General features: G+C 42.1%; 1 long non-coding RNA gene across 1 annotated transcript; it reads right to left on the reverse strand.

Annotated features, from left to right (window-relative positions):
• Positions 1 to 15,677: 15,677 nt before the first annotated feature.
• LOC142830290 (uncharacterized) lies at positions 15,678 to 30,942 on the reverse strand. The gene is made up of 4 exons (XR_012905443.2): positions 30,814 to 30,942; positions 18,809 to 18,879; positions 17,984 to 18,093; positions 15,678 to 16,511 (listed from the first exon to the last, which is right to left on the reverse strand). It is a non-coding gene; the product is annotated as an uncharacterized LOC142830290 (long non-coding RNA).
• Positions 30,943 to 72,089: the final 41,147 nt, after the last annotated feature.

Consider the following 72,089-nt stretch of genomic DNA (forward strand, 5'->3'; position numbering starts at 1 on the left):
GAGTTACTGTGTCTCAAAACAACCCTGCTTCCATCTTTCCTTGTACACAAAATTATGAGAAAAAGGCTGAAAACAGAGGTAAGCATGGTAAACCTTATATCTGCATCCCATCTAGTTAAAAAATAGTGTTATGCACTTCTACTGCATGTGACTAACATGTTCATATGTTCTACTTTCATGACTACATCCAATCTTCCAATTCATCCTCCACAAAGGAAGCACCCTCCCTCTCCCTCCACCACCTTTTCACACAGAACGTGAATACCTACTCAACTCTTTAAGATACAGTATCTTCATGACAGACATTAGAAATGGAACAAGCCATCCTGTGGTACCTGAGAGCATGTGTACACTAGGAAATTATTTTGAAATAATAACTCCCGAAATAACTATTTTGAACTAGCCTTTCCACACTACAGGAAAGCCTTGAAATTAATCCAAAGCAGGCTCCCTTGATGTGGATGTGCCACCATGATTGGGAGCCCCAGGAAGCACTGGAGAATAATTGAATGACTCTGGGGAGTAGATATTTCAAAAGAGCAGCAATGAAGCATTCAAACTACCACTATTTTGAACTATTTTGAAATAAACGCTATTCCTCGTGGAAAGCAGGAGTGATTATTACAAAATAACCAGGCCCTTATTTTGAAATAATGGGCTTGGTAGTGTGAACGTTCTGCTTGTTATTTCAAAATAAGTGGAGTTATTTTGAAATAACTCCCTAGTGTAGACCAGGGCTTAGAGCAGGGCTACTCAACTTTGGGAGCCCTGGGGACCACAATGATACTCACAGCACATGCTGAGGGCTGCAACTTAAGTGTGGTTGCATATACAGTATATGCAAATAGCGTCTTTCACCCAGAAAGGCATGAATATAAACATTAAGCCTTAAGCCACAGCACAGGACCCAAACGTGGCCAGTGTGAGCCAGTCAGCACCTCTCAGGCTCTGCCCACAAGGCTAAGCAGCCAGCACTTTCCACAATGCCCCAGCACTACCATCACCTCCTCCCTGTGGACTAGAAATGCCAACATCTTGTATCCGTCTGTTCCAGCCAGCCTGTCCGCTTGCATCTTTCAGTGTTCACCTGGGAGACACCTCGCTGTTGTGGAGCGTGTTCCTAGTAGAGGCTATGTTCAAAGGATCCCACCCATGAGCCACGTGTTGAGCCCCAGGTAAAGCCAACCCACACCCGTGGGTCACGTGCTGAGTAGCCCTGGCTTAGACACTAACAAAAATATAGTATAGTATAGTATAGTATAGTATAGTATAGTATAGTATAGTATAGTATAGTATAGTATAGTATAGCTTTCATGAGATGAGTTGGCGTGGAAATTACAGAGTATATATAATAGCAAAAGCAATGACCTGTCAATTGTAGGACCAGTGTTAATGGCGCTAATTGAGTCAGGCTGGATGTGTCATTTTTAAAGTAACAGACTAACACAGCTATTCCTCTGAGACTTATTAGACATGGAATATCCTTTGTAATCAGTTGGACAACCTATTAAGGAAAATATGTTAAACCCCATGCCCTTTCAGTTGGGATTATTTATTTCATCCTATATAGACAATAGTATGGCTGCAAACTTCTTAAATTCCACAGTTGTCCACATCAAAACCAAAAGGATGAGGCTATGTTGCCTGCCACTAGGTACAACACACACTGGTAGACCACAAGGAGAAGGGGAGCAAATGTGATTTTATGCCACTTTTGTCACCTTGGAATTCTTGGCTTGTTGCACAGCTGATAAGCATCCATCATAATTTAAGCAGATGAAGGTGCCTGACTGGTAGCTCCACTATCTGCCCAGAATCTCCGTCACACCCAGTCCTTCCTGTCTCAAGTCTGCTTCTAAATCTGTGCATAAGAGGGGGCCTGCAGAGGACAACCTACTGCTGTATCCAGTTGTGGAGGTTTTCAAAATACAAAGGCTCATGGTCCTGGATCTCTAGCAAGAGGTAGCCTTGCCCATGGTGGCTGGATGTTATTGAGATAACGTTACCAATTTGTTAGCCACATAAGTGTTACCACAATTTTTCGACCAAAGGCATTCCAATGCCAGCCTGAAAAAAGGTGGTGACCCAACCTTTACCAGGGAGGTTGTCTCCAGGCCACTGAGAACTCCCCAGAGTAGGTTACTCCTACTAACCTTAGCAAGCTACAGATACAGCCCTCTGTTCAAAGAATTGTCAGACAAGAAGCAGTTCATCACAAACAAAGTCTTACTTTGAGAGAGAATTAGGGTATGTCTACACAGCAAAGTTATTTAGAAATAACAGCCATTATTTCGAAATAACTTCACTAGTGTCTACACAGTCAAACCGCTATTTCGAAATTAATTCAAAATAGCGGAGTGCTTATTTCAAAATTGGTAAACCTCATTCTACTAGGAATAATGCCAATTTTGAAATTGCTCATTCGAAATAAGTGCTGTGTAGATACTTATTTCGATATAGGGGGCCTCCAGCCCTTCCCAGGGTGCCCTGGTGGCCACTCTGGCCACAACCAGGAAAACTCCTCTCCTCCCCACCCTCCCCAGAGCCCTTAAAGGGGTAGAGTCTGAAAGCAAGAGTATCGACCTCCTAATAAGGCATCAAATGTCAAAACATCCTTCCAAAATAAACTCTCAGGAGACAGATGCTCCAAAGTACAAGCAGGTTCTGGCACTGTACTGAAATTGCAAAAACCTGAACCCCACAGAATGGACGGAAACAAATCAGTTTGCCATATCAGGAGTCACTTTCTTACATCCTATTTTGCACATTTATCATTGTTATGGGTTAAGCCTTGTTACTGGTTACATGTAACTCCACCTTACATTCAGGATAAATGTAAGGAAGCCTGTGTAATCAGCTGGTTGAAACAGTTAAGTAGTGTACCCCAAACACAGGTTCATGTCTCTGACCAAAACAAAAACACAATGTGAGAAGGGGTCTGGTTGGGCATCGTTTGTGCAGGGGTATGTTCATGAAACAAGTAGCACAAGCTGAAGCACTGTAGAAGCAGACAGAAAAGAAAGCACCATACACAGTTGGGAAACACCGTGCATGGCTCTGTGAGAAGCCAAAAGAGAAGTTCAAGATCGGGGTACTCACTGAAAAAGGCTTGGACCTGCAAGCAAGAGCACTAACCTCCACTGTTTGGTTTTTTTTCTGAGAAACATGAATCTGCACGTTCTTTGTAAATAAACAAAACTGCATCCAATACCTGACTCTCACTTGAACAATACCCCAAAGTTGGCTAGGTTTTCAGATCAAAAGTGTATAGCATTATTTTCCTCCATATCAAATGTAACCACGACAAAATATTTATTCTACTGCCTGTTGTATACGGAATCTAACAGAGGAGTTATCTAGAGTTGCCCCAATTCTGCTCTGGTGTGCAAGTCTTGATTTTACTGGCACGGCACTTTGTAAGTGAGAACAGAGTTTGGCCCAATTAATAAATATTCCTTTGACACATCAATTATTCCATGCTTAGCTTAGCCTTTTATGATTAGCACTGTTACGCTCAGTGCAATGTTACCACTAATAAGTTTGGAAACAATTTAGTTTTGGCAAAGTATCAAAATAAGTCAGACTTTGCAAAATAATTTACAAGCAAAGCTCAATGGAATTTAATCACTATTTAAAATCAGGCATGTTTTCATTTTCAGTTTTCTCCAAAAGAAAGATGTAATTGTAACATTTTGGCCTATTCAAAATACAGGCAAAGAAATATTATTAACTTAATCTGATGGCCTTAATAATATAGGATTTTTAAATGAGAGCTACCAATTATAAACTAGGAATATGTTTCATTTTACAACTCTCTAATGGACATTGGTTTACATGGAAAAGGAACCTCCCAACTTCAAAATACATATTAGTTTATATCACAGAATGAGAACAGTGAGTATTCCTACTATAATATTTGGTTATACTACTTGATTTCATGCTAAAATATATTTTCACTGAAAGATCCCCACTGCTACTATGAATTTAATTGCATGAAACCCCACTGAGGTAGTCTTCTCAAATGTGTATCAAAAGCATATATTTAGAGAATAACATAATATGTAGGAAGTCAGTGTTTGGCTTTTTTGGAAAAACCATAGAACTGGAAGGAACCTCAAGAGGTCATCAAGTCCAGTCACTGGCACTCATGGCAGGACCAACCACCATCTAGAAAAATGTTGAAATTATGTTCTTCAATTGCAAAAAAACCCCAAACAGAGGCAAATATATAAAATACATTGCTGGGGCATATGGACTAAGTAAAGAGTAGTCTTCTTGGGGAAAGAGAAAATTAATTAATAGGATCAGTTATATAAGTTCTTTTTTTTAAGCAACCTAACACCTGGACTGATGCATAACAAGAAGTAAAATATAACATCATTTAAAACACAATGTGTAAAATGCAATAAGCACATGATGAAGTGCTCACCAGACTCTCCCTGCAGGGAATGCCAAAAGAAGATGGAGAAGAATGACAAAAGAAGGTGAGGCTCTTACACTCCCACAGGCAAATCTGCTCCATCTTTGCATAAGGAGGAGTCCCAGAGACACTGTGCCTGCTTTAGGCACAGGGATTAGCATGTTGGCCCCATAGAAGTCACAAAATAGTTTTGCCACTGACTTTAAGTAAAATCCTAGTCCCTTTTGTCCAGTGCTTCCACTGAGGGGGTGCCCCTTACACAGGACTGTGACACAATCCACTGTCCAGTCCATTCAATTCAGCAAGGCAAATTAGTGACAGGTGACAGCAGCAGCTTTTAGATTAGTCATCACTTCAACAGCAGTAGTAGTATGGAGCATACATGGTAGGACAAGGAATCTAATGTAGTTCCAAACAAATATCATGTATAGACCCACAGCCAGGGGAGTGAGGGAGGAGGCTCCAAGGCCTTTAGAATCACCACTGACTGTGGTGCAATCCAGGTAGTTCTAAGAGTGGGGGGGCCAGTATGGCACATTCTGGGCTGCACTGAGGATGCCCTAGAATAGATGCTCCCGGCCTCACCTCTTTTGTCCTAGGCTCTGCCCCTTCCAGTAGTGTGGGACCACCTTTCCGCACCTTGCCTATGAACCCAGCATGGCTGTTGGGTTCCCTGATTGTGCATGTGTAACACTGCACAGTAAACCTTTTGCAAAGCAAGAACTAATGGACTGAAACCTCAGTACATTATGGAACTAGTGACGGGGAAATATGAGTACATTGAGACACTGGATTGAATGCAATTTGAAATTTATGGTATCACTTTATAACTGCTGGTGGACGGGCAAATGAAAGTAAGACACTGCGTTTAAAGACAATCTTGTTACTCTTGACAGATTGGCTGCCTTATATCATTTTGGAACTGTAAGAGTGAGCGGGATTACATTTATATAACTTTGAGACTGTCAATAGAAGAGAAAGGGAAATTAGGTTAGTCCCATTTTGGAGTAAAAGTACATAGTGCTATGATGTGAAGGGAGAGATGATGTGATAGATCTAAGATTATAAATGAATTTTTGTGATTGCTGAAGATTTTATATATAAATTATTTTTCCTCCCTATTTGGCAATATTATGGGAAACTGATGTATCTTATACCTAAGGGGCAGAAAATGGTTGAACCACTGAAAGCAAAATCTCAGACACAGACAAGCAATTATATTTTTATAGTTTACAGAAACTTTCCTTTGAAGTAGACTTGTTAAATTAGGAATGTGGAACAAGGGGGAATGAAGAAAAGTCACTAAATCATTCTATTTTGATACTTCCCAATTTGAGTGTAGTGCATGAATCATGAACAAAGCTGTATATTTGTCACAGCCATGACTTCAGTATCAAAAATCATGGTTTTTAAGGGAGTTTCCAGAAAACTTTGTCTCCTTGCCCCAACCTGCTACTGTCCAAGATTCTTCTATGATTTTGTACAAATGCTCTAGAGCAGGCTTGTCATGCCAGGGTCTTTAAAGATTGCCAGAGGGCTGAGGCCTCCAGGACCACCAGACTCTTCAATCAGCTGGTTCTCCAGGCTGCCTGACTCCCAGTGGGAAGCCCAAGGAGGCAGCTAACCTGGCAGTCTGAAATCCCCAGCACCACTAAACCATGGGTCCTGGAACTCTGTCCTACAGTATCCAGGGGTTTGATTCCATGTCAGAACCCTGAAACTCTGGTCCAAGAAAAATTTTTCAGAACTTCCAGACTCCTGGACATGAAGCCAGGAGCCAAGTCCAAGCTAATGCTAGAGTTCCCAGGGCTTCCAGCTCTGTGGTAAGAAACTGAGAGCCCCCCAGGGTTTCAAAGCTCCTGTCTCTTTGACAGGTGCCCAGGTGCCCTAGCATGACAGGACTGCTCTGGAGTTCTGGTGCTTAGAAGCTCTAGTTCCTAGCAATTTGCCAGGTGAGCTTAGAAGTCTGATTGCGATTGTTCAAAAGTTCATGAAATCTGAGAAATTTCCACAAAATAGTTCAGGTTCAATCAATGAGCATTATCTGACAGAATTCTCACTGGAAAATTTTTGACCAGCTGTACTCTTGCATTCTTTGCTGTGACAATACAATGACCTTCCTAAATTTTGCAATGACAAACAATTCAGCCATGTGCCTCCAGCCCTTACTCACTGGGGAGTTGGGTGGGGTAAAGGTTTTAAACATGTCAGCAGGTTGGACTTCTCTCCCTTTTGGAGGCATTGTGTGTAGTTGAGTTCAGGTGGAACTCAGCACTCTCAGTTGTCCTTCATACATTGATTGGGGACACACGGGATGACTTATTGGCCAAGGTCCTCCAAACCCACCCTAAAGGGATGTACCCTAGAGCACAGAATGCTTTTCAGCACCTGCCTTTTCCCCCCACCCTGACTAGACTTCGGTATGCTGCCACACCTTTTCACACTTGCTGCTGGTTTTTGTGTTCTACTCTGAGACTGGGCTACTCAAAAGAAGGAAGGACTCTTCCCACATCCCAAAATTGGCATTTTCCTTAAGCATTGTGAATAGTTCCTTTGACTTCATAGGACTGACCACAATGCATAAAGTTAGCATGTGTGCAAGGCTTTGTGAGATCCAGATCTTACACTTTTGCCATCTCTGAAATTCATAAAACACTCATGTCAAATGCAGTTTTTGGCCTTTGTAAAGCAATTTATGCTGAATTTAGAAGTTGTCCTTTCAGAATGGTATCATTGGGTACAAAAATTGAGGTTTTCAGTTTGTTTGGTTTTTTTCCAATACAAATAATATTGTTTTCTTGCAAAACAATGATAGGTAAGTGGGGGTATGTCTACACTACCCCGCTAGTTCGAACTAGCGGGGTAATGTATGCATACCGCACTTGCTAATGAAGCCCGGGATTTGAATTTCCCGGGCTTCATTAGCATAAGCGGGGAGCCGCCATTTTTAAATCCCCGCTGCTTCGAACCCCGTGTAGCGCGGCTACACGGGGCTCGAACTAGGTAGTTCGGACTAGGGTGCCTATTCCGAACTACCGTTACTCCTCGTGAAACGAGGAGTACCGGTAGTTCGGAATAGGCACCCTAGTCCGAACTACCTAGTTCGAGCCCCGTGTAGCCGCGCTACACGGGGTTCGAAGCAGCGGGGATTTAAAAATGGCGGCTCCCCGCTTATGCTAATGAAGCCCGGGAAATTCAAATCCCGGGCTTCATTAGCAAGTGCGGTATGCATACATTACCCTCCTAGTTCGAACTAGGAGGGTAGTGTAGACATACCCTGGGAATTCAAATTCCATCTTTGCAATACCATACAAAGGAAAAAAATCATTTAAATCTGATGGTACAGCTGTGATCAGCAGCTAGTTTGTAAACATATCCCCATTAACTTCAGCTACCATATTTTATTACAAAAGAAAATCTAATGATTTGTAATGAACAATCTTTTTTTTTTTTTTAAATGACAATATAGAGTAGATCAGTCCAGTTCTGGCTAAGAGACTGATCTCACAAATACTGACTACCAGGTGCAGCGCTTGACTTCTGTGGGATTGCTAACAGCTAGGGCCGCTGATGGGAGGAGGGGGCAATGACTAAAGGGGCAGTTACTCTGTGCAATTTAAAAGGGCCTTGGGCTCTGGGCCACTACCACCACTAGAGCCCCAGGCCCTTTGAATCACCACTGGAGCCCGCACAGCACAGTCCATGCGGATCAGAGGGCTGGGGAGGGGAAGGGGCTAGCTCCCAACTTGGACCCTTCTGCCTGAGGCCACACTCCTTTCCCGGGGGTCCAAATCCGAGCTTCTCCCCATGTTCCCCAGGACTCCATGAAGTATGTCTCCAGCTCTGCAAATAGCACATTGATTAAAAGTGAGAATCAAGCTCTTTGTGAAAACATTTTGGGACTCAAAGGAATGATCCAAAGGCCTACTTCTGTAAGATGGTGTTTGTGACGGATTTACGGGTGCGAGCACCTCGCGCCCCCTCTTTTTGACTCGGCGTAGAGCCGGGGGCGGGGCTCCGCGGACCCACCGCCTTCTTTATTCTCCTTGTCCCCAGCCCCTGGGCTTGTTGGCGGGGTCGACCGGGGAGGGGGTGCGATCACCTCTCGACCAGGGGTGGCCGAGAGGGTTCGGCGAACCCCAAGTTCAGGCCCCCTCCTCCGGCCGGAGGTGGGGGGGGGGTGTTCATGGTGTCTCTGGGGGTGGGGGCTGTGGTCCTGACCCGTGTCAGATTCTGTGGCGGGCGCCGTCCGCCTTGCTTCCGGCTCTTGAGGGTTGTAGGAAGGGTGGGGGAGTGGGGGACCCGGGCCCTCCCTCACCACCGGGTCCCAGCCCGAGGCCCTAAGTGGAGTTGGCGTCTACACGTCGCCCTCCACGGCGGATGGGGCGGCAGCCCCCAATTCCTCCGCCCACGGGCACCAAAAGGGCCCTGCCTCGGGCTCCTTCCACTCCCTGCTTGTCCGCCCCGGCGATGGGGCTGATTGGGGTGCACTCACCGCGCCGAAGTCTCCGGGTGCGTCCCAGCGCGAGTCGCCAGCTGCTGACTCCGTCCTTCCTGGTCGCCCCGGGGGCCGAGCCCTTGGCGCCCCTGGAAGCCAGGGTCGCTGCCTCCTCGCTCCTGCCCCCCTGTCCGTCTGCCCGGCTGCCATCTTTATGGGCGCCGGGGAGTGACGTCCGGGCGTTCCGCCCCGTCCGTGCGCCGCCGCCGCCCCCGCCCTTTCCCCAGCGTGGGCCCGTGCCCCGTTTAACGCCGCCAGCCGGGGCGGGCGGGCTGGCTGCTTCCGCGCGGCCCGCGCCCTCCCCCGCTCCCGGCGGGGTGCCCTGGGTTGGGCTTGCCGCTGCCCCAACTCCGGGGCTGCGATGCCAGTCGGCGCGCCGCTTGCGGCGCGCGGTTTCTCTCGAGGGGGGGGGGGAGTCCCGCTCCCTCCTCTAGTGCGGACCCCGCCGGGTCCGTCACAGTGTTCCTTAAAAGTTTAGGAAATTAGGGATTAGAACATAAATTTCAGCGTTGGAACAAAATCCTACTTATTTTATTCATGAAGAAATATTTTCTTCAGCAAGATGAACACATTTGATTATAAACTTCATGGAGGTTTTTTTCGCCGAGATACCAAGTTTCTCAATGCCAACTAAAACCATGTGATCAGGCCCACTGACTACAAAGAAACTGCATCTGTCTCCACCAGCACTGAATTCTGGATCAAAGATTTGAGTGTAAACATTTGCCTGAGCTGAAATTTGGCTTACAAGGGTTAGCCACAAATAGAAGTAGTAATGTAAATGATTTACATTTTCAATTTAAAAAAGTGTTTTCAAAATTTATGAAATCTAGTGATTAACTATTATTTTGGAACCCTATCCTATCATTAGTTTAAAAATTATTTGCTCATACAGTTAAAATGGTTTTAATTTAGTTCTCTACAGAATCTATTACTTTAAGTATAAGTAAACAAAACCCTAATAAAGCCCTAACATCAGTGAAACTACTCATGAATAAGAATTTGAGGAATCATGACCTAATCTCTGGAAATCTCTATTTATTTACCTGATAGATTAGATTGGCCCCACAGCATGCATATTATAATCTTGTCAGAATAGAACTATTTTTAAAATATATATTACCTGATAATGGAATGTTTTCCTCCAGTAAATACCACTTAATCTCCTTGAATATACTTATTTCTAAACACACACATAAACCACATTTAATAATTACAAATAGCAAAATTGTTACATATTAAAATTAAAGTGATTTGGTATTTGCCTTGTTTGTGAGTTTAAGGATTTCTACTTCTTTTTCCTTCCCATGTCCCTTCCCAACCTCATAGCCGTTCCTGCAGCAGGAAATGTTTGCCTCTTCTTAAGAGACAAAGATAGTTCAGTGGATGGTAGAGAGTTTCTGTCTTTCTTGCTTTCCTGTATGCATGCCATAGGTCTTACAGTGCCTCCAGGACACTGACATTCTCTGTGAGGGAAAGTTTAATCACAGTTGGAATCTTAATTAGGAACACTAGAATACTCAAGCTTTTATCCTGGAGGGTTAGTTGCTGATAGTTTGTGCACTGAAAAGGATGCATTTTGTAATTATTAATGTCTAACATTCAACAGAGTACTTTTCATACCTCTGATTGGCAATTGATCAGTTTGCTGCTTTAGGCTTGTTTTAGCGGATTGTTTTTTTCACGTGGAAATCCTACTTAACAATATAGAAAGTAATTGACCATCCTGCTGTATCTTCGGTATGATCCATAGCAATGGATGGAGACAAATAGATTCACAGACAATCAGCCTTGTAGTGCAGGCATTCTTTGTGCTCTGATCCTAGTAAAGGGTAGGGTACATGCATACTTCATTTTTCATATAATAGTTTTTGACGTTGGTTCCGAGAGCTAGACAATGTAACAAGCATATGTAGTTCTCCAAAATTAGGCATGCAGCCTTGGGTTAGTTCAACCATGTGTTTAGACCTAACATGCATCTTCTCATCTGTCCCAGATGGAAGACATTAACAGGAACACAATCCATAGGGAATCATATATATTATATGCATTGATAAGATCATTTCCCCACATTATTGAAGTGGGAAGATGGTGAGTAACACAATGCTTAAAAGAATACATGAATGTTAACTAAAGAGCAGCATAGTCTGATCTGCCTACACCAGCTTCAATATAAATGGCTATTTTGTGTCCCTATTTAGGTATTAGTACCATAAAAAAGAGTTGGTTGGAGAAATTGACAAAATTATAGAATATGCATTCGCAACAAAATCAAAATGCTTCATAAAATTGCATCAATGTCATCAGAATTTTGGGCAGAAAAAAATGGAAAAAATTCCAACCATGTTAAAACATCCTGTTGGGATGCTGGCAGACCAAGTGACAACTCATGCCCTAGGCCTCAATGAAACTGACAAATGCATAGCTGGAAACCAGTCTGGCTCACCTGTCTGTTAATACAGTTAAAAACGGGTATTGGATTTATAAAAATGTGTTTAGATTTTTCGAAAAGCTTATGAATTGCTGCATGCATTGATCTTACTGATTATTTGTATCCCATGTAATAACATACTTATGTGTTTGGTCTATAACTGTAAAAGTGTTTGTTTTGAAATGGCAAATACAGTCAGGAGAGTTGCACTACCAAATGTGAAATACTAGTTTATAAGAGGAGGTGTCATTTCCTCCTCATCAAAACAAAGCCCGTGGACACCAGACAGTGTAGAACATCAGTGGGAAAATAACTTCCACACTCATGAAGACTAGAGGAAGTGTGCACATTTATTTGTTCCACCAGCTTGAACTCTGGGAGATGAGAACAAAAATCCATATCAAAATGAAAGTATTATTTCATGAGTCATGAACTCTGCGGGGTGAGAATTTCTAAGCATAAACAAAGATCCCACAGGTTTTTGGCCGGGGTCAGGCCTACCGTAATTACAGAGCTTGCACTTACACCAGCTTCTAGTGTGTGTGTGTGTGTGTGTGTGTGTGTGTGTGTGTGTGTATGACGGCTTTAACCTTGTAAATAACTCATCTCTTTTCTTAATAAATCTTTAGATGATTCAATAGAGCCGTCCTTGGAATGCCAATCTCAGGAAGTTCTAATTCCTTCAGAGAATCTGAGCAGGGCAAGCAAGCACCAAAGAAAGATTAGAATGAAGATTTTATGAGACCTCTTGAGCCATGCTGACATGAAACACAAAGAAATTGCAGGAGTGGAGAGACAGCAACAGAAGGGAGCTTAAGGAGAGCAAACAGTGGCTCTTAAACATTATGGAGCAGCAAGCAGACATGCTGCTACTACTGCAGATGGAGCAGCTGCATGACCAGTCACCCTTCCTCACCGTGGTTGGTGTCCCAAAGCTGTTTTCAATACACCCCTCTCTCAATTACCACCAAAGCAATTTGGGCAAAATTCTATCCCCAGGCACCACCCGCCACACTCCTTACCTGCCCATTCAACCTCCACCTATGTAGATTCCCACAGGCTCCCAATGCTCTCAACACCCATCAGCAAGCAACTTAGTCCTGATGAACTCCAGCCTCCTGCTTCCTCCCCCATCCCCACTTCTCAACTGTGTTCACAGTACATCAGACGGCAGGGCTGCATGTGAACCTTGGACATATACAAACCTGTGAAATTCTCAGAGCATGCCTCACGTTCTGCCTCTCCCATCCTCTCCCTCCCTGTCTCCAATACAGTGCAGATGTTTGTTTCATGCTTCACGTGTGTGCTATGTTAACTGTGTTTAATAAATGAAATTCATGTATTTCAAAAAATTCTTTATTCCAGTACATGAAAGCAAGCAAGCAAGTGTACCCCAGCAAAGCTATGGTCACTGTAGCACTAAGTACAGTGCACAGACCAATGAGAGTAACCCCCAGCAATACAGCCACTGCACTCATATACATAGCAACAAGTTTTACTGACTTTCAGCATCAAATTGCTTCCTCAAGGCATCCCTGATCCTTACAGCCCTGCACTGTGCTGCTCCTGTAGCCCTGATCTCAAGCTGTTCAAACTCAGCCTCCAGGGACTGTGCCTCGGAGGTCCAGCCCTGAGTGAAGCTTTCACCCTTCACTTCACAAATATTATGGAGGACACAGCACATGGTGATAAACCATCGGGATGTTATCATTGGCCAAGTCCAACTTCCCATACAAACATCAGCAGTGGGCCTTCAAACAGCCAAAAGCACACTCCATAGTCATTCTGCACTTGCTCAGCCTGTTATTGAACCACTCCTTGCTGCTGTCAAGGCTCCCTGTGTATGGTTTCATGAGCCACAACATTAAGGGGTAGGCAGGATCTCAAGGATCACAATGAGCATTGCCACTTCCCCCACAGTGATCTTCTGGTCTGAGAAGAAAGTTCCTTCTTGCAGCTTCCTGAACAGGCCGATGTTCCGAAAGCTGCATGTGTCATGCACCTTTCCAGACCAGCCTACATTAATGTCCATGAAAGGCCAAGGTGATCCCCAAGCACCTGCAGCACCATGAAGGAATATCTCTTACGCTCAACACATGCGTAGGATAGGTGGTTTGGTGCCAGAATTGGAATGGGCATGCCATCTATTGCCCCAACACAATTTGGGAAGCCCACCCATTGAAAGCCATCCACTATTTCACACACTTTGCCCAGAACAACAGTCTTTCAGGGCAGAATGCAATCGATTGCCCAGCGCACATCCATCAGCACAAGTCCAACAGATGATGTTTCCACTCCAAACTTACTGGCGACTGAGCAAAAGTGGTCTGGAGTAGCCAGCTTCTACAGTATGCTTCCCCCGCGCTTCAGCACATGCAGGGCAGCTCTCATTCACATGTCCTTTTGCCACAGGGTAAAGGGCAAGCTCAGCACACAGTCCCATGAAAGTTGCCTTCCTCATCCAAAAGTTCTGCAGTCACTGCTCATCATCTCAGGCTTGAATGATGATGTGATCCCCCCACTCAGTGCTTGTTTCCTGAGCCCAAAAGCGATGTTCCACTGGGGTCAGCACTACTGTGAATGCCACAAGAAATCTCCTGTCACTTTCCAGCTTCAGGAATAACTCAGCTGCCATTTGTGATGTTTTAGTGAGACCTTATCAGCATTTTCATCAACAGCTGCAGATCCATTCCTTCACACCAAGCAACAGAGCATGCAGCACAGAAGCCATTGAAATATGGTGCCTAATGAAGATGGAAGTACCATGCGGCATTGGGACAGGACATGCTGCCCCCAGCCTCCCCAGAAACCTCTGCAGCAGAAGAGGAAGAGGTGCTCTGTGGGATAGCTGACCAGAATGCATTGCTCTGAAAGACGCTGCAAGTGCTGCAAGTGTGGTCACACTAATGCACTAGCAGCTGACAGTGTGGACGTCCAATAGCATTTTTGCTGCTACGCTCTGTGAGCAGCACTGTAATTGCCAGCACTTTGCATCCGCCAGTGTTGTCAGAGCCTAAGACTTTAAATTATAACAACTGTCAGATTGTTTTTCAACCGATAAGGCTCACATTTTCAAGCTTTTCTCTAAAACCCTGAGGGAAAGAAACTTTCTTTGGTTTTGAAGGAAAGTTGAAATTCTTGCACAACATGACTGGGAGCTGGTATTTTAAGAAAAATACTAAATGCTTTATGAAGTTCACAATAAAATCATGTATTGGCAAAAATGAGGTATCAAGCATTGGTGGACAATCTGCACAATACATGCAGACAAGCCTTCCCAAGCAGATTTCCTCCCCACATGGGTTCCTTTGCATTTGGATAGCTCACTTTTGAGATGCCAGCCAGCCTTCTTTCAAAGATTTTTCCAAAGCACGAACAGCAGATCTGTAATCAGCTATCAGGAGAAGAGATTCTTATCAGTCATACCTGCCTACTCAAGACCTGTCTAGAACTAACTTCCCTCCCACACCTTTTCATTGACAGACATGTACAGACGAATCATCCAGCAAGTCTCTTTGCATAGTTGTATAATCACTCTAGGTAGCTTTGCTCCTAGCCCCTTCTTTTGCCTGCTCCTTGCCCCAACATCAGTAACACCAGCACTTACTTACACCTATTCTTAGGGACACTTTATAAAAAATATTTCAGTATTTAAGGTACCTAATAGGCATTAGCAGGAGTATGGTGCCTAGTTACAACTTTAGGAATCTAAATATCTTGAAAAATCTTTTAACCTTACTATTTGTTATTTCTTCTAACACTTATTAAGGACAGACAAAGTAACTAGCAACATTAGTTACAGCAGAAAAAAAGTGAGAAGCAAATTTGATTATATTACAAAGGGAAGGGAAGGTGCATCAACAAACTGACTAGCAGGGTCATCCCTAAGGAGGTGCAGGACTAGAACAACTCTTCTCCATCTGCCTCAGGCCTTCCCCACCCCTGCTGTGGCCCTTGCTCAACCCCCTTCCCCTAGTGATGCAGCCTGAAAATTAGCAGGGGGCCTGACACTAGCAGCAGAGGTCTGGCCCAACTCTGAGTCCCGTTTCTCATCGATGGCAAGGGGAAGCGGAGTAGCCCAGCTGAAGGCCATTTCACTCCTCCATCTCCCAGCCACATCACTCCACTTCCTGCCACAGCCTGTGAATGTGTGGGGAATTGCACCCATCCCCAAGTGATGCAGCTGGGAGCCGGGGGAGTAGAGCAGGTTGGGGCTGGGTCACTTCACTTCTTGTTGCCATTGGTGAGTGCAGAGGTGGGTCTGATCACTGCTGTTGGTATCAGGCTCCCCTCTAGTTCCCCCAGACTACCCTGAGCTTCACGGGGGGGGGGGGCAAAGTATGGAATCCAGGGTGATTACACCGAACTGTCCAGAGGACAAAAACACAGACAAAAATTACATCATAATTATAGTTTGGGGATTCTGAATCTTATCCAGCTAAAAAGTGATTTCTAAATATAACCATATACATTAGCCACATACATTAACTATAATGGAATCAAATATAATGTAATATATATTTTCTATACAAACCTTTAGGAGGCACTGTATCCAAGAGACAAGGTTTTCTGATTTTCAAGAACTGATAAAGAGATCTTGTTTTATCTATCTTAATGTGGCATAAAGATCATGAAGAACTATTAAGCAGCTTTCACAATATCCAGTCCCAAAATCTAACAGCCACATTAGTTGCAGCTGGAGAAGGTAGAACATTTTAGTTTCCCATGTTAATTAATTAAACAGTGTGTATATGAAAAGTATTTACATGGTATGTAATATGCCATTTCAAGTGTGCTATTTTTAATTATAAATGGGCACATGATAATATGGCCAATATTAGTACCCAGAAGACATGACGTTAAGAAAAGGAATGTATGGGAGGCAATGATGATGATGAAACTCACAAAATTTATTAAAGGTTTCTTGAAGACTGTGAACCTCTTTTTCCATCATCTCAGCATATCCTCCACTTGCACATGCATAACGTTGTACATTCATATAACAGAATGGCAGGATACTCCTGTGAGCCCAGCTCTATTAACAGGTGTTGGACTGCTGCAGGTTAATTACAGATGACTCATTATGGCAGGTGTGGCTCATTAGTCTGCATCCTGAACAGGATGTTCAGTCTCCCTCTGAACCTGAACAATTGGGTGCTCTTCTGTATAATAGAGAGGAGAGAAAATACAAGAGGAGGATCATGTGTTTTGCAAATCTGTTGGTCAGGGGGGCAGAAGAATTTGCATTGTCACCTCCTTCCCACTATACCTGAATTAAATCCTCTGAATACAAACACTTAATTGAGATGTTCAGGCATGTGTCCACATGAGGAGCAAGCCTTACAACTTGGGTAGACAGACTGGCTAGCAAGCCTCGAGCTAGCACACTAAAATAGCAGAGGGGTTGGAGCTGGGGTGGGCTTGAAAGCTTGAGCTGCCACCCAAATTGCCACATTCACAGCTCTGTTTTTTAGCTCCAGCCCCACTAGTGCAAAGCTGCCTACCAGAGCCAAAGGCTTGCTCTCAGAAGCCCAGAATTCTGTGGGATTTGTGCTGTGCTTATTAACAAACCAAATATAAAGATGTTAGCTCTGTCCCTGCCCCACACTCTCATTTTATACTTTCTTGCCCTTTTTCCTATGAGGCGATAAAAACAGTGAGGTGTATTCTAACTGAAATTTTTCAGAAAATTTTGTTAGGAAATGTTAATTTTTCGACAGTTTTTTAATCTTCTTAAATGTGTTTTGGGTGGTTGTTGTGTTTGGGGAGAGGTTGTTTGTTTGTTTGCAAGCTGCATTCTTTTGGCTAGCTTTAACCAGTGCATCCTATTATCATAGTGGAAACTCATTGTCGTTGCAACTTTTTTGGTGTGTCTCATCCTCCTGTCTCCACGACTATTATTTTTGTTCTTGTTTCTTATAGAGCACATAATGTGATAGACATGTTCTAAAACCGCAAAGGAAGTCACAGTCCAATCCTCAAAGAGCTTAAACTCTTTAAATACTATAATATGTAGCACCTTTATAGTGCTTTTATCACTAACTTTCAAAGTACTTTTCAAAAGGAAGTATTCTCTCTCTTATGCATAAGGAGAAACTGAGGCACAGAAGGAAAGTTACTTTTCTAAGGGCCCCCAGTTAGGGCATATCTACATAGCAGAGCTAAAGCCAAAATAAGCTATGCTGCTTGAGCTACATCAACTGCATTGCTTAAGTTGAAATAGCTTTATTTCAGCTTTTGGAGGTGTTACACAACAGGAAATCCAAGGAAGAGCACTTTTCCTCCACTTCCCTTACTCCTCATAAAATGAGGGTTACAGGTGTTGGTGTAAGAAGTCCTCCAGCTTGACATTATTTCAACATTATGTCAAAATAACTGCTTGTAGTGTAGACATGGACTATGTTATTTCAAAATAATGTCAGTTATTCTGAAATAATACGGCTGTGTAGATGTACCCTAACAGAGCTAGGAACAGAATACATGTCTCTTGTGTCCCAGTCCAGTTCTCTGTCCACTGGATCATAAATGTGTGTGTATGCCTGCACACGTGTGCATGCACACTCTCTCGTTCTCTCTCCAGAGGGAAAGAGTAGGTCATATAAATAAAGTAGTCAGGTAATCATCTATCACCCACTTTCATGTCCTACATTTCAGCAACCTCTCTGCACTCTGGTAGGCTCCACTGGCACTCCATGTTTCAGCATGACAAAAGCAGCAAGGATATTAACTAAGGTGTTCTTGTCTCTGAAAAAAAAAACAGGAGACACGTTTTTGTATTATTTGGATTACCATAGTGTCCATGCTATATATGTATTGTGCAAATACAAAGGCAAACATAAAACAAAAAGGCAGTTCCTCCCTGCCCATTACATTTAAATACAAACTCTTCTGTTGTGAATATAAGTGTTCTGTTAAACAGGATATAATCTATTTGAATCTCAAACTTACCATCCTGTTGTCCAGGTGTAGGCCCTTCCACTCTCTCTGCTTTGTCTTTCTTAGCAACAATACTGGATACGCAGGTTGCAGACTTAGTAGGAACAGGGCTGGGGATGGGAGCCTGAACTGGTGTAGTCAGAGAGTTCTCTAGGCTTTGACTTCACTGACTCAAGGTTTTTTACAACACAAGTAACATGCAATACTTACGTCTCTGTAAAATGCTATGTGGAGGCACAGCATTTGTAGTGTTTACACTGAGTTAGGAAGATTCTGTCAGCACTATAATCCTTGATCCTGATTGACCTCATAATTTACCCATCAGTAAATGCTTCATTGTCTTTATATTTTTACAGGCTATCCAAAGTTCATTAGTTATCTGGTTGTAAAACAACTTTTTATTTTGTCAGTGAAGACATAGCCCCTGAGGCATTGGTCTCACCATACCCACGCTTAGAGAACAGTTATCAGATGATCCAGCAAGAGGAGAGAACTCACGAGAACAAAGAATACTGCAACTTACCTTAAAAACAGGGCTGCAGTTCCATTGGCATCAATAGCTCTTTGACATGAAAGATCATTTCAGGAGTGAACCTGCATCATATAATACAAATTAATCACTTTTGTCGATCACATAAACCATAACAAAGTGACTTACTTAATCCAGCACTGCTATCCTGTAATGATTATGCTCACCATAATAAATGCCAGAATTCATATGTGCAATATCACAATTAACTTGTCAGATATTTAGTAAAATATCATAAAGGTACATGTGAAGAGCATGTAGGTTAAGTTGCTGTAAAAACCAATTGGCATGCCTGACATTTCTTGGTGGTCTGAATTCAATTTTATATTTCAAAGGCTATGTATAGAGATCACTTTACAATTGCTCTTGTGTCTTCTTGCCTGAAAGAACTCTAATAATTCTGAAATGGGTAAACTTTAATGTTTTTGATGAACTCTCTTCCTCATCTTAAAAGTAACTAATGATTTAATTAACTACAATATTTCAAATGGGAATAATACAACTTTTTCTAGTGTGAAAATATATATCATTCACAGTTCTCTATATTAAACCAGTCAATTTTTGTTCTCTGCTAGATTCAAATCTGTGTTTAACTTTTTAATATTTCTTAATAGGATTTATGTTCAATTAAAAGTATGCATGACGTACTTACTAAATTATGTGTCAGTTTGCAGTAGAGGTTTGTTTTGTTTTTTTACTTAGCAATGTATGCACAGAAAAGTTTTGAAATAAGTGTGCATTTCCCTCTGGCACAAACCAATTACCAAAATTCAGACATATCTGACAACAGCTGTAGTGATAGATTCTAAAACAAAACAGTTTCAAAATGCTACTTTTGAAAACATAAATCTATCCTTGTTATAACTAAATGTTAAAATGTGACCATGGAAAATAACATCAATTTCTGATTTCAACATGACAGTCTTCTACCCAAGAACTGTTCAGACTCTTCATCTGTGTGAGAGAGATGTCAAATTAACTTGAATAAATTGATTTATATTTGGAAAGTAAGTTGCTGGTACTTGATTTCTGGGAGTCCGTTATTCAATGCTTGACAACACTGTTGTTTCCTAGGGACCCAATACAGCAAAAGCAAAAACAAATCACCACAGTTGACTCAGCAAAATGGAAGCAGACTTTTCCACTATAGAAACCACCTAACTTTTCTAAACTCAGCCCATCAGGACATTGACTGATAGGTGCCAAAACAACCTCATGTTCTAGGAAACATCATGTTCTTGGAAAGGTTGTGCAGTGTGTGTCTCTGTGCATAGGTGCTAGAAGTAGGGGTGCTACCACACCTCTTGACATTTAGTAATAACAACCCAAATACATGATTTCTGCCTTCAGCACCACCATTATAAAATTGTTCTGATGTCATACACACAATATTATGTGAGCACGTACAATTGTGTGGCAAACATGGTCTGAATGACTACATTACTCTTATGTGGTGAAGCCATGAATGCGTTATGTAGGTCATCCCAAATGAGCTCCCATAAAAGCCTTTTTATTATACTACAGTATCATGTGTGTGCTACATATATCAGAGAATAACTATTTTAGGAATGTTATAGAAAGTTTTAACAATTTTTAATATGTCTGTTTTTATTCCTCCACAGGTAGAGTGGCATGCCCTGGATACTGATGTTCAGAAGTGCTGAGCAACCAGAATGCCAGATGAAGTCAACAGCAGCTGTGGGGCATCAACTTCTCTAAAATAACAGGCCCCTAGGTAGCATGAGTCCAACAGCACAGAAATCAGAAGGCAGAAAAAAATAACATAAATCCATTTAAAACATAAATGTGACTCAAAATAGCTTTCTGGACATAAAAATGCCACAGCTTTGATGTCCAATCTGTTGAGACATTCCAGACCTAGAAGCAAGTGCTTTGTCTCCCATTTATAAGCTGTGAATTTCCACTATTCCAGTGGTGCAAAGCTTCAGTATCTAGTCCTGCAATTACACCTGGGACATGGCACTAGCAAAGGATTGACTATTGCTCATCTTGCATTTCAGAGCAGTTACATTTCAGAGGAGCAAGTCCATATTTCAGAAGGGGAGGAGCAAATATTTTTCTATCAGGTTTTGATGTAAACAGCATCTGTTATAAGCTTTTACGAAAAGCTGGAATGATAGAAGTAGTGCCAAAGGAGATGCACTGGCAGAGAGAGGGAGAATGAGGTGGTCAAAGGGGCATGATAATTGTTTTTAAAACATGGCTCCACAATTCATCACATGGACAGCTCGTCCCCTTTACACAAAGTATAACTCCATGAAAGGTAGGTGCCATTAGAGCAGGAGTGGGGAACCAAAGTCCTGGGGCTTAAAGCAGATGGGTCAACTGGAGGAAGGTGGCACTGCCTGAGAAAAATCTACTTATTTTCTTCTTCCTTGAGGCAGAGAGAGCAGTGCACTCAGTTCCTCAGCACCAGCTCTGCTGTCTTGGATTGTGTCTGACTCTGGCAACCCATTCCAGAGAACAAGCAACCGAGAAACTGTCCTGTATTGTGATGGCCCAAACTGAGCCTGCTTTTCATTATCAACTTTGGAGGCCGTATTGTAAGAAAACAGTATGCCTACTTAATCTTACAGGTCCTGAACTGGCTGAAATTAGAACATACTGTCTTTAAACAGGTTTTGTATTTGTCCGTAGTACTTAAGACTGCCCTGGATTGGCCAGTTTCATGTGGTGCTTAGCAATGCAAAGGAAAAGACACAGTCTGCGACTACTGGGGATAAGAACAGGGGAGGCTTGGCCAGCCTCCACTGATCTCCATTCCCACCCTCTCCATCATTCTAGGAAGTAGGAGGGGGCAAATGACTTAGTAAAGCATCTGCAGCCATGGACAGAATGGGATGGGGAACAGAGCTAGGCAGCTACTAATGCATGCTCAAGCTAGTAGTCAGCAATCGCAGGCAACTTTGCCTGATAGGATAAGCAGGAGGCTCATTCAAAAACTAGAAAAAACCAGAAGGAGCTGGAAAGAGAGGCATTGGCAGGAAGAGGAGGTGAGTGATGAGTGCCCTTATCTTAGAACCCTAAAAGGGCAAGAGCATGTGTCTTTATGGTTTGAATAGTTAAGAAGGCTCACAGAAACTCATTGTTTTGCCAACTGAGTCTATTCCAGCTCTTGGTCTGCTTTTAAAGTATTGAAACAGAAGTAAACACAAACATCACACTGATAAAAAGCACTGTGTTAGGTTAAATGAGCAATTCTTGGGAGTGTATTCAATTAAATGTTTTACATTCCCTTGTTTCTCCTTTTCTCGTTTTAATAAACCTTGATATTGAAAAACTATAGGACATGCATAAAGCTGGTCATGATTAGAGTCTAGAAAAATTGATCTTGATCATGATGCCCTGTGTCCTAATTATCATGCCCAACTGAAAAGAAGAATAATGGTTCTGCTGCTATGAAGGCTAAATTGTTATAAACATAAAATGGCACCACTTACATTTCTGGTGGTCTGAGTTCAGCGTGTTTTATTTCGAAGAGTATGAATGGAGACAGTTTTATAGTTGCTTTTGTGTCTTCCTACTTGAAAGAACTTTAATACTTCTGAAAATGGTAGACTTTAATAATAGAAACAATATTTCTATGACAAAGTGATCTGAGCAGTTACTGGTACATAAATGCCATTACTAAAGTTGTTCAACAGCACCTTTTAAGCCATAAGTATAAATGTACTGTAGCACAATGCTTGAAATTCAGCTCTTTAGAGATAATTGGTGGAAATAGAAACATCAGTCATCTAAACTCACATAATATCATACTTCAAAGAAAAAGCAACAATGTTTACCCTATTGCTTAGGCGTGGGTTTGTTTATTTGCAGTCAAATCATAATTTACATTGGCTTCTCACATATTGATATGTTGAGGAAATAAACAGCAAATATAAATTGCAATCCATCTGTTAAGCTTGTTAGAAATACAATAGTCAGAAGTTTTTCTGACAGGTTTAGAATGTTATATTTTGCAGAAGTGCATTTCCCTGTTCACAACTAACAAATAGAGAGCCAGAGTTTCTATTATGTTCATCTTTCCTGTATGAGAGGGCATCAGTCTGTATATCTCCTCCATCCTCTGCCATACCATTCAGTCTGTCAGAGGTTAGAGCATCCAGGAGGGTGTGTAATTGGTACCTGCTGGCTATTGTGTCTAAAGGACAGTACACTATCTGAGCAATGTTCTCTCCATATTTAAACCAGCATACAAATCAAGTAACAAAATGGTGAATCAGGCTCACTGTGTCTAAACTAGTCACATTAACCCAGTATTCAGTCATCTCACAGCAATAACGCAGTTCACTTTTAAAAAAGAAAGCAACTGAAGTAAGCATAGAGGGACAGGAGCTTGTTCGCCTGTAATTTCTTACCAATAGATGGCATGTTCACATAGTACAGAATGTAATCATTTCCGTTAATGTCACAAAGTGGCATATTAATCAAGCTTGAAGTTCACACCATGTTTCTATTGGCCCAAAACGGCATTTTTCACCAGCAAGAAGTTTTGGTCAAAAAATCTTCACCCAGCTCTGCCTCCTGAGAATACCTCCTCATTCTGATATTCAGCTCTGACTCAGTTCTCTCACTCAGTGGCTATGTCTAGATTGAAGAGTTATATCAGAAAAGATACGCAAATTGCAATTTGTGTATCTTTTTCCGCTTTTTTTCCGGAAGAGGCTTTTCTGAAATTTGGCCCATCTACACGGGGCCAAATTTTGAAAAAACCTCCTCTTTTGGAACATCCCTTATTCCTCATACAATGAGGAAAACAGTGACACCGAAAGAACGCATCTGCTTTTTTGGAAACTGTTACAAAAAAGTAGATGCGTTCCTTGGACATGGTATAGGTTTTCTGAAATACCGGAGTTATCCTGGAAAAGCTCTGCAGTGTAGATATAGCCAGTATGATGGCCGTTCAGTTGGCCTCGTCTATGGGTCTAAATACTGCTCTGTCTATGGGTATGTCTACACTGCAATTAGACAACTGTGAGTTGGGCTTGTGGGGCTAAGGAGCTATATAATTGTAGGGTAGACATTCAGCCTGAGCTCTGAGACCCTTCCACCTCATAGGGTCCTTCAGCCCGGGCTCCAGCCTGAGCCCAAAAGTTTACACTGCAATTAAGCAACCATCTAGTCCAGGGGTCTCCAAACTACGGCCCGCGGGCCGGATGCGGCCCGCGAGGCCCTCTCATCCGGCCCGTGGAGACCTTTTTGTCTGGCCCCGCCTTCCGCGTGCCGGTGTGACGAGGCGACCCCCTCCCGTCCCTGGGGCGCCGCCGAACGGGCCCTTCTTGCCGCGGGGGGGGGGGGGCCTGTCAGGAGTGTGCGGCGTGTACTCATGCCGCGCCGGGGCAGGAGAAGCGGGCCGCTCCGCTGACAAGCGGCCGCGCGGCGGCAAACGGCGCAGGGGGCGGGGGTTAGCACGGGCGGCGTTCCCCCGCCCAGACTGACAGGGCAGCCAGCCAATCAGGGGGCAGGATGGGCGGTGGTGGTAACGCCCGCCCGGCGACGTGCGGGGGAACGTGAACCCCGGCGGGAACTTTAAAAAGGTGACCCCTTCCGCCCGGGGGGGGGAAGGAGTGAGCGGTGGCAAGCAGGAGGGGAGGACAGTGTGCAGAGGAAGGGGAGAGCAGGGGGAAAAGCCCCCCCCCTTTCTCAGGAGTCCAGACCCGACGGCCACCCAGACGGCAGGACCAGCCCCGGCGGGAGGGGTGGGCGTCTGGATATACGACCGTCAGCCTGACGGACGAATCAAAGGTGACCGCCCCACGGTGGGGGGAGGTAGAGGGTCACACGAGGAGGGAAAGGAAGCAGCCCAGGGCAGAACTTGTTAGAGTTGGCGGGCTGACAAGTTACGGCAGGAGACCCGTCAGCCGGACCGGAGCCAGCTGGTTCCGTGTCCTTAGGGCCCTGGGCTGGGGCCCGTGAGTGAGGGTGGGCCCGGGCCCCCCTTTCCCTCCCCTTCAGCACTGGAGGGAGTGCATGGTCAGAGTACCGGCCGCGCTGCGACAGAGGGCGCAATAGGCAACTGAAATTCCCCGTCGTGAAAGCGGCCCCCGAACTGCTGTTTGATAGTTAATGCGGCCCTCGGGCTGAAAAGTTTGGAGACCCCTGATCTAGTCCAAGCTTCATAGGTCAGATTCAGCTAGCACAGGCTAGCCATGGGGTTTTTAACTGCAATTTAGACATAACTTCTGTGCCCACTGTGAAGAGCTGATGTAACAGCCACTTCCTTACCTACCTTATGTGGAAAAAGCCTGCCAGACCTATTAGCAGAACACTGAATCTGTGAAAGAACCATTCAAGTGGTAATAAAGCCATTTAACTGGAACTTGACAACCCCAGGTACATACTGTCAAGATCTGAGTTTACTATGTTGGTCTACAGGACCTTAATTTAAAATTTGATTTAAAAATATTTCATTAGTGTGTTGCTGAAGATTATAAAAATCACGTCTCTAGAAATTTATTATCCCCACCTTGGGCTGTGTGACGGGGTGGAGTAACCCCGTCACTCGCTAACGCCGACTGGGGTAGCCGAGAGGGAGATAACAAGCGTGGCTGGCCCGCGTGAGGGAGGGACGCGTCATCACGTGGCGCCTGGGCGCACCGGTGATGACGTCACGGGCGCGACGCCAGGGAACCCGGAAGAGAGGGGGAGCATAAAGGGGGTGGCAGCGACCGGGGAAGGGCGGTCGGAGCCAGGGGAATCAGGAGGTCAGGAGGGAGAGGAGGTGACCGAGAGGCCCGAGCAAGGGGGAAGCGGAGGAGGCAGGCAGCCCACGGGAGTCAGCGGGTGACCAGCGCGGCCAAGGGCCGGCGGAGTGGAGAAGGACCCAGGGCGGGCAGTGGAACCCGGGAGCAGGTGTGTTTGGGGTACTAGCCCCCTGCTACCACCGAGAGGCACACTCTCGGTGTTAGGGCCCTGGGTCGGGGTCCGGAATGAGGGTGGGCCCGGATCCCCCACTCCGCCCGGGAGATTCGGAACTGAGCAGTGTATTGAGTGGAATCGAGTTACAAGCAGGTGAGGTGGCGGATCTCGCCGCCACCTCGTCACAGGCTGCCATTGGGCATAGGGGCACCGATTTAATAGAACTGTGTAGGACCCTGTAAACCCTAGGGCATCCCTGGTGAAGCTGAACACCTCTGGAGAAAGACTCATGGGCAGCAGGGTGGTTTAATGCAGGGGCTTTAAGAACTGCAGCCCAGGGCTCTGGGCTAAGGTGTCCCTGCAAAAATAAATCCATATCAGTGGTCATCGATCACGATCAGCAGGTCAATAATGGAGCCTCTGCCAGTTGATCGCAATCTCTGAGACACTAAAAGTTCAGCAACGCAGCAGGGCTCAGGCAGGCCCCTATAGACCATGGTCCCATGCTGCTCCTGGAAGCTGCCAGCTGCTAGCTCATCATTACATCCCCTGGCAGGGAGGTGGCCGCACATGCCGCTCTCGCCCCCAGCACCATCCCCACAGCTTCCGTTGGTGGTGCTTCTGGATGCTGCTGGGGGCAATGCTTGTGGGCATGGGCAGCAAACAGAGACACACTATCCCTTCCTCCCAGTACGCACAGAGATGTGCCAACAGTCAGCTGCTTCTAGGAGGAGCATGGGACCACGTCATGCAGTCAGCCTGCCTGAGCCCTGCTGCCCCACCAGCTGGGAGTTGCCTGTGATAAATGCTTCCTGGCTGGAGCCTGCACTTCACACACTGCTCCTATACCCCAGCCCTCTGCCCCAGGTCAGAATCACTGCCTGCACCAACCTTCTTCCAAAAGCCCACACCCCCTACCCTCTCCTGCACCCCAACACTGTGTCCCTGCCTGGAGCCCTGTCTTACACCCAAGCTACCTCCCAGAAAGAAACTAATGTAACAGTTGTTTTAAGGTAAGAGGAGGCTATTGTGAATTAACTATAGTCTACATATTTTAAGACTAATATATAACCACAGAAGGGCTTTATGATAATTAAAAGGCAAGTTTAGCATAACAGTAATAGCCTTGATATAGTTCTGATAATTTTCTTTTACATTTGGAAAAAGACATATGTACTGGGGCCGCACAAAATCTAATAGCCTCAGGCCTACAAGAGAGTCAATTCGGCCCTGCATGGACACAGACTTAACTACTACTATAAATGTGTTCCACCCCACTTATGTTATCTTTCTGGTCAAGCAGCTCTTCTCCCACAGCCTCCGGAACAACTCTGACATTATAATCAAAGAGGCTGATGAAGGAGGTGCTGTTGTCATCATGAACAGGTCTGACTACCAAAAGGAGGCTGCCAGACAACTCTCCAATACCAAATTCTACAGGCCACTTTCCTCAGATCCTACTAAGGAATACACTAAGAAACTGCACCATCTGCTCAGGACACTCCCCACACAAGCACAGGAACAAATCAACACACTCTTAGAGCCCCGACCAGGGTTGTTCTATTACCCAAGATCCACAAACCTGGAAATCCCAGACGCCCCATCATCTCGGGCATTGGCACACACACTGAAGGACTGTCTAGATATGTGGACTCTCTACTCAGACTCTATGCCACCAGCACTCCCAGTTACCTCCGTGACACTACTGATTTCCTGAAATAATCCAGAAAGCCACAACCCTCTCCTTCAAAGTCCTTTTCAAAACCCTGCCAGAAGGCAGTCAATCAACAAAGGCTAGGTTGGGCGGCAGCTGAGCATAGCTGATCATTTTTATTTTCAAAAAAGATCATATAACTTGGACCAGTGAAGATGTGCATAGTAAGTTATATAACTGTGTGATCTCTTTACCTCCACCTCCTTTTTTGGTTTGTCATTTTCAAGTTGTCTTGTGTCAAGTTATACTGTGAATTCTTTGGGCCAGGAACCAAGAATTTCTGTGGGTTTACATGGTGCCTAGAATAATAGGAGGTGGAGAGAGAAAATATTTCCTGGGGCCTTTTGGAACTGCCCAAATAGGAATAATAATAGCAACAGAAACAAATATAATTAGTACCTGGCTCATCTAGATAAATCCACTCCATCGCTGGAATGTAACCTTTCTGAAGTAGATAAAAATATGCATTTTACCAGCAGCTCTACAAAATATTTTGGGAAAGAAAGTAATGTATCCAGTTGAATCCATGAGAGTTTAGACTGGCATGACATAATTGCTTGTAGTGGAATTTAGACAGGAGGATACTAGGACTAACACATTATAATATTGCTTTGGAATCTTTAATAAATATAAGCAGTCAAAAGGATCTCAAATTAACATCACACCTGAAAGGGTAGGTCACCAGTACTGGAAATTCAACCATCTGACTTGCAAAACATTGTTGACTTGCTGAAGACAATTTAAAAAAAAACTCATTATATTGGTCACTTTTACTTCCCTTTCTGTCACTATCAAATACCAGCATTGTTAAAATTCAGAAATATGCCACTTTTTGCCACTCCAAAAAAAGCAGAGGGAAGGGGTGACCTTACCAGCAAGATCAGTAATTGAAATAGTTGTCAATAGCAGGAAGTCTCCCAGACTCAGGCTCTAAGCAATGGCATAGTAAATATCACCCAGATTTCTGATACCTTGAAATGTCTGAATTAACCCTCATCTTTGAGGAGAAAGTTTAAGACCATTTCTTGACCTCTGAAGAGAACTTTCCTAGCAGTGCCACTAAAATGAATCTTTTCAATATATTTATAAAATATTTTAATATTGGTTTTCTAATTCTAATCTAACTACCACAAAGTTCCCATTTCCTTTCTCAGAGACTCTTGGACAGTTACTGATTTTTTTAAGGCTTACTGTATATGCCTTTGGTTATTTTTGTTCAATTTCTTCTTCTCAAATCATGAATTAAAGTACATAAACAGGCTACAGCTGTTTAACTTTCTATATTCTGATACCACCCGCATATGGGGCCACAAGCTCCTTTCTCTTTGTCTCAGACTCTTCTGTAGACTGAAATCCAATACTTTTGTCTGTATCTGCTGCTAAAAGCCTTTTTTCTGCAGTTATGCCACAACTCCCTTGTGGCTCATTAAGCACATTTACATTTAGCTCTTAAAATCCTAAACATCCCATTTCACGCCTAGCGATAGTGTACTGATGAAAGAAGCATCCTACTTATGGCTTCCATGATGACAGCAAGAACTTCTTTGACTCTTAGCCCCGGTCTACACATTATAGAGTTAGGCTGACATAAGGCAACTTAAACTGACCTAGCGCTGCAAGTGTCTACATGATAACATTGCTCCCTCGATATCAGTCATCCACTACTACACCTACTTCATAACTCCACCTCCATGAGAGGCATAGCAAGTAAGCTGATATAGTTAGATTGATGCTGCACTCTCATAGTCAATATGTTGCTTATATCATTTCTAGTAGCCTGAGGCAGCCTTATATCAGGAGCCCTGACAGTTAGGGCTGACAGATGGACCCCTGCTGGGCTAACAGTTGAGTCCTGCCAGGCAGATAGCTGGAGCCCTGCCACACAGGACTGACAGCTAGAGTTCAGCTACCATGGCTGACTTCTGGAATTTTGTTGCTGCCTTTCAAAAGGCATCCCACAATGCTCAGCTCTGACAGTTAAATTGGTGCAAGCACTGCTGGTGAGGATGCATACCATGACACAAGGAGTGTAGGGCAGACATGCAAACACAGTTCAATTACTGTGGTCACCCAAGTCAATGTAACATAAATCAACCTACTATTGAGTGTAGAGTAACTGTCCCACAAAGATCTTTTATATATTTGTGGATGCTTAAACAAAATCATATGAGCAATATTTTTGGCAAAAGGGAAGTTTGCTGCAATAGTACTGAAGTTCTGAAAATGATCACTCTTATTCTGCAGTAGAGATAATTTTTCATAGCAGAATTAAAGGTACAGTGAAATTTAAATTAAAAAAAGATAACAATCTGCTTTTATGATGCCTATGTGAACTACTCCTACACCATATCTGCAGGACTAGGCCCTTGGGCATTGTATATTTGTGTTCACAGCTTTGATGCAGAGGTATAGATGAGTCACCTGCTACTACCAACATTCTTAACGTATTCATTAAGCTTAAATTAGAGGGGTCACATCATCCAAATCTAATATAATATCATTAACAAACTGACAGCATCGCTGATCCCATCCTCTTCCTAAACTCCCATTCAAAAGGAGGAGCCTTGCCAGGTGTCTGGAAACTTCACAGTTCCAGGTTCCAGCAGACAAGAGCCAGGAGAGAGACGGTTTCACACATGAAGATGGTAGCACTCTTGCTACTATATTCCACTCTGTTTGCACTTCTGTGGGTTCCAATTGAAGTAGCATGGAATAAAAAGAGGCAATCACTCAGGTAACCTAGAGCAATACCGCTGAGTGCTTTAAAGGTCATACACACCATCTGGAGTATCACCCACCATCCTACAGGCTGTTTGTTAGTGCAGATTCTGGAGCACCGGTGTAATAAGTTAACAAAAAATATCTCTAATAAGAAATCTGTGAATCCTGAACCAACTTTATACTCCAAATGATTTCTAGAGTGTACCACATTAGTCCAATCTCAAGGTAAGAAGGGCATGGACAAGTCTAGTGAGATATGCCTTGCAAATAAAAAGTTGCATTTACCCTTGTAGGAGCAGCCAGAAAAGTATGCTCTTCACTGCAACTGCCATAGTCCCTAAATTACAAACATGACTTCTAAATAACAGAGTCCATTATCAATATGGTGACTGATATAACTCTAAGTAGTTCTTCTGTTTCTTCTTAATGTTTACTAACAATATCAATCTTACCTTGACCAAACCTCAGCCAGACTCACCTAGTCTCTATCAAACGTGATTATTAGCTCTATGTGCCAATGGGATCAGCCATAATGGAGATATACAACAAGGTACCAACTTCATATTGGAGATATACAACAAGGTACCAACTTCATATTGCATGTGCTATATCCCATATCCCTTGTAGAACCCTGATATAAGAATGCATAGAGATGCATGAATACTTGTCTAAAAAAACCCACCTTTGGGTCCTTTTGTACCAAAAGGACGAAAATCACTTCACAACAGGTCCATTCACTGCTACAAGGTACTGCAGACATACCAATAATACCTCATAGTCAGCTTCATCAAAGGAGGATGGCAGATTTAAACAGTATCAGAATGTACATATTGTCTTTGTCCATAGCCCGGAGAATATCAATGATTAACAGCATTAGTGCAGTTTCACTGCCAAAGCCAGATAAAAACCCAGAGCAACTAAGAGCTAGGAAATATAAAGACAGCAAATATTACAAATATTGGCCAAAACTTTCTGAATGATTTTCCCAAATTATGAAATATGAAACGATGTAAGTCCAGTGTACATCTCTGTTCAGAATCACCAACTAAAATTCAAGCAGAGATAAAGCTGAGTATCTCCCCTCAAAATATTCTCCATTATCCATAGATTTAGCTCCAGCTAAATCTGCATGATTTTATCTGCAGTGTAAACAACAAAATTCTACCACTGTTTTTTCCAGATGGCATGGAGCAGGGCCACTGTCAGCCAACTTTCTGTGCAGACTATCTTTTTGCCTTCTGGGCAGGGGGAGGGCTTGCTAGGCTGTTTTCCTGCCACTGTAGCTTGGGCTTTTCAGGTTCTTCCCATTCTCACCCACTCTTTTCCCAGCCAGTGGGAAAAGAGCCACATTTCATCTCTCTTTCCCTCTCCTATCTCTGTCTTTCTCCATCCTTCTCTCTTGTTGTGTACAAAATAAATGATGAGCTGAGCTCAAGTTTAAAATCTATCACTACAGTTTCCTCTATTCCTTTTTAATTCCATGCTGCTGTTCCTTCATTCTATTTGCCACCTCATTCCCTCTCCTTTATTTGTTTCACACCCCATGTTCATCACCACATTTCTCTCTCTCTCTCTTTCTCTCCCTACTCCCTCCCAATCCCAACCTGTCCCTTACTTTTACTCTGTGTGCCCATGTGCATGAAAGCAGAAACAAGAAAGCTCTACACAAACAAGCTCTCATCAAAGGCTACTGTTCACTCCCTCTTCCATACAGGCTGGAGAAATCCTTCACTGTATGTGATTGTTTCTAATTCTAGACCCATCTGGAAAAAGGAACTCCAGAAGCCCAAACAATAATTAAGAATAATAGAAGAAACTAAGTTAGCCAAAGTTCAAAGAGTTTTGGTTCAAGTTCTTTTCAAGATTTGGGTGAAGGTTTGGGTCAGTTATTTTATTCAAACTTACACTCCCATTTCTGATGTAAATTGTTTGTGTTTTGCAAGAGGAAGCTTCTGATAGTGGTGTGTGAATAACTCTGAACATATCTTGAATGGAGATGTATTATTGGGAAAATACTGAGTGCAAAAGAAAATGGCAAACTGAGGAGAGAGGATAAGAAAATTCCAACAATAAGGAGTTAACTGCATACCTAAAATTTGGCAGCTGTCTTGATATTAATGATCATGATCTAGTTACATTTACTTTGTACAAACAGAATATGGAACCAGCCAGTAATACATATATTTGAAACTTTGACAGGGTCAATTTTCCACAGCTTCAAGCAACTGTTGTCATAACCAACTGGGAATATACATTTAAAGGGGGGAAATTTGAACCAGAACTGTTCTGGTCAGGATGGCAAAAAGCCATGATTCCACAGACATGAAAATAGCTACACTAGTCAAGAAATCACCCTAGTTAAACGAGATGTAAAAGCAGTGCTATAACATCAAGAAATTAATAAAAACAGAAGAAAAAAGGGGGGTGGTAAATGGCAATGAATAATTTACAAGTTGAAAAATGTAGGTAATGGATAAGGGAAGCTAACAAAATAAATAAAATATAAGTGCCCAATAGTTAAAGACAATAAGAAGGCATTTATGAAACATATTTGGGACAAAAAAGCCCTATGTCAAATATAGGTCTACTACTGGATGAAGATGATAAAATCTACTATATATTTGAGAGCGTTAGTCTCTATGAGTATGTCTGTCTGTGCAAGAACTCTTCCTAAACAGTAAGAGCTAGGGCCACCAAATTTGGTATACAGCTTCCTTTTATCATAACTTACAGCAACTTAAGGGTTTGGTTGTGCCAGGGAAACAGGATGTGCCTGTAATGGGATTGCTTCTCATAAAACCAAACAGAAAGGAGACAGAATCACCAAATCAAGTACAGTCTTCACTATTGACATAACTGAGTGAATGTTGAAAGAGACTGAATCAAGATGAGCCAGAAAAATAAGGTGGGCTCAGAATAGGATAGCTTCCCAATAAACCTTGGAGAAAAGAGATAAAACAGATTAATTTGGAGTAGTACTTTGTTTTGGCACAGCTCAATCTATGCTTAAGTTTTGAAAACTAGAAAACAATGTTATTAGAAACCAAATTAACTATAGTTCTTTTTTTGTTGAAATATAGTAAATGATAAGAGTTTATAGGGATGAAGAAAAAATACACTTGACGGAATACCTATTTTTAAAAACTAAAATAAATTAAACAGAAAAATGTCGACAATTCCTTTTTTAAGAAATCTGAAATAAAAATTAATTTTAGAAAAATAACACTGTATTTTTGAAAAATACAATCATTTAAATAAAGCATTTACATTTTCTTTTTATTTTAAAAAAACCTAATTGAGATAAGGACCTGAGCTACACTAGGTAAATCTGCTAGTTGTAATTAATGAAATAGAAAAGGCAGAAATATTCAACACATATTTCTGTTCAATACTTGAAATTAAGCAGGGAAATGTATCCATCTGATATGGTGGTGTGGAGCAAAAGAAATTTGACCATGTGTGACAATGTAAGAGATGAGGCAGCATCTTTTAAAAATTAAATTTTTCAAATCGATAGGCCTAGATAACTTATATCAAAGAGTGCAAAAGGAACTAGCTGAGGAGCTCCATGAACAACTGATGTTAATTTTAAACAAATCTTGAATACAAGAGAAATCCCAAGGACTAGTACATTACAAATGTAGTTCCAATATTTAAAAGAGATGAAAGGAATGCCTGAGGGAACTACAGCCTAGTTAGCTTTATAGGATTACAGGGTTATAACTGCCATCCTTACTGCTTTAAACAAACCGTCAGTATATGAAAGGGGGTCTGCGATTGGCTAGATAATATTTTCAAGTTTCTAAACCTATATCAGATGGTTGGAATATTAAGAAGGGGAATTTTATTACTAGTCACACTTTCAAAATCAGCCCAAGCCCTGATAATCAGGCCACAATATGTAGAGTTCTCTGTGAAAAAGAGAAGTTACTTGCTGGACTATAACCTTCCTTGTGCTGCACTGACCATGGAGTCAGGAAATGGGCCTCTCCACGCCCCCTAGACAAGAGGCAGGCAATCTGTGTAGAAATGGACTGAGAGAGGAGTCCAGCTCCCATGCTGGATCATGCATCAAACCTAGAAGGAGACATGGCCTGCCAGCTATTGTCTCAGCTTCAGCCAGCTAGGTCACATTCTGATCCATTTTAGAGCAACAGCAAAGAGTATCTCACTGTCTGAGGCCATGGCTTGCCTTAAAGCAGCCTGCCTGTAACTAGACATCTTGCTGGCACCACTCCAGGATTTCTGCACTGTAACTCAGCCCCTGGGAACCTCTGGCACGTCTCTCTTTCTTCATCCTGTCTGCTGTAACACAAGACTCATGAACCTCTGGCACCAATTCATAACTCTGTCCCATTCACTACATTTCATGTCTCAAGAACCTTTGGTACCATGGCACAACTGTAACTTCCATCACAAGCACCTCTGCCCAAAACAGCTTCTTCAGTTAAAGGAATGAAAATACTGAAACATACTGCCTGCTGACAGGTTATGTGTAGGCAGTAATGAGAAAAGTTGTTCCTTTTCGGCCTGGCGTGAGGAGATCTCCAAATATGGTAGGTTATTACCGAGTCTCTGTGCTAAACCTTCTGAGCAGAGTCTGCAAGCTGTGCCTAACTGAAGTGAATGTTCTCTATTGTGAATTTTCTCTCCTTTTTCTCTTTGCAGATGGCTTTACTTCTGAATTGCCAAATTGTAAGAAACAAAACGAAATGCTCTTAAGATGTCACAACGAATGGATATTGAGCACAAAGAGACCCTTGGGAGTCAATCTAAACCTTCTTCAAATCCCTCCTCAAGACTGCCAGCTGCTGTGATGCCCACAAGAAATTAGGCAGTGAATGACAAGTCAGATGCAAAAGCAGCAACAGCCCTTTAAAATAGAGCCTCACACTGTGCATGTTACCTAGCATACATAACTTCAATCCGCTCAGCATTACCTTCTTCCTTTAGTTCACTTCCCTCTAATTGTTGGTCATACTCATTGGCTACATCTACAATGGCACCCTTTTCCGGAAATGCTTAAAACGGAACAGTTTTCTGTTATAAGTATTTCCGGAAAAAGCGCGTCTACATTGGCAGGATGCTTTTCCGGAAAAGCACTTTTTCCGGAAAAGCGTCTGTGCCAATGTAGACGCGCTTTTCCGCAAAAGAGCCCCGATCGTCATTTTCACAATCGGGGCTTTTTTGCGGAAAACACTACTGTGCTGTCTACACTGGCCCTATTCCGGAACAGTTTTTTGGAAAAGGACTTTTGCCCGAACAGGAGCAGCATAGTTTTTCCAGAAAAGCACTGATGATTTTACAGTAGATCGTCAGTGCTTTTCCGGAAATTCAAGGGGCCAGTGTAGACAGCTGGCAAGTTATTCCGGAAAAACGGCTGATTTTCCGGAATAAGTGGCCAGTGTAGACACATCTATTCAATGCAGTTTGTTGTAGTTATAGTGTACTCTCTTAGGCTGTGTCTAGACTACATGCCTCTGTCGTCAGAGGCATGTAGATTAGACACATAGGCAAAGTCAAATGAAGCCGCGATTTAAATGATCACGGCTTTATTTAAATTTACATGGCTGCCGCGCTGAGCCGACAAACAGCTGATCAGCTGTTTGTCCGTTCAGCGTGCTAGTCTGGACGCTCCCCTGCTGACATCAAAGCCCTTTGTCGGCAGCCCCGTTATTCCTCGTGGGATGAGGTTTACCGGGACTGCCGACAAAGGGCTTTGATGTCGACAGGGGAGCGTTCAGACTAGCGCGCTGAGTGGACAAACAGCTGATTAGCTGTTTGTCAGCTCAGCACGGCAGCCATGTAAATTTAAATCAAGCCGCGATCATTTAAATCACGGTTTCATTTGACTTTGCCAAAACAACAAATCTAAATGGCTCCGTCGATGGAGCCATGGGCTACGTCTACACTGGCCCCTTTTCCGGAAGGGGCATGTAAATTTCATGAGTCGTCGTAGGGAAATCCGCGGGGGATTTAAATATCCCCCGCGGCATTTAAATAAAAATGTCCGCCGCTTTTTTCCGGCTTTTAAAAAAGCCGGAAAAGAGCGTCTACACTGGCCCCGATCCTCCGGAAAAAGCGCCCTTTTCCGGAGGCTCTTATTCAAAGTAGGAATAAGAGCCTCAGGAAAAGGGTGCTTTTTCCGGAGGATCGGGGCCAGTGTAGATGCTCTTTTCCGGCTTTTTTAAAAGCCGGAAAAAAGCAGCGGACATTTTTATTTAAATGCCGCGGGGGATATTTAAATCCCCCGCGGATTTCCCTACGACGACTCATGAAATTTACATGCCCCTTCCGGAAAAGGGGCCAGTGTAGACGTAGCCATGTAGTTTAGACGTACCCCTAGGGGCAAGGGCTTTATCTTTCTATGTGTTTGTCCCGTATCTAAGCACAATCCCTGATACTGAATGGTGTATTTCTGTATTATTGAAATGCAAATAAAAAATAAACCACTGGTGCTTGGAACTAGACACCTGGAACACAGTCTTGTTCTGTGATGCACCCAACTTTGATACCACTGAGATATAGCATCACTGAGATTTCAATATAGGTAGACTAGGCATTAGCACATCTTTTGCAAGATCAGTATCTCCAAAGGCAAAGCCAAGGCTATTGTCCCATAATTAGTGGATTTGGGACAGCACAATTATCACACCCAACTCAACCACCTCTTCAAGAATTTTCAGAAACAAATTAGACTGGGCCACAATACTTGCAAAATCACAGTGACACACAGTCAGCAATAGTGATTGGATTCCATTTTCAAGACTATCTTTTCAAGGAAAAGGCTAGAATCTTACTATTTAACTATTAGATTAAATTATCCTTTACATGGAGAGAGTCCCCCAAAATAAGAAGTTCTTGAAGCGTAGGCTTTATAGCCCTTGTATATTTTACAATTGAAAAACATTCTAGAGACACGGTACCATGCTTTATCAGTGCAAATGCCCAAATGCTTGGCTAGTACACAAGTATAATTCCCACTGAAATAAAAAATGAGAGAAGGTTGCAAGATTTGACCCAGTATTTTATTTCCATCTTATTAAAATGAGCTGCCTTTTAGAAATATAGTACCCTCAGAGAGTCAAGTGAAACAGGCCTTTTTATACCTGTAACTAAATGCCTAAAGTAAGATTAAATACTATAATCACTTTTCATGCATTTTTAAAATGTTAATTTTTGTTTGAAATATTTAAATGATTTTCTTACATCTATTAATAAATAATCTCATACCTGTATATATATTTTGGGCATGAATAGCAAAAATGACTGCTATGAATTTTAATTCTTTGCTTTGCCATCTAGGAGGTCACAGCTATCCATTAGGTGGAAGATTAAGGGTAGAGATGGAATGGATCTCATTTCTAAGAGATTAAACTGTTTCTGAAACAGGATCCCATCTAGATGATGGATGGTTGATGCCATCACATGGTGTTTTATAGGCCGCTGTTAAGTGAAATTTTGTTTCTCAAGGGGGTTCTGGTTTAGGCTTGTAAGAAAGTTACTGTCAGTTTTCACATCTGAGATATTTGGAATGACTATAAAAAGCGTTTAGGAGGAGAACAGTCAGTGTGAACCACAATAAAGTAATATTTGGGCAAAGAAACACAGAAGTATATGACCTTGTTGCTCCATGAACAAACCTGTGTGTATTAATTCTATTCACCCAGGGCATGTCTACACTAGGAAATTATTTTGAAATGAAATAGTAACTCCCAAAATAACTATTTCAAAATAGCATGTCCATACTACAGCCTCGAAATTAGTTTGAGGCAGACTCCCTTAGGGCATATCTACACAGCAGGACGAAAGCCAAAATAAGTTACGCAACTTGAGCTACGTAAATTGTGCAGTTTAAGCGAAATAGCTCAATTCGGCTTTTGGTGCTGTCTACACAGCAGGAAGTCTGAGGTAGAGCACTCTTCCTTCCTCATAAAATGAGGGCTACAGGAGTCAGAGTAAGAAGTCCTCCAGCTTGCCATTGTTTTAACAGTATGTCAAAATAATTGCTTGTAGTGTAGATGCGGCTTATGTTATTACAGAATAACTTTATTCTGAAATAACATTGCTGTGTAGACATACCCTTAATGTGGACACACTACCTTGACTTAGAGCCCAGGAAGCACTGGGGAGTAATTGCTTTGAATGACTCTTGGGATTAGTTTTTTCAAAATAGCAGCAGTGGAACATATACGCTCCTGCTGTTTCAAAATAACTATTTCAAAATAAGTGTAATTCCTCATGCAAAGCTGGAGTTATTATTTCAAAATCACCAGCCCATTATTTTGAAATAACAGGGTTGGTAGTGTGGATGCACCACCTGTTATTTCAAAATATGGGGAGTTATTTTGAAATAACTCCCTAGTGTAGACCAGGGCTAAAACATTAAAGGCCTTGCAATTTCATTAAACTTGCTCTGAAGATTTCTGAAACCTTCTTTGTAAAGAAGATTACATTTTATATGAACTGTTTTAACGGACATCTGGTGTGATGGAAAACAATAACATGTTTTACTATGATTTTCTTGCCAGGATTATGAAATCCATTGTTAAGTGAAGTAATAATGGAAAATGTTATACAGAGATGATGTGTGATTTTTTTAAAATAAAACACAATACAAGTGGCCCTTTAACCTGCGGTATATGTGCATGTTAGATAAACTTAAATACATTCTTTGAGAGAGAGAAATTTCAGAAACAGATCAGTATATTCATTTATCTTTAGATGCTGGCAAGTGACCCTTTTGCTGACACTTACTGACATATTATTTCATCCGGAAAAGCAACTACATTACTTACAGTGACTTTGGGTCTGATCCAAATCACACTGAAGCCAATGGGGAACTTTCTATGTAGTTTAATGGGAGTTTGGATCAAGCCTTTTGAGAGCTGAAAATGAGCTTAAATTGTTACAATTTTTTAGCAGGAGCTAATGATTTGACACTGAGGTTCATCATCTCATTTTGCCTGGCTTTATGTCAGTAGTGGTAAAATCCACTTTCTGGATAAATACCAGCTTTTCACTACCAAGAATATAAATTACTTTTTTCAGCCCAGGAAGCCAACTCATTGGGGATTCCCACAAAGAAAGAATGTGACAAACTAACAACTCCTCCTACCCAAGAAAACCGCTTTGATAGCCAAACTTCCCTGTTCTATTCTTGTATTAATGCCACTGTAACCAAAAGATTCGCCTCAGAGTTCTCAAATTTCCTTCCTGTTTTTCTCTCCCATCTCCAGTTTACAGTATTTCATGCTATTTAATTTGCTGGTCTGTCAATCTGGCAAAAACTCTCTTCAGCATAGTTTATTAAAAATAGCAAAGTTAAGTAATGAGTCCCCCCACCCCACCCTTACAAATTACATTAAAAATTACTTCAACCCTACCATGGGGACTCATTTACCTTACAACGTGTGCAAATACGGTTGCATATGGGGAAATGGATGCATAAACAGAAGCCATGAACACAGAGTTTTAAGAAGAGAAATTTAGCATGCCCAAAGCACAAGTATGAGAAAGATGGGCACAAATGTATGGTATAGGTTTCAAGGATGGAAAAGACAGGCACACCCACCATACATAGACAAATATGTGTGGGTGTGATATACACACACACCTAATAGTGGAGATAGGCTACGTAGAGTTCGTTAGTATTAGCCTCCTATAGGCTTCCGGGTGAGCCACTGACATAAACAGGAGGCAGCATCTAAGACAGGGGTGGGCAAATACTGGTCCACAGGCCAGATCTAGTTTGCCAGGATTAGCCTCTGGCAGACCACAGCCACTATATTTACCTGTGCCTCTGCAGGTATGAGTGATTGTAGCTTCTGTTGGCTGCAGCTCACTGTTCCCATGAAATGGGAGCTGCAGGAAGTGGTGTGCTGTTCCGCACCACTTCCTGCAGCTCCCATTGTCCAGGAACGGCAATCTGATGCCAACGGGAGATGCAGTCGCCCATACCTGCAGAGACACAGGTAAATACAGCAGCAGCAGCCCACCAGAGGCTAACCCTGATGAACTGTAGCCATTTTATTGCCTGCCTGATCTAAGATTAGATGCATTTGCTATTAGAATTTAGTCCAGAACAGAGGGGGTTGTGGGTGGAGAGTGCACAGAAGAGCTGGGAAGAACAGGAGGAAGAGAAGGTGATGAACCAGAATAGAAGAAGCAGAAAGTTAGCAGTTACAGCTACACACCAAAATGCTACATCTCTTTGTACTGATTCAGATAAGGAAAGGGAAAAGGAGATGCTGCTTGTACCCTGGAAACAAAGTTAACAGACCATGTTTCAATTGCAACATATTCAAGATGCTGGTATTCCAGAGATACAGTCTGAATAGTCACACATGATCCATCACCTCAGTGAGGCTCTTCTAGTGGACCAGAACAGACAGATTCAACTGAGGTATGTTCTGCCTACAGTGCGCAAGCTCACCCAGACATGGACGTCCAGCCCACATGAGAATTCCAGGGGTACACTGAAGACATTGTTCCAATCAGCCCCCTCCACAAATATAGATTAACTCCCAGGTGCACTGCTTAGGAGAACTAATTGTTTTATTAGCTTTGCTGAGTGAGACATCACCAAAGCCATTTATTTGTCAATGTATTCCTCACTGAAATGCAGTTGCTTCTTGTTATTTCCCTTGCCATATTGTTCTCTCCTCACCATGATAGATCCAACAGCGGTCACTTTGCCAGTATGGCCAAACGGCTGCAGCTTGACTTCCTTCTATGTATGCTGGATGCATTTTATCTAGTTATTAACTTTTGAGATGACACAGTGTGCCATAAACCATCTTCTACTCTGTATTTGTACAGCACCTAGCACAGCAGATCCCATATCCTGTGTGAGGCCTCTGACATTACTGTAATAAAAATAAAAGTGGAGCTACCACGTGCTCTTGTGAACCCAAGATGATAGACACTTATGGGTTGGAAGTACCCATGAGGCCTACTACAAAGCATGATCTTACCCTTGTGTGCTCCTAACTGCCACACACATGGGCTACGTCTACACTGGCCCCTTTTCCGGAAGGGGCATGTAAATTTCAGCTGTCGTCGTAGGGAAATCCGCGGGGGATTTAAATATCCCCCGTGGCATTTAAATAAAAATGTCCGCCGCTTTTTTCCAGCTTTTAAAAAAGCCGGAAAAGAGCGTCTAGACTGGCCCCGATCCTCCGGAAAAAGCGCCCTTTTCCGGAGGCTCTTATTCCTACTTTGAATAAGAGCCTCCGGAAAAGGGCGCTTTTTCCGGAGGATCGGGGCCAGTGTAGACGCTCTTTTCCGGCTTTTTTAAAAGCCGGAAAAAAGCGGCGGACATTTTTATTTAAATGCCGCGGGGGATATTTAAATCCCCCGCGGATTTCCCTACGACGACTCATGAAATTTACATGCCCCTTCCGGAAAAGGGGCCAGTGTAGACGTAGCCATGAATTATAGTCTGGGGGATTTCAGGTGCCTGCCATCTGATAAATCCTGCATTGTACTCGGTGTGTGCAAAGTTTGTGCTATAAAATTGGGCACACAAACATCACAACACAAACCTCGCAAGCATCTAATAGCATGAATATACCTAGCAATCAAGTGGAGCTCAGTCCTGTATTCACAAACGTAACACAAGCCCTGCAGGCATACAGAATAACATGAGTATGTATTAGGAATCAGAGCCATACAGAGCTAATCTTCAGGCAGATCAGTACAGCTGACCTGCAGGAAATTTCCCAACTGGTCACACCATCTGATTAGCTGGAGTAGCCTGCAGGCTGATGCTTAAACCAGCAGCTTGCTGGCTGCCTAATGCTTCTGCCTATTATTGTGCTTGCTCTAGAGTTTCTGCCTTGCCCTCCTATCTCAAACCTCGGCTTGCCTGCTATCCCTTTCATTACCTTTCCTGAGCTCTGGCTTAGCCTGTGGCTTTGGTTTCTGACAAATGACTTTGGCTTGATCCTTGCCTTTGATTTCCAGTTTCTGTCCTCTAGTCTGATCCATAGCTCTAGCCAGAGGTGCTGACTTCCCCTTCAACTGGGAAGTGCTTGATCCCCCACTCTGCCCATGCCACCCCCACAATCCACCCTTCCCCCAAACACCATCCATGCCCTGCCCAGCAACTCTCATTCCACTCCTTCCCCCAAACCCCATCTCTACCCCACCCTGGTTCCCTCCTTTCCCCAATCCGTGCCCCAACTCTACTCCTGCCCCTTCCCCATTCCTCCCTTTCCCCAGACTCCTGCCTCTACCCTACCTCTTCCCCTGAGCACACTCCCTCCCCATTCCTCCCCTGCCTCCCAGAGCTACCTGAACACTTCAAAGCAGTTAATTCACAGCACTCCTGAAACATGAGGAAGGAAGAAAAGGAGTTGGTCAGTGGGGCCACCTGCCAGTGAGAGGAGTGGGAGGAATGGGAATGGGGTGGTCCCATGGAGTTGCAGAACACCCATGGAGTTGGTGCCTATGACTCCAGCTTCCAACCACTGATTTGAGCTCTGAAGCTAGTCCTTGGTTCCTGATGCCTGCTCTGATTATTAGGCTAGACTACCCTTACTCCTGTTGGTTAATGGTGCGTAGCAATATGCAGACACCTCCTATTGTTCTGCATGTAAGTCCCGTAAGAAAGTGCAGACATGCTTTTTAAAAAATATTTTCATATTTTTATATAAAGTCTTTGAAATTAGTTTTCTCTAAATAAGAACATCAATGTGCACTTACATATCCCAATGTGAACATAGAAGTGTTTCTTTGGGAATCTAGCCCAAAATCAACATATTTATATAGTGACCCATATATTGTTAACTCTGTTGGGATCCCATAGCTAAAGACCAGTGTGTGGGATTAAATAAAATTGCCTACCTAATAAGCACATCTGTTTTGGCTGGAGAAATAATAGCCCATTGAGAATAAAATCCTAGTTCATATAGAAGTCTACTCAGTGCTCTGAAGCACATAAGGCTCAGATTGAGCTTAATCCAGACACACAGAAGGATTTTTCCTGAGTTGTTCATCCAGAGTTGACACCCCCATTGCACCATTATTTCTGGGTGAGGTCAGGGTGCCATAAACAGAATTACCTACTTGGTCACGTCTCCCTGCCATTGACCTACAGTATTAAACAAAAACTTCCACTACCTTCTGCACCTCCACATGGCTTAAGGTTACAACTGTTTACTGTATGTCTGCTACAAGAACACCATATGGCTAGTATAATTCTGAACACTCAGTATCCATTGCGTCAGAGCTGACCACAAAACCACCTCTGAAACTCATAAAGTTAGCAATTTCTCAACTGATTTCCCTTCTGATCCAACGTACAGCCTTTGTGATTCATGCTTGCTAGAAGACCCTGCTGCAGGCCCCCAAAAGGCATTCAGCAATATACTGAAAATGCGATAGCTTGCTAACTTTGTTTACCACCTAACTTACATAAACTTAAAACCTTTCAAATTCATCTAAAACTCAAGTGTTTAGAGAAAAAAGTCACTGTATGTTACAGTGAAAAGATATTTTTAGACACAACTTATCCATTTACAGAGCAAACTAACAATCTTATGAAAGACTCCTTACATGTACATATTTTTTTCTTGATTCAGATTACGTCAATGAATTTAGCCACTGCCAAATTGTTTTCTCTATCCCAAGTGAACCAAAAGTGCATCCAACTCTGGCAAACACTTTCACACTTACAGCTTAGTTGATACTAAGTGACACCACCTCATCATTTTCCATACCCCCAGACAATACAGCTTGGCAGAAACTCCCAATCAAACATTAGAATGGCAATTCATCATATCTAGAGAGTTCACATCACTATAATCTTCTCATGAACACAAAAAAGTATTAGACACACATACTTAGTATTCCTCCAGGGGCCTGTAGAATTCCTTAACCTTGCTGCCTTAATTTAAATCTTTGGAACAACCACTTCACAACCTTTCTAAAGATTCCCCCCTGCTGAGATACAAATCAACATCCTACAATAGTGTGCACAGTATTTAACTTGATAAAGCCCTGTTTAGAGAAGGGTGAAATATTCAGAATGAAATTTAAAATACTAGAGCTTTAAAGATTTTGCACAGTTCATTGTGAATCCATGAGTGGTGACATTTCCATGAAATATTTTTGCTAAAACAAGCCCAATTGTGCATGAAATTGATTTTTCAGTTTTTAAGTGTAATTTAAATTTTTTTCACAGCCAAATTACCCTTTTCTTGAAATGTTATGGGAGCAAAAACAGGTCAAGCAAAACTGCAGAAAACTTGAGAAGGAATTTCACCCAGGTCAAAATTTTCAATAGTGGATATGTCAAATTATGCTCCAGAATTTCCAAAATTCAAAACACCAATTTTAAGGGTGTTTCCAGTGAAATTAATATGAACTGTTTATCACCTTTGAAACAAAACCATCTACTCGCCAGCCCAGCTTTAGCTGCTCACTTCTGAAAATTTTGGACTAAATGCACTCTGTGGTTTCATGAAACCTATTTTACAGCTCATATCTTTCATTCCTTCTCAAATTGAGAGCTAGACAATGGATCACATATATAAAATTATATTCATATGAATTCTTTGTCTACTCATGAATACTGGAGTGCACATATATATTTTCCAAGTACTATCACATTGGTAGACAGACTAGATATTTATCTAATAGGACTAGCAATCTTTCAGGGCTTTCAGTAAGGCATTTGATACCGTGCTTTATGGGAAATTATTGTTAAATTGGAGAAGATGGGGATTAATATGAGAACTGAAAAGTGGATAAGAAACGGTCTCAAAGGACAACTACAATGGGTCATATGAGAAGGTAAACTGTCCAGCTGGAGGAAGGCTACTAGTGGAGTTCCTCAAGGATCAAACCATTCTTATCTAACATTTTTATTAATGACCTTGGAACCAAAAATAGAAATGTGCTAATAAAACTTACAGATGACACAAAGTTGAGAGGTATTACCAATAGAGAGGAGAACCAGGATAATAGGCAAGCAGATCCAGAGGACTTTGAAAACTAGAGTAATAGAAAGGGAATGAAATTTTATAGTGGAAAGTGCAAGGTCATGCACTTGAGGACTTACAACAAGAATTTTAGCTATAAGATGGGACTTATAAGTTGGAAAAGGCAGCAGAGGAAACAAGACCTGGAATTGTGATATTGATCATAAGAGCAAATATGACAGGGGTGGACAATAATTTTTGATGGGGGCCACTCCAAGATTTTGGTGGAGGGCTGCACTCTTTTCATAGTATTAATAGAGGAGGTGCGAGGTCTGGGATGGAGGTTAGGTGCAGAAGGGAGCTTGGGGTAAGGGATTGGGGTGCAGGAGGGAGAATGGAGTCTGCGAGGGAGTTTGAGTGAAGGAGACAGACAGTTGTGACCTAGGGCAGGGGACTGGAGTGCAGGGGTTTGGGATGTGACCTAGGGTGGTAGAGGATTGTGATCTTGGGAAGGAGATTGAGGTGCCAGATGTGGGAGGGGGTCTGGGTGCATGTGGAGTAGTGGAGCAGGAGTGGGGGCAGAGGGTTGGAGAAGAGAGGGGCTGGGATGCCAGAGGCAGTCTCTGGCTGGAAACTTACCAACCAGCAGCCAAACCAGCCTGGCTGCCTGCCTGCAGAGCTAAAGGCTTGTAGAGCTTAAAATGTTTCTTCCTGTTTGGCTATGTGCTTGAGTAAGCAACTGAGCAGGAAGGTTGTGCTTAGTCAAACAGGCAGCTTCCATTGGCCAGTTTCTGGCCAGAAACCGGCCAATGGGATTGTTCAGGGCCAGCCCACAACATTTTGGCACCTGAGGCGGGGAGCTCAAATGATGCCCCCATCTACCCTCGCTTGGGCCAAAACTTTGAAAGGTTTCAATTCTGCCTTCTTTCTGTTCTACTCCTCTCATGGTACTGCAGAGAGAATACACATGCACCAGCAGCAGACACAACTTTCTACACTCTGGGTCCTAGTGGTGCCCCCTCCCTGCCCCACTCCCACCCTTACACACAGTCTGGCACCTAAGGTGGCCGTCTCATTTTGCCTCATGGTAAGGCCAGCCCTGGGATTGTGCTGGGGGTGGGAGCAGCATCTGAATCTTCCCCCCTGCCCTGCCAACTCATAAAGAGAAAGTGCCCTGCATCTGAGTTTCTGAGCAGCATGAGGGGATGCAGGGCAAGCAAGGGAGATTGCCTGGGACTTAGCAGGCCAAATTTTGCCCAGGCCTGGACTATGATCTATCAACATGATGTAGCCATGAAAAAATCTTAATACAGTTCTAGGATACACTAGGAGGTATTTCCATTAAAGATAGGGAAGACTAGTACTAGTACAAGGCACTGGTGAGACCTCATCTGGAATACTATGTGCAATTCTGGTCTACTATCTTTCAGAAAGATTAATTCAAACTGAAATGGGTGCAGAGAAAGGCTATTTGGATGATCAGAGGAATTGAAACCCTCGTTTATGAGAGAGAACTCAAAGAACTTGGCTTGTTTGAACTAACCAAAAGAAGGTTGAGGGTAGATATGATTGTTCTCCATGTATACTCATGAGAGAGCTAAATACCAGGGAGAGAGGGGAATCATTCAATGTGGGCACAAGAACAAATGGATATAAATTGGTCACCAACAACTTTAGGCTTGAAATTCAACAAAGGTTTCTAACCATCAGAGGAGGGAACTTTTGTTTTCCTTGAAAAGTCAGTCAGGGTCAAATTCTGCCATCTTCCGTCTCACTGAATAGTTCCTTACTCTCCGAATAGTTCTCCTGAGTTCAGCTGCACTGCTTGAAGAGGGAGATGCTACTCCAAGTGAGTAATGGTATAGAATGCTTTGTGATTCAACACAGACCAGCAAACGGGTTGGGTCACTGCCTACAATTATGGAAGCCTTCAATGCTCTGCTGTTGTAGTTCATAGGCTTGACACCAGCAGCAAACATACAAGCACACAGGTAAATGACCTGACTTCCTCTTCCCAAATATTTTTTGCAGGGTGGCCCTAAAGCCACCACTTATATTTCATGAAAACCCTCTCCTGCCAATGTCTAGTCTTCTCACTGAACACTTACAGAAGCTAAAATCATTGATCCTTTAAAAAGACAATATACCACGGCTCATTAATTTAACTGGGATTTGACTGTCCCTCTTAATTCAAGCACGGCACTGTATTGATTTATAGCAAAAGTAAAACATTTAACAAAAGGCATCATATTAAGTGATGTCACGTATAAAGGAATAAAGATAGCAATGATATTTAGACTTATACTAAGTACAAAAACTTAATTTCAGAAAGTTACAATCTTTGCCTAAGCAGGTTTCTTACCTCAAGTCAGTTCTCAGAAATTTCAAATCCCCCCTCCTTAGTTAAAGGATCCATGATTTCAAGAGCTCTGGCCCCTTTAATGCCCAAAGTGATGAATACCAAAATGACTTTTTGTGTTTGCTTATCTCTCTCAAAGTTCATTGACCCTGTTATAGGAAGCAGGAATGCTTCCTGCTGTTCCTCCCTTCCTGTTGACTTCCCATCACCCTGCAAAATGCTTTGTTTACATTGGAGACAGGCTGTTAACCTATTTATCCCTGTGTTTGGTCACAGACTTTGCAGCATATTGTCAGTGAGTACCCACAGTCCCTCATGAGGTGTTAATGCATACATTTCACAATGATATTTATTAGTAGTATGTCACAGACTGTCATAAAACACTTTACTTAATGCACTTTTTATAACAAAGTAATATTTTATACAATCAGTTAAGAATATAAGAACATAAGAACTGCCGTACTGGGTCAGACCAAAGGTCCATCTAGCCCAGTAGCCTGTCTACCAACAGTGGCCAGCACTAGGTGCCCCAGAGAGGGTGGACGGAAGACAATGACCAAGCGATTTGTCTCCTGCCATCCTTCTCCAGCCTCTAACAAACAGAGGCCAGGGACACCATTTCTATCCCCTGGATAATAGCCTTTTATGGACCTAACCTCCATGAAATTACCTAGCTTCTCTTTAAACTCTGTTATAATCCTAGCCTTCACAGCCTCCTCTGGCAAGGAGTTCCACAGTTGATTCAGTTGCTTACTATTTGACATTGAGATCCTCTGCCTTTATAGCCCAGTAAACCTCTGAAATTTACTATTTGAAAAGTAAGCCCACACTGAGCTTCTCTCCTGCTAGGGTACAGATGCCATGCTCTTGTCCCAACATTCAGCTGAACCTGTTTCAAGGGGTACAAAGGTTCCTTGAGGGTGCAGTCTTCATTCCATGTTGGCAGAGCCATCAACAGGAGGGGGAAAAGAGAGCAGCTTTCCCATGGCCCGGCAATTTAAAAGAGCCTAGCATGCCAATCCCTTTCAAGTACTGCCAGAGCCCTGCACAGCACTGTTTGAACATTGCTAAGGGTTGGCTGGGGGAGGCATGGTGTGATCTGGGCAATACTGAGGTCTGGGTTGCCCTTAGCTCCCCTTCTGATGGCCCAGGCTGAACCACATTCCCTTGTCTCAGGCAGGTTACCTTATGTTCTGCCAGACACACATTTAAATAATTCTAGAACATATTTATAAACCTTTATACACACCCTGAACATACATCACACAATGATGTGGAATGATGTGGAATGAGAAGTAACAGTTAATTCAAACTAAAGAGTTAGTTCGAATTAACGTTTAACTGCTGTGTCTAGCCGCAGGCAGGTAGTTCGGACTAAGGGGGATTTAAAAATGGCGGTGCCCAGGAACATGCAAATGAAGCCCAGGATATTTAAATCCCGGGCTTCATTTGCAACTCCGGTTGCCCTCTTTGCCTACCTAGCTCGAACTAACGAGCTAGTGTAGACATACCCTATGAGACCAGTGCATTAGGTGTAGTGAGTATATCAGGCTTGACAAGAATTGGCAACAAAGAGTCATGAACCATCAGTGGGACTATCACTAGAGCTTATCCCTTATTTAGCCAGTTCCCCATGCATGTGTGTCCTTCACTCAGCAACATGAGAGAGAAAAGCATTTAGAAAACAGGAAATGTCACAATAAAACTACAAAATACATTTTATCAATTAGCAATATCTCTTTAAGCTTCAAAACACACTGTGAGGTAGATCCATATTACCTTCATTTTACAAACTGGTAAACTAAGGCACAGAGAAACTAAACAGCTTGCCCAAGTTCACACAGTGAGTCTGATTTCACATCCTAAATTAGACTAGTCTTTCTTCACATCCCCTTACTTCATTTACTTGGAAAATGTACCTTTTATTATAGATATTATAGAAGCATTATGAATGTTTGCATACACTATGACATACATGTTTATTTCATAAGAATAGAGAATAAATCACAAATTGTATGTAAGTTGTGTGCTAATTTTCCAAAGGTAATTACACCTATTATTTAGCCTATTATTTCTGAATTGGAATGATATTAAGATTTAGTAATTAAGAAAAAATCAAATTTGAGTTAAACAGAGATTGCTCTACCAAACAAGCATACTGCATTTTTTTAGAATAATTGGTTACTAACTTTCCTACAGCAAATAAGCAATAAATTTATGTGGTGTAATTCTATCCTACCCAGTATAGTACATCAAAGAAAACATTACCTTCGAGTAGGAAACTATGGAGAATATCCTGAGGGAAAATAAATCAATTCCTGAAGACAAGAGAGAATTTATTCCACAACAGGAATGGAACGGAGGGGCTTTAAGTCCTTCACCTAAGTCTTGTCAACAGAACCGTAAAAGGTCAGGGAAAAAAGGAAAAATACACAAAATCAAACTGATCACAAACAACAGACTTTGGAAGAGAAATTAAGTTCCAAGTTACCATACCAGCATGAGGCTCAAGAGAAATTTATATGACATGTTAAATGAAATAATGCCCCTTAAAATTCTAGAGGAAAAGAGAAAAGGAATGAAAGAAAAGGTTTTTAAATCACCATAGTTTCCTATCTTTCATCAAGAGTATGTCTACACAGCAGGGCCAAAGCTAAATTACGCAACTTCAGCTACATCAATTGTATAGCTTAAGTTGAAATAGCTTAATTCGGCTTTTGGTGCTGTCTACACAGCAAGAAATCGAAGGAAGAACACTCTTTCTTTGACTTTCCTTACTCCTCATGAAATGAGGGTAACCATGAGTCACAATAAGAAGTCCTCCAGCTCAACATTATTTCGGAATAAAGGTTTGTAGTATAGATGCACACAGGGTTATTTCAGAATTACGTCAGTTATTCCAAAATAATGCTGCTGTGTGAACATAGCTCTAGAGATCTTCCAAAAAATCCAGAATGTGAGACATAGTGCTTAAATAACTGAACAGAGCTCCAGTGACTATGAAACAGTCTTACTGACTCTGCTCAGTGTTGAAAGAGAAGAACTCGAGTAAAACTAGTATATCCAGATAGAAAAGTAGCCCTTTTTATGTTTCTTATAATGTGTTTGTCTCCTGATTTACATTGAGGTAAATCAGGATTAACTACATTGAACTCAGTCAAGTTATAGTTGCACAACCACAAGACTGTGAGCCCGTGTCTTTTAAAAGCAGAGGAATATCCAGGTGATATTGTGGAATTCAAAACAATTTTTAGTACTTTATTTCAAAGGTATGCAGTGAAGCTGTTGTGATTCACTAGGCAGAGTTACATTCTGATGAGGAATGAATACCCTTCCCAAAAAAAACCAATGGATCGGAAAAGTGGCCACTTTCTGCTACCCAGAACTGACTACTCACTAGGGGCAGTCCTCTACCCAGAAAAATCAGTTTTCCTTAATGTAGCACCTGAGAGCTGTCAAAAGTGAAGTATGTATCCTTACACTCCTATGGTGACTACCTCTCATTCACAGGGTGAAAAAAGCCCCTGTGAAGTTTTAAAAGATAGAACATGATGTTGCCATGTCTCTATCAGAGTGCAGAGGAAAGCTGAATACAAAACTCATGCTTAAAAGTGTTGCCTGTCACATGGCTAAACCCTCGCAGCACTGAAAATAAATTCCAAGATAGCAATGACAGCTGTGAGAATGATGGCACGTGATAAAATGCTTGAAACGTTTACAACGGACACAAGGAGTAGTGATCCAACAGAGCATCCTTTTACTTAAAGATTGCATAGTTGAAAAAAAAAGAATGTGGGGAGGAGAAGACACTAACTGGGGGGAAGGGAGGGAGAGAAAAAAGGAAATATGGTTTACTTACAAGGAACACTTTTGAAGGCAGCACTTTGTAAAAAAAAATAAATAAATAAGAAAGAGCAAATGAGTAAAGTCCACACTCTGCTTACTCATTTCATCCATAATCAGATGGCTATCTCACTGAACAAAGACAAGAAAGTTACAAAGTAGCTTGAAAGCGTATATAAATAAATGCAAGTTAGTCTTTTCCCTCTTTCCTGCTGAGCCACAGCCATTTGCAATCAGCTCTGTTTCACAAGATCAGTAAAAAATGTTTGAATTATATATACTAAAGAGCCTCATTATGAATCCACCTAACGACAGTGAGACACTGAAATGTAAGAGTCTGATTTCTTTGCACCAGCAGCACAACTGGAAATTATAGGGTTAAGACTGGTTTTGAAAAGACTAAAAACAAATCACATTTTAGCATGTGTTGGCACTAGTGTACATGACACAGAGTTTTCACCCATGAATACTACTTTTTGGTGTACAAAACCCCCAAAAACCATTTACATTTAGCAGGTATTATGGAAGATTGTCATTAACAGAACACTATTCAAACAAACGTTGCTTCTGTAGGTGCTGCTTCTTGAAATCACCACGACAGACCTAGGAAATACAGCTCTTGGAAGCTGTTTTTCTCTGCAGAAAGAAAGTTCTCCCTTGCTAGCCGTGTGAAACATAGGCCTAGCTTTTTGCTGTCACCCAGTACCCTTTCACAGGGCCATACAGCCTGATTATCATACATACAGCAGTCAGGCATCCATAAAGCAACACAAAACTCCTTAGTGATGGAGAAAGATACCTCACCCTGAGGTGATGTCTAGCACCTCTGCTCTTGGAATCAAACTTCCTCTGAACTGTGTTGCCTCAGCAAAGAGAAGTGAAGGGGTCAAAATAAGGATCTGTGCAGAATGGGAAGCAAAGAGATCGGTATCTTTGGGGTCTGTATCCGTGGTCCTTATGGACTTGATGGACCAACTCAGAGGCTGCTTTGCAAAATGAAGATACCCCTTTCTGTTCCCCCAGCACAACAGTTTTGCTACTGTTTCCATTTCACTGCCAATGTGTCATGATATGAACTCTGCTGGCACTGTCTCCTATAAATATATTTTATTCCTTTGCTCTCTTTTAGTTTACTCCATGAAACAGGAGAATGGTGGGTGAAAGAATGGTTGGAATGTGTTTGCTGTAGCACAATTTTTTTTCTTTACAGACACTTCCTGTCAGAATGCAGCAAAATATCAGCTTCTTTTAAAGAAGAGCTACTTACTAAGTAATCCTCCAGAAAATGCAGCTAAAAATATGGGCCTAAGTTTTCTATAAACAAAGGAAGCATCTCAACAGTGTGGCCTATGCAAATAGCAGTAACATTTTCAATTATTTTTTCCATTCACTTAAATTTTCTTTTCATAATAGGGATCAAGGATGTAGTGTTTTAGGGACTGATCGTCATGTGCATAATTCACAGAAAAAAAAATAAATGTATGAGCCTGATTTTCCATTCAATTCTCTTCACATGGCTACAGCAATACAGAGGGGCCTTAAAGCTGATGGAACTGGACCCCAAAGAGTCATTTCAGCACAGTACTGTCAAAGTTATTCTGCAAAACCTCCCCCCGTAGCTTCTGTTCCAAAGACCATGGAGACCAGAGGAGAGGGCATGGCCATAGTACTGTTGCATTCCAGCTATTCTCAGTTACAAGAATGTGTCCCTGGGGCCATTGCAGCCAAGTATAAATGAGAAGAGTGCTGAGACCTCCCAAAGCTGACCAGCATATTGGCTAATATATCTCCAAACAGGGTGTAACAATTGGAAGGGACATGGTTTGTACATCCAAATGGTTTCTGTAAAACAAAAGGCTTCTTTAAAAACTTGGATTTCCATCATTCAAAAATTAATATAAACTGATGATACATAAAATCGCCTCATTTGTAACAGTTAACAAAATATGTCCACAGAATTAATAAAAGTATATAAATCTTAAAAACTAGTGTAGTAGCCCACAGCTGCTCTCAGCTGTTTGACTTCATCAGTAAACCGGCTTCTTGCTGCAGGCTTTACAGTTGTTTCATATGACATTTTTTTTCCACTCTCACATGACATCTGAATTTCAATATTGCTTTATAAGACTACTTCATATCTTCTCTATATTTTCCCAAAGTTCACTGAGAGGTAGGTATCTTTAAATATTTTGAAGCAACTGTAGCTGGATTAAACTAAAGGAAATACAGTTCCCTTTATATAGTAATCCTGATACAAAAACCCACCGTATTTATGGAGTCCTTGAATTGACTCTCAAGTGTGTGTGTGTGTGTGTGTGTGTGTGTGGGTGGGTGTAGCTATAGGTATATAACTAATATTACCATACACAATACTAAAGTAAATGTATTTCTTAAAATTTCTTGGTCCATTCAGTTCTCTAGGCATCTATCCCATAAGTTAAAAATCACAAAGCAAACAAAAGGCTGACCCTAAATATACCCATCAACTCTTTCTGCAACAGCCTTTAAGAAAGAGAGAAAGGTCCTGATAGACTCACAGAAAATAAACCTGGGAAATAGCTATTACTTTATTTTGGCCAGCTTCCTTCCAATGCAGGACTTTTCTCTGCAATATGGTGCAGTTCCCTAGCATTTTGTCCAGCCAAATTTTAAATGAGACCAGCTCCCTTCAGACTCTTCCATGCATCAGTGTACTGTTAGGAAATGTTTTCTTTTGCCCATCTTCATCCCATTACTTCTAACTATCTGCCTCTATAGGACCACTGCACACAGGTCCTCTCCTCTGGTTTTTATGTTCCTGAAATATTTGTACCTAGGAGGCAGAACTGTATTAAATGTAAGGAAGAAATCAGACACTGAAAAGTGCTAAATAATGGAATTATTTGAGCTACAAGAGCAACACAACACACTTTCTTTTTCACAAGTACATTTTTGAATGTAGTAAGTTAGAGTGTTAGTTAAACAAAGACATTTGCACCAAAGAGGCTGTGAAAATATTCAAAGTCAGTGTTGATAAAGGCTAAAAGATGGAGTTTACTAGGTTGTAAGTTTTGTTTTATCTTAAATTTCAGCTTTAAACAGTCAGGTGTAGGGTATGTGCAGCTACCAGAACAGCTGGCATACATGGATTGATCCTGTACTACTCTGTATGCCAACCTTTCATTGACTTCAGTGAGTTCCACTAACATCACTAAATTTCTAATGGCACAAAACTGAACACTCTAGCCCCGCTCCATTCCCCAAGACCCAGCCCTTGCCCCATCCCTTCTTCAAGACCCCACCTCTGCTCACTGCATCTCCACTCCATCCATTGCTTGCTCTCTTCCACTCTAACTCACTTTCATTGGGATGGGGCAAGGAGTCAGGCTCCAAGAGTGGGTGAGGGCCTCAGCTGTGTGTGGAGGGGAAGGAGGACAGAAATGAGGGGCTCAAGGTGCAGAAGGAGTTCCATATTGTAGTAAGGGACTGGAGTGCAGGAGAAGATTAGGGCTCTGCCTGGGAATGCAGGCTCTGGAGTGGGACTAGAGATGATGGGTTTGGAATGCAGGAGAGGGCTCAGGACTGTGGCGGGGATAGGGGATTGAGGTGTGGGAGGGAATGAGGGCTCATATTCTGCCAAGGAGCTAGAGGGACATGCTGTCTGCTTTTGGGAGCCACCTGAGATAGGTGCCACCTAGAGCCTATACCCTGAATCCCCTCTTGTGCTCCAAACCCCTGACTCAGCTGTGAGCCCCTTTCTGCACCTATAAACCCTTATCTCTGGCCATGCCCCACGGGTGGAGGCAGCACAGAGAGCCCCTCTGTCCTCACCTGCACCTAAAAGCCAGACATATCAGCCACATCTGGGAGCCAAGGTGAACCAAGGTAGGCAGAGAGCCTGTCTTAGCCCTGCTGCTCCACCGACTGGCCATTTGGTGGCCCAGTCAGAACTGGCTCCCTTTAATTCAGGCATTCCCATAAAAAAAAAACAGACACCTAGCAACCCTTATTTCCTCGTGCATAGCACTTACATGATCAGGCCCCATATGTATGTCTGCACTTGCTGTGGTACAATGTAATGCTGTAATTAAGGCTTTGTTAGAAACCATGAAAGCCGGAAATAAATATCACATCTCCTCAACTGATATTGTACTATTGTTTTGTATACACATTATCAGCCCAAATGTTTTCCCTCACATATTATTTGAATTCATTAAAATGTGTCTGAGTAGTAATCATATCGTTTTCACTTTGCAATTCAAGACACATTTGATCAAACTTTGGACCAAAACACAGTGGAGAGTTTTATTTCAAATGTTGGTCCTCTGGTAAGAGCCCCTCTGTCCTCACCTGCACCTAAAAGCCAGATATATCAGCCACATCTTACCAGGGGACCAACATTTGAAATAAAATACAGTTATGTAGCTAATATTCATAACGTAAAATACAAACATGGTACATGCACACAAATAGCATAATCATATTCAGCAAATCGTATTTTTCTAGCCACATCTTATATGTCTCGCCCCCCCAAGATGTGGTCCAGGGCATCAAATAGAGGCAGCTGTCTGTGTCTGCCCCTGGTTGGGATCTGCCCTCTCTGGCCCTGGCATAGGCCTGCCGCAGTTCTTTAATCTTCATCCGCACCTGATCCTGGGTGAGGATGTGGCCTCTGTCGGCCATGCTGGCAGCCATCCGGCCATAGACGGCTGTGTTCCTGCGTCTAGTGTGGAGATTGTGAGGGTTGGTGGCATCCCCCCAAACCTCAACATGGTCCATGACCTGCGCACGAGACCAGGAAGGTGCCCATCTCTTCCAGCCCCTGGCAGGTCCTTGGGAGCTGGAGGACTGCTCCCGGGGAGTGGTGGAGGGCTGGCTGGTACCAGCTGGCTGGCTTGCTCATTTTGTGCCACTGGGTCGGGGGCAGCAACAGTGGCTTTCAGGGCTGACAGGCCTGGTGCTATCCACAAAGGCTCTGGGCAGACTCTACATCTTTAAGAGATCCAGAGAGGAGGGGAGGAGAAGAGTTTTCCTGTTTGTGGCCAGAGCGGCCAGCAGGGTTCCTTGGGAAGGGCTGGAGGCCCGCTATTCCAAAATAGCCCCTATTCCCTGACTACACAGTGCCTATTCTGAAATAGCTATTTTGGAATAGGAGCTATTCCTCATAGAATGAGGTTTACATATTTTGAAATAAGCCCTCCACTATTGCGAAATAATTTTGAAATAGCGGTTTTGTTGTGTAGACGCTAGCGAAGTTATTTTGAAATAACAGCTGTTATTTTGAAATAACTTTGCTGTGTAGACATACCCTCGATCATAATATTACAGAACTACAAATGCTACATGATCATTCACTGGCTGGAATCCCCTCATATAATAAGATTTTCCATTCTCTAAGCATTATGAAAACTAAAGTTCAACATAAATAAATCTAATATGAAAGCATAAGCAATTAATATACTGTGTACTGGACTTTAGGTAAGGTTTTCTTTGGAAAGTGTTAAGAAATATTTTCCTTCTAAATGATATCACTATTAAAGTTATTCATTAAAACCCCTAGGATAAATTCATTACAATGTGAAAGTAAGATGGGGAAACAATTTAAATGCAAATCTATAGAGATTCTCCAGAAAATGTAAATATCAGTCTGTTTCAACATATGGTATATTTTCATTGTTATAGAAAGGAAGGCAAATGTTATGTTAAAACAATATTAATGATATGATAGAAGACCAAAACCACTAGAAAATTCTGTGTTAACTGTCATAGTATTTTTAGATTTACCTTGTGGTGGTTAGGCTTTCCAGAATATAAAATGGGTCTCCGGTTCCAGGGAAGCTGAACTTAGCACAGGACTCAATGGAGAGTAGCAAAGGTAGCTTATAGCCCTTTTTTGTGTGCCCCTTTGCCTCTTTCTTCTTTTGCCAATCCTGGTGAGAGCTGGGGGTCAATTCAGACCCAGAGCTGCTCTAACTTATGCCAGCATGTGAGCCATTCTGCAGGCCCAGAAGTAGGTCATCTGACCTGGTCCCCAAGTTGTTCTCTCTTAGGGTATGTCTACACTACAATGTTAGTTCGAACTAACGGACGTTAGTTAATTCATAGGCGCTACACTAGCGCTCCGCTAGTTCGAATTTAAATCGAACTAGCAGAGCGCTTAGTTCGAACTAGGAAAACCTCATTTTCCTCCTTTCATGTAGGAATAAGAGATCCTCCGGAAAAGGGCTTATTTTCCGGAGAATCACGTCTAGACTGGCGCTTTTCTCCAGCTTATCCCCAAGCCGGAAAAAAGCAGCAGCCATGTAAATGCAAATGCCGCGGGGGATATTTAAAATTGCGGATTTGCAATTGCGATGTGTCTCATTAACATCCCTTTTCCGGAGAGGGATGCCAATGTAGACACAGCCACTGTGTTTAGTGGAGTTATTCTAGATCTGTATCAGGCTTATACTCACTTTCTTTAATGGAATCATGTCAGCATAACAGACATGGCCTAATGTATATACACTTGCCTGGTTACCTAAAACACAGTGAAAGAGGATCACATACCATATATGCTAGAAGAATGCTTAATTCTAGATTCTATGATCACTGCCAACCAAAATTTCCTTGGGGGCTGAAGTCTGAAGTGTAATTTGCAATATTTAAATAGCTTTTTTTATTAAGTTATGTCCTTATTTACACCATTATAACCCTCTAGCTTCAAAGGGATTGCATGCCTGTAAATGAAGGTCAGAATATATCCCTTTATGGTGTCAATACAAATGACATACTTGAGTATGCCATTGTTTTTAAGCCATTTGTAAATCAACTTACTTTCAAGTTATATTTACTATGACTGCAGGAGGAAAAAACTGCAGCATTTGAGGGTAGCCCCAAAGTAGAAATAATAAGTTAATGTACTACACTGCAGAAGAACTTAGATTTTATCATTCTTCAGCAAGTTATATATTGATATAGATCAGTGAACCTGTGATAATCCCACTCTCATACAGAATGAAAAACAAGAAATATGAGTAAGGCTTTGAACCATTTTACATAGCAAAACAGAAACTATTTTCTGCCTGGCTTCTAAATCAGTTAAACACTCCTGTGTCCTTGTGACCAATGGCTTTGACCATATTAAGGAATAACCACAAGCTAAAACATAATCTAAGTCAAATCTCAGTAATGTTTGCTAATGAGGTTTGGATAGCTCCATATTTTGACTAGTTGCTTGTGGACTGCAAACTACATGCCTGCAAAGGGTTCCAACAGCTGTGTCTGCATGCAACTTGACAAAAAATGTGAACAGCCTATATTTTTACACACCAGAGGCTCCAATGGCTGCTATGGGAGATCCAAAATTTCCAACAGATAGAATACCCCATGTGCATGCAGTTCATAGATTTCACTTCTGTAAGGTAAAGTAGAGTAAATAACTGCCAGGCATATGAGGTCATAAACTACTGGCTTTCTTCCCTATGTCTTTCAAAAATAACTTTTGGAGAAAGACAAGATCTGTGCAAAGGGTGTGAAAATATGCATACATTTCCCGTTGTGCAATCAGACTTTTGCTACTCTAGAAACATAACCAAAATGATGGATCTTCTTCCTTCAGTGCTGGCAGTTACAACAGTAAGCACTGCCGGTAATGTACATTAAAATGGGAAAATCTGACTATAAAGACCTGCATCTCGTCCAGCTGTTGAAAATCATTGCATTTATAGATAAAAAGGAACATTTTCCCAGGACCATATTTTATCCGGACAGCGAATTATTTTCTTTCATGACATGTCCAGTAAAGTGTTGAAATTTTCCTTTTAGTTTTAAACACAGTACAAAATCCAGCTCCTACACAAACAGCATCTGAAGCACTTACCCACATATTTGTCTTATGAAACAAACCTCAAAAGGAAATTTACAATCTCATTTAAGTTTAGATGCCTGAGGATAATTTTGTTAGTATTTAAAATCATAATTATGGTGTAGAAATAAGTGAAATATAAGCATCAGCAATCACTAGCAAATGAAAAAGGCTCTGTATATAACCAGCAGCAAAATATACAGCGTAAAAGGACAGGAACTTGATTTGTCTGTTTATCTGTATATGAACTATATAACCATACAACAATACCACAATCTACACCCCATTGCTATGGTTTTAAAGTCTAGTGTGTATTTTATTTTGACCTACGGTGCAGAGGGTGCATCTACACTGCACTGTAGGTCGAAATGAGATACACAATTTGAGATATGCAAATTGCGTATTTTATTTCAATCTTATTTCAAAATTTGGCACTGTCTACACAGCACTTATTTTAAAATAAACTGCTATTCCAAAATGTCCCTTACTCTGCATAGAATGAGGTTTACAGGGATGTAGGGATAACAAACCTGTTATATTTCAAAATAACGGGTGCACTCAAAAAATGAAAAATAGCTATTTCTGGATACTTCCGGTATCCCAAAATAGTACTGCAGTGTAGACTAGCTTAGTTGATTACATTTCATTCATAGCCAGGTACAACTGGGACAAGCTAGTTTTTTCAGGTAATTCTCTTTATTTTGACTCTTAAGAGGGCTAACGACACTTTCCAAATAGAAAGTTGGTAGCACCATATAGACTTATACACCTTTATTCTTGCATACTTTCATATATTTTGCCACACAGTTACAAGACTAACATAATCTGGGTTCCATGTCCTATAGTTCAATAGCGATAATTTAACAAATGATTTACCTTTTTGTATATTTTCCTAATATAAAAATGAAAGGTAATTAAAGGAGGAAAATGTGTAGTTGTGACTTTTATTGCAAAACGTCATAGAAAGTAATCACATTTAATTCATAAAGGACTGTTGTCAGCATAGTACTAAAATGCTGCTAAGGGGTATTTTTTTCAATAAATCCCATTGGCATTAATAGGAGCCATGTGCATGCACTGGAAGGGGAATATATACCTAAATTTACCTATTGTCACTATTAATATTAATACTTAATAACATTATCCTCATATGATAAATAAACATTCATATGTTCACAGAATCATAGAACGCTAGAACTGTAAGGGACCTTGAGAGGTCATCAAGTCCAATCTCCTGCTCCCATGGCAGGACCAAGCACCATCTTAGATCATCTCTGATAAATGTCTATCCAACCTGCTCTTAAATATCTCCAGAGATGGAGAGTCCACAATCACTCTAGGGGTATGTCCACACTAGCCCCCTAGTTTGAACTAGGGAGGCTAATGTAGGCATTTGAAGTTGCAAATGAAGCCTGGGATTTAACTATCCCGGGCTTTATTTGCATCTTCCCGTCCGGGCGCCATTTTTAAATCCCCCTAGTCTGAACTAACTGCCCTCGGCTACACGTGGCAGTCAAACGTTAACTTGAACTAAGTCCTTAGTTCAAGTTAACTGTTACACCTCGTGGAATGAGGTGTAACAGTTAACTCGAACTAAGGACTTAGTTTGAGTTAACGTTTGACTGCTGCGTGTAGCCGCGGGCAGTTACTTTGGACTAGAGGGATTTAAAAATGGCGCCCGGATGGGAAGATGCAAATAAAGCCCGGGATATTTAAATCCCAGGCTTCATTTGCAACTTCAAATGCCTACATTAGCCTCCTTAGTTCGAACTAGGAAGCTAGTGTAGACATACTCTAGGTAACTTATTCCAGTGTTTAACCACCCTTACAGTTAGGAAATGTTTTCCTAATGTCTAACCTAAACTTCCCTTGCTGCAATTTAAGCCTGTTGCTTCTTGTGCTTTCATCAGAGACCAAGGAGAACAATTTTCCCCCTTTTCCTTGTAACACCCTTTTAGATACTTGAAAACTGTCATTATGTCCCCTTTTGGTCTTCTCTTTTCTAAACTAAACAAGTCCAATTCTTTCAGTCCTCCCTCATAGGTCATGTTTTCTAGACCTTTAAACATTTTTGTTGCTCTTCTCTGGATCTTCTCCAACTTCTCCACATCTTTCTTGAAATGTGATGCTCAGAACCGGACACCATTCTACAACTGAGGCCTAATCAGTGCAGAGTAGAGTGGAAGAATTACCTCTCATGTCTTGCTCACAGCACTCCTGTTAATGTGTCCCAGAATCATGTTTTCTGACTCATATTTCATTTGTAATGCACTATGACCCATAGATTCCTTTCTGAAGTACTCCTTCCTAGACAGTAGTTTCCCATTGTGTGTGTGTGAAACTGATTGTTCCTTCCTAAGTGGAGTATTTTGCATTTGTCCTTGTTAAACTTTATCCCACTCACTTCAGACCATTTCTCCAGTTTGTCCAGATCATTTTGAATTATGACCCTTTCCTCCAAAGCACTTGAAACCCCTCCCAGCTTAGTATCATCTGCAAACTTAATAAGCATTCTCTCTATGCCAATATCTAAATCAGTGGTCCCCAACGCGGTGCCCGTGGATGCCATGGTGCCCGCCGGGACATTTATATGCACCCACCGAATGATCTGGGCCGGTCTGTTGGTGAGCCCTGCTAATAACAATAATCATTCTTAAAAAAAATTGAGAAGAAGACATGTAATCAAAAAGCACAGCAAAGAAAGAAAACATCTAAATGAAGCAAGTGGATTTCCTGTGCTTATAATTGGAACTGAAGTTATTTACTGCAAATACTTCAGAGTGACTCACAGGACAAGCATTCAGAATAAATCTCAGTTTAAAATATGGATTTAAAATATCATTTAAAATTTTTTTCATTTAAAGTATTGTTCCTCTCTTTGTAAGATACAGTCACATAGTTCATGACCTGACATTTCTGCAGATGTCCTTCACTTTTGGAACTTTGACTGGAAGGTCTTATGTTTGCGTTCTTCATAGGATGCTTTAGCATTTGCTAATTTTAAATAGGCATAAACGGTGTGAAAAAGAGATGAAATAAAATGGAAAAAACATTTGGAGAATAGTCCACTTAGAGAGGTGTAGTATTAATCTCTGAATACAATAATGCCCCACTCTGTATTCTTATATCAATAGAAAAGTACAATGTGCTAGAACATGAGAAAAGACATTGCCTTCTATGTGGCTTTGCTAATATTAGGGCATATTCATCCTGATTCTAATGGAATTTTCCCCAAAGTCAGATTTTACCATTGCATGTACAATTAACAAAATATTGATATATCTGGATGTGACAAAAAGGCTAATTGTACAAAGAAATAAGGTAATGACAGCATCAGTGGAAGCATAAAGTGATTCTGTCAAGAAGACACATTTATGTTCTATGTAGATAACAAAGACAATGGCAAAGTGGATGACAGCATAGTTTTGAAGAAAACTACAGATGAAGAATTAGTCACAGAAAACTTCTTGAGAATAACATTAAATAAAAAATCTTGCATACTGTTATATATCTTGTCGCCCAGTTACAGAACTAATATAAACAGTCCATGGATAATATATGATCAGAAAAGAAATATAACTTTGTTAAAAGATTCACATTTCTAATAATATAATTTATATGGATCATAAATATAGGAGCTGAGTGAAAAGTATAGCATCATAAGAATCACAGGTTACTATGTAATTTGATTTTAAGTTCTAAGGAAAAATTACTATTTTCACATGTATTTGGCACCCGGCACAAATGAGATCTAGTCTTCATTGGGAGCTCTGGGAATATCACAATACAAAAGGAAACATGATAATAATGAGTCCCTGTTAAATCCTTGTCAGCCATAGGCAGATTGATAGGATTTGGTGCCATGAACAAAGGGGTTAGGAAGAGGTAGGACTTCAGAAGGAAATCTTCACACAATCATCCTTCCCTCTATTTGAATTGAAAGGACATAAACTTAAATACAAACAGCTGCCTGCATATTCTGAAAATAGTGCTAAAACCAAAGGTGTTTAGAGGTTGCTTAATTACGTCTTATTTCAGTAACTATTTTTTATTTTGAGATTCCTGTAGTAGAGACATTGGAGAAAACAGATTTGCCACTATATTTCTTGAAAGTAAAACCTGATCCCAAGCCGAGACCTTGTAGGGTGTTTCAAACCCAGAGCAGATTTTATTACAGGGTTAAATTATAACCCCCTGAAGGTTTTTAATGGAAATGCTGACAGACCCTAAAATATAGCGATACTAGCAGACACTATTATAATAAAGTGGCATTTACGCCTTTTTTGCTAGGCTTTTGATTTCTGCAAAGGTCACATTTGAATAAAACTGCATACTCTATCTGGAAATGTCATTAAAGTATTATCTTTGCCAGAAAGGCATTTTTTTCTCTGTCTGCACTTATGATAAAGAACAATGAGAAATCCTGTGGCACCTTATAAACCAACAGATTTATTGGAGCATAAGCTTTCATGGGCAAAGACCCACTTCATCAGATGCATCTCTGATACTATGATAAAGAACACATAATTGTCTAAATCAAAACTTTTTAATATGACAATATAGCTATTCTTGATAAAGCCCTCTAAAGGTAAAAACAGAGTGAATAACTTCATGCCCAGTAAATCTGAGTACCCTGCTGACTAGACAGCAGGCTATGGCACACAGCAGTTACTCCTGCAGGTTTCCCAAGATACTTTTCTCCTTGTCTTTCCCCACAGGTTATTTACAGAAGTTAAAATACAGGACTTTAAAACAAAAGAAAGGAATCTTAAAGGTTCAACAACAAATATCAGTATTAGGTTTGGAGCAGGTAGGCATTTAAGCATTTGATAGAACAGGCAAGCATCGCTGCAGCAAAGTGCATCAGGAAATAACTTCAAACTGAAGTAGGAATACATATTGGTAAGAATATTATCCAACATTCAGGGACTTCTTGTAGTAATTTAACTTACTTTGCATATTAATTCACTTTAAAAAAATAATTTTGTAGGTAGGTTGTTTCCATTATAAAAACTAAGTGAGTTAGGAACTTAAGTTCCATTTTTCAAAAGCAAGTCTGGAACCTAGTAGCCTAAATCCAATGGACACTATTGACCCATTTTTGAAAATAGCAGATAAGCACTTACGTCACTTCCAAGCTTTTGAAAATTTGACCTTCCTGTTTTCAGTTGCTTATAAATTTTTCTCAAACTTTACCTCTTCTGTCTGAAATTTCCTATGACAAGTCTACCCAAGGCTGAAAAAATATTTTAAACAGTCAACTAAAATGGTCCAGCTATTTCTAAGAAAGTGGGAAATGCCATTTTGCCAATTTTAAAGAATTCTTACAACTGTTCTGCTGAGAAGCCTTACCTAGCATCTCCATGCTTTTTAGCGGGGACTTAAATGTGAACCTATACTGTGCTATAAAAATGCTTAGAACTCTGAAAAACCAGCCTCTAATTGCCTCAAGTTGGATACCTCAAAACTGTGGACACTTGACTAATTTTGCCTTTATCTCTCTGGGCCCCCTCTGTGCAAAAAGGATAATAGTACCATCTAATCTCACAGAGATGTTATGAAGCACTCAACTACCATGGTGAGAATACCATAGAAACCACATGAGGAAATTAATATTTTTAATTCACTGTGTGTTTTGGATGATGTGCAGTGAATAATGCCTGTTGCCCCACAGTGAATGATAAGATTAAACCAAAATGTTAAACACCTAAGCATTCAGTGAGCACAGTCTCTCCTTCATACTAACTAAAGCAGATGTTCTGTGGAAAATATCGCATGTGATCATGTAATTAAATCCTCGACCATAATGCATACAGACAAAGGCGTCAAATTAATGTCCTTTAAACATAAGGGTGGGTTGTATAGAATATCCTATGGTTTTAAAAATGTAGACTGAAAAAACAGACATTCCATCCAATCAAAACATACGGGCCCCCCCACATGCCTCTTTGGCAGGGTTGGCAACATTAAATCCTTGTCCCATTTCTAGAGCATTTAGAATCTGACTTCAATCTGGTGAAAAACTCGCATTATATGTGCTCTTCTTTTGGCTTACAGACTATATGATCTCTCATTAAAAAATGGATTAAAGAACAGTGAGGAAAGCTCACATGTTAATTTTACGTTCCTGTCTCCTCTGTCTCACAATGGTGTTTTACCATAAAAATATCATACAATTTATGATATGACCTCAGAAGGCAGAGCTCTTGCTGCACAGCTGTTCTGCGTGAGAGGCCTGCCCATTAGGACTCAGACCTTTCAGCTGCAGGTGTTGCCTGCAGCCATTACCAGGAGCGGCCTTAAAGCCAGGACGCTGCCCGCTGCTGGCGGGTTGCCCCGAAGGGGCAATCCAAAGGGGGCTTCCCTTTGGGGGCAGACCAAGGGCAAGGGTGTGTGCTGTGATGGTAGAGTGTAATTGAGTGTGTAATTGAGAGCAGCACACTTGGTTGTGTGGTGGCCTATTCAGCCCCTGGTGAGAGCAGGGAGGGCAGGCGAGGGTTCTTGGTGAGAGGAAGTTCCCTTTAGCTACCCAAACTGAAGGTGTGTGTTTGTTCTGCTACTCACCCCCCCCCCCCCACCCACCCACCCACCGCCAATATGTGGTTTAATTGGAGGGCTCAGATGGCATCGTGGCAGGTAGGGAAAGATATGGAAGTAAGATCTGGACTGGCCAGCCAAGGGAAATGAGGTTTAGACAATTAAGTGCTATTCTTTTTTCCAGTCCTATTCCCAGCCTTAACAATTTTGGGAACTTTAATACCTGGCCATCAGCCCTGAGGGTGCTGTTGCTAAATGCCAGGTCAATATCCCAGAAGACAGCTGTCATCCATGATTTAATTCTGAATGAAGGGGCTGACCTGGCTTGTATCACTGAGACCTGGCTGAGAGTGGAGGGAGGTGTTGACCTTTCCCAATTGTGCCCGGCTGGGTTCTCGGTACAGCATCACCCGCGGCTTAATTCTCGGGGAAGTGGGGTGGAAATTGTCTATCGAGATACTATCTCACTGGCTAGGGTTGTGGTCCAACAAAGTGTCAAATTCGAGTGTCTGTACTTGACGTTGGGTGGCCGGGATAGGCTGGGTATGCTGCTTGTGTACCACCCACCTCAATCTATGGCAAATGCTCTGCTCGAGCTGGCCGACGTGGTCTCGGACGTGGCTTTGAGTACGCTGAGGCTTTTGGTCTTGGGGGACTTTAATATCCACACCGAGGATGTTCTGTCTGGTCCGGCCCAAGATAGGGTTTATGGATACCATGACCACCCTAGGATTATCCCAAGAAATAACTGACCCAACACATGTTGCAGGCCATACGCTCGATTTGGTGTTTTGGACTAAGGGTGCTAGAGTTCTTGGGATAAGGGATGTGGCTACACTCCCTTTGTCATGGACTGATCACTCCCTGGTCAAGTTTAGACTATCTGCTCACCTTCCCCTCCACAGAGGCAGAGGACCAATTAAGATGATCTGCCCTCAGAGGCTGATGGATCCGGAGGGTTTTCTGAGGTCCCTGAGGGATTGTTCAGCCATTATGGCAAATGGTCCTGTAGATACCCTTGTTGATACATGGAACACTGAGGTAGCCCGGGTAGTTGATATGATTGCTCCTAAGCGCCCTCTTCGGACCAGTTGAGCCAAGTTTGCTCCCTGGTTTTCTAAGTAGCTGATGGCAGCAAAACAGTCTGTGCGACGGCTAGAACGCCGCTGGAGGAGAACTAGAGCTGAGTCTGATCGGCTGCGGGTTAGAGCTGAACTGCGAGCTTACTCTGTGGAGGTGCTGACTGCGAAGAAAAGCTACTTCTCCACCCGTATCGCGTCCACACAATGCCATTGAGCAGAATTGTTTCGAGTAGTGCGGGGCCTGTTGCAGTCTGGCACTCATGACGAAATAGAGGAGCCTTTGGCCCCCGGCTGCAATCTGTTTGCAAAGCATTTTGCTAATAAGATCGCCCGCATCCAGTTGGATTTAGACTCTGGTTGCTATGTAAGTGGGGCACAGAATGTATTGAGTGCACCACCCAGTCTTTTTTCTCTGGGTCAGTTTCAGCTATTGCAGACTGAGGATGTGGACAGGGTGCTCGGAGGAGTGCGACCGACCACATGCTCACTTGACTTCCTGGCTTATTAACTCTAGCCGGGAAGGGAGAACTGGCTGGGTCCAGGGGATTATTAATGCGTCTTTTAGATCTGGTATGGTTCCTGCTGCCTTGAAAGAGGCAGTGATAAAACCGTTACTCAAGAAGACCTCCCTGGACCCACATGACTTAAATAACTATCGCCCAATTGTTACTATTCCCTTCTTGGGCAAGGTACTCGAGAGGGCGGTGGCGCTGCAACTCCAAGCTTTCTTGGAAGAAACAGACTACTTAGATCCATTTCAGTCTGGCTTTAGGCCTGGCTTTGGAACTGAAACAGCTTTGGTCGCCCTGGTAGATGATTTACGCCGGAAGATAGACAAGGGGCGTGCATCCCTGTTGATTCTCCTAGACCTCTCAGCAGCTTTTGATACCATTGACCATGATACCATTGACCATGGGACGCCTGGCGGAGGTGGGTATTGGAGGCACTGTTTTACAATGGTTCCAGTCCTAGCTCTCAGGACGCTTTCAGAAGGTGGAGCTAGGGGGATGCTATTCGACCCCGTGGCGATTGTGCTATGGGGTCCCACAAGGTTCCATCTTGTCCCCTATGCTGTTTAATATCTACATGAAGCTGCTGGGAGAGGTCATAAGGAGTTTTAGAGGACGGTGCCATCAATATGCAGATGACACCCAACTCTATTTCCCTGTGACATTAGAACCAGGTGTGGCAATGACTGATCTAAATCAGTGTCTGGAGGCAGTGATGGTTTGGATGAAGTCTAATAAGCTGAAGTTGAACCCAGATAAGACTGAGGTCCTGTGGATCAGGAGTCCATCTGTGCATGAATGTGGCATGGCACCTGTTCTAGACGGGGTTACTCTCCCCATGAAAGAACAGGTACGCAGGTTAGGACTCGTCCTGGACCCTTTTTTAACATTTGAAAATCAGATTTCTTTGGTGGCCAGGAGTGCCTTTGGGCAACTTCGTTTAATCCACCAGCTGCGATCCTTACCGAACAAACATGACTTGGCCACAGAGATCCATGCTCTTGTTACATCCCGACTGGATTACTGTAATGCACTTTATGTAGGGCTGCCTCTAAAGAGCCTTCGGAAACTTCAACTGGTCCAGAATGCGGCTGCTCGAGTTTTAACCAACACTAGTTATACAGAGCACATTATGCCAGTGCTTCGGCAGCTGCACTGGCTTCCGGTATGTTTCCGGGCACAATTTAAGGTTTTAGTTATGACCTATAAACCCTTAAATGAGTTGGATCCAGGGTATCTGAAGGACCATCTTCTCCCATATGAACCTGCCCGGGGATTGAAGTCAGCTGTGGAGGCTTTGCTTCGTGTTCCCCCACTTGTGGAGATAAGATTAACATCTACGTGGAACAGGGTATTTTCAGCTTTTGTTCCCAGGCTGTGGAATTCTCTTCCTCAGGATATTCGCATGGCGCCAACGCTAGCAATGTTCCAGCATCAGACTAAAGCCACCCTTTTTACTCGTGTTTTTATTAATGTTTGAGTCTGTATGTGTGTGTTCCTCCTCTCTCTATATTTTTAGCTGGTTATGTCCCTCTGAGGTCTCATATTTTAAATTCTCATATTTAAAAATTTTATGTATATTTGTATTTTTTTTTGTTTGTTCTTGTAAGCTGCCTTGAATATTTTAAATAGAAAGGCAGGGTAAAAATAAAATAAAATAAAATAAAATAAATATGATTTATCAATCTGTCTAACTAGCCAATTAGCCCGTCATAAGACAGGATTTTCAGGTCTCTCCTCCACATCGGTCTTCTCTCCTGAGCCTCCGATCTCTCTCTCTCTCTCTCTCTCCTCCTTCTACTGCCTCTCTCCGCCCCCTCCCCCCAGCTTTCCTCCACCTCCTGCCTCTCTCACTGTCTCTCTTTTTCTCTTGTCCTCCCCTCCTGCCTCTCACTCAGGGGACCACAGAGCCCAAATGGCCTGGAGCTGCTGTCATACTGCACGTCACAGCCCTGCCCCCCTTCACCTCCCGCCGTGGCATTTGGATGACTTCTACACTGCTCAGCCAGGCCGCCACGGGGGAGCAAGTGGTGCAAGCGGCCGTTTGGGCCCCGTGCTCTCCATGCAGCACCCGTGCTGCATGGTGAGCGCAGGGCCCAAATGGCCACTTGCACCGCTTGCTCCCCCATGGCGGCCTGGCAACAGCGCCGCCCAGAAGGAACAGCCAGCATTTCAGCATTACAGAGTCACAGACATTGGGCTACTATATATATGATGATTGATGGTAAGGGATTCTGTGCATTTTACAATGAGAGAATGTGCAAATAACAGGTTTTCTTTCATAGCTTCTGCATGAATTATTTATATAACACTAGTGGTAGCACAATTTGTTACCATATGATTTATATGAAGCAGATTTGAACTTGGTTTCTTTTCAATCAAGCTCATAATGCTGTAGAAGCAAGCCACATACACCTTGAGAAGAGGGAGTATCTGATGTCATTTTGCAGCCACTCTCCTGGATAGTTTAGAAGCTACAGAAGGGGGCATTTCTATCTGTTAATATAGGCATGTTGCAAACTGTAGAGCACAGGATGAAAGTAAAAAAAAAAATGGAAGAAACTTCAAGGCTTGAAGCCTGGTTTGGAGGTCAAAAAGTTACAGAATTTTTTTAAAAGTACACACAAGTTATTTTGCCTCAAGGAAACGAGTACAGACCCTAACGAGCTACCAGATTTCACATACAGTATCGCTTTATTATATTCAATAAAAGAATAGCTAATGTCTGCAGGGTACCGCAGTGGCACACTACTTCCTGTAAACCTCTGTATCTCATCTTAGACTCACTTCATGTACAAAACTGAGCATCCCAGAAAACTTCATGAATGCCAGGAAAACTGTTTTGACCATATCAGATCACCAAAGCTATGCAATGAGGAGACCTTCCTCTTTGTTCTCACTCAGCATATGTCTACACTGAATTCCTCTTTTGAGAGAGGAATGCAAATGCAGCCAAGCAAAATTGCAAATGAAGTGCGGATTTGAATTTCCTGTGCTTCATTTGCATACTTGCCTCCTACTGTTATTTTGAGATAAAAAACGCTGCGTAGACATGGTTATTTTGAAAGAAACCCCTTCTTTCGAAATAACCATTAAACCTCGTTTTTTAAGGAGTAAGGGTTATTTCGAAAAAAGGGGTTTCTTTCAAAATAACCATGTCTACACGGCATTTTTTATCTCGAAATAGGGTATTTCGAAATAGCAGTCAGACACGATTATGCAACTGAAGCACAGGAAATTCAAATCTGCGCTTCAGTTGCAATTTCACTCAGCTGCATTTGCATTCTTCTCTCAAAAGAGGAATGCACTGTACATATACCTTCTGTGGGCATGAATAGATAGGACTGTGTGGACTATGCTGGATCAAATTTTTGTAGATTCCATGAGGAGGACTGGGTTCAGTTTTCAAGAGATGTCCATTAACCAAACACCTGCAGGCTCACATAAAGGTTTGGGTTTGTGCAGAAAAATACTCAGTAATCTCTATCTCCATACTCTACTTCCTTACTAAGATGTTATTAGCAGATATTGGGCCTATCCTGTATGTACTGACGTGAGTGTCTCTTCCTCTAAAGTGCATTCAGAGGACACTAGATTGCTACTCCTCTACCTGTACTACAAACTACACTAGGAGAGATCACTGACTTCCCCTGTCCTGAAAAGGTCTTCTGGGACATCCAGACTTGCATGGGAGAGCAATCTGATGTGAGGGAATTTGAGGATTCTCTTTAACAACTCTTTCTGAGACACCCTCTTGGAATGGAACAGCTGAGATTTACTGGACTAGACATGGGATGGAGATTTGGGTTCTGTTCCCAACTCTGCCATTGACCTGCTGTGTGACTTTAAGAAAATCACATAAGCTATCCATCTTCCCTTCTCTGGTTGCACAATGGAGATTTGTTATTACACAATTTTGAGATCTATGGCTGTGAAGCACAAAAAAGCAAAATATTACTATAATTTAGCACTTTCCTAAAAACTTGCTGCAGCTCCTATGTTCTGGATGTTTTTCCCTCTCAGCTGCATGCTCTGCCTGGAGAGTGCGGAAACTAGATATTTTGATTTTTAATTATATTTATTAGTATTTATTGCACACCAATTAAGCTTTGCAGGTCAAGCCAGAATTTATGTGTCTCTTGAACAGGAAGGAGAAACAAAAAAAACCCTACACCTAATATAAGTTGGGTCAGTCGGGTTGTCTCTGGTTGTTTTATTTTTATTTTTAATTTTAAATCCTCCAAATTAAAAGTTCTGCTATAATGAAGCCACAGTAAAATATGTATTTTTATTATTTTCTATAGATCTAGAAGAGTGCATGTTAGTGTAGACAATGCAGCAAACTTCTAATAGCCTCTAACGGGAAGGGATACAGAAAAGGGTTACTTTTTGTCATTCCTTTTGTTGGAACAAAGAGACTGACATTTTTTAAGTCATAGTTTTATACTGCTGTCCATCACTGAAGCATCCAAGTTCCAGGAGAATTTAAAGACGTTTGTTTACATCCCAAAGGAATTTTTTTCACACATTCAGAATTTTGCACATCCTCAGACTGTGAAGGTTTGATTTCAAAAGTGGTAAGCACCTCCACCTGGTTATTATCTCAGATGGAGCTTTACTTACTTACTTACTTACTGCCCGTTACGCCAATGGCGCATAGGGCAGCAACAAAGTCCTTCCACTTCTGTCGGTCGCAGGCCAAAGCGCCTATTGTTCCCCAAGTGTGATGATGGTCTTTTAATTCTTGTTCTACCATTCAGCGCCAGGTTGTTTTTGGTCTTCCTCTCTTTCTCTTCCCATCTGGTTTCCAGTGGAGTGCAATTTTCGTAATAGATCCGTCTTCTCTTCGTAACACATGACCTATCCATCGCCAGCG

This window comes from Pelodiscus sinensis, chromosome 7 (genome assembly GCF_052426305.1).
Source record: "Pelodiscus sinensis isolate ZL-2025 chromosome 7, ASM5242630v1, whole genome shotgun sequence".
Lineage (NCBI taxonomy): Eukaryota > Metazoa > Chordata > Testudines > Trionychidae > Pelodiscus > Pelodiscus sinensis.